General features: G+C 36.4%; 2 protein-coding genes across 5 annotated transcripts in view; one reads left to right on the forward strand and one right to left on the reverse strand.

The window, feature by feature from the left end:
* Window positions 1-4,196, forward strand: part of LOC117339509 (glycine receptor subunit alpha-2-like) — a 19,925-nt gene extending 15,729 nt beyond the window's left edge. For 2 of the 4 annotated variants that reach the window (XM_033901152.1, XM_033901155.1), the window contains exons 8-9: window positions 1-1,479; window positions 1,552-4,196. The exon at window positions 1-1,479 is cut by the window's left edge and continues 4 nt beyond it. In XM_033901152.1, the coding sequence (XP_033757043.1) occupies window positions 1-140 (140 nt within the window). In that variant the 3' untranslated portion in view covers window positions 141-1,479; window positions 1,552-4,196. Of the gene's footprint in view, window positions 1,480-1,515 lie in introns of all 4 variants that reach the window. The other 2 variants (XM_033901154.1, XM_033901153.1) reach the window with 2 other exon arrangements.
* Window positions 4,197-16,704: 12,508 nt separating this feature from the next.
* On the reverse strand, window positions 16,705-28,448 carry LOC117339333 (dye-decolorizing peroxidase YfeX-like). Its single transcript, XM_033900864.1, has 9 exons — window positions 28,277-28,448; window positions 22,827-23,026; window positions 22,223-22,414; window positions 21,663-21,735; window positions 20,859-21,020; window positions 19,439-19,512; window positions 19,049-19,097; window positions 18,580-18,675; window positions 16,705-17,459 (listed from the first exon to the last, which is right to left on the reverse strand). The coding sequence occupies exons 1-9, from the start codon at window positions 28,335-28,337 to the stop codon at window positions 17,209-17,211; spliced, it is 1,158 nt and encodes a 385-aa protein (XP_033756755.1). The 5' UTR covers window positions 28,338-28,448; the 3' UTR covers window positions 16,705-17,208.
* Between the last annotated feature and the right edge of the window lie 36,035 nt (window positions 28,449-64,483).

The following is a 64,483-nucleotide window of genomic DNA, read 5'->3' on the forward strand; positions in this document are numbered from 1 at the left end:
AAGAGGAGAGGACCAATTCTAAAGAAAAGCCTTGTTCCAGAATAGTTTGCAGGAAAATGGAACTCTTTGTAAAATTTGTGTATCCGATATCATTCTTCGTATTCAACATTATATATTGGGCGTATTTCCTGACAAATTGACGTCTACTCATATACTTGTATTTCTATGGTGTTACACAATGAAACCATGCGACTCGGGATCATTGATGTCTTCTGACATGCTTACCGCCTTGCACATATTTAACAAGAAATACACTTGCCATAATCTTACGGGAACGCCAGAAAGACACGGGCTATAATCATACCGTTATTTGTCAGAAAGACACGGGCTATAATCATACCGGTATTTGTCAGAAAGACACGGGCTATAATCATACCGGTATTTGTCAGAAAGACACGGGCTATAATCATACCGGTATTTGTCAGAAAGACACGGGCTAGATACCTACTTTAATCATATGGGAAGGAAGGCGTCAGAAAGACGGGCCAAACTCACACGGGAAGGTGTCAGTAAGACACGGGCCATACTCACACGGGAAGGTGTCAGTAAGACATGGGCTATAATCACACGGGAAGGTGTCAGTACGACACGGGCTATAATTATACGGGAAGGTGTCAGTAAGACACGGGCTATAATCACACGGGAAGGTGTCAGTAAGACACGGTCTATAATTATACGGGAAGGTGTCAGTAAGACATGGGCTATAATCACACGGGAAGGTGTCAGTAAGACACGGTCTATAATTATACGGGAATGTGTCAGTAAGACACGGGCTATAATTATACGGGAAGGTGTCAGTAAGACACGGGCTATAATCACACGGGAAGGTGTCAGTAAGACATGGGCTATAATCACACGGGAAGGTGTCAGTAAGACATGGGCTATAATCACACGGGAAGGTGTCAGTACGACGTACACGGGCTATAATTAAACGGGAAGGCGTCAGTAAGACACGGTCTATAATTATACGGGAATGTGTCAGTAAGACACGGGCTATAATTATACGGGAAGGTGTCAGTAAGACACGGGCTATAATTATACGGGAATGTGTCAGTTAGACACGGGCTATAATTATACGGGAAGGTGTCAGTAAGATACGGTCTATAATTATACGGGAAGGTGTCAGTAAGACCCGGGCTATAATTATACGGGAAGGTGTCAGTAAGACACGGTCTATAATTATACGGGAAGGTGTCAGTAAGACACAGTCTATAATTATACGGGAAGGTGTCAGTAAGACACCGGCTATAATTATAATGGAAGGTGTCAGTAAGACACGGTCTATAATTATACGGGAAGGTGTCAGTAAGACACGGTCTATAATTATACGGGAAGGTGTCAGTAAGACACGGTCTATAATTATACGGGAAGGTGTCAGTTAGACACGGGCCATACTCACACGGGAAGGTGTCAGTAAGACACGGGCTATAATTATACGGGAAGGTGTCAGTAAGGTACGGTCTATAATTATATGGGAAGGTGTCAGTAAGACAAGGGCTATAATGACATGGGAAGGTGTCAGTAAGACACGGTCTATAATTATACGGGAAGGTGTCAGTAAGACACGGAATTTAATCATAAGGGAAGGTGTCAGTAAGACACGGGCTATAATTATACGGGAAGGTGTCAGTAAGACACGGTCTATAATTATACGGGAAGGTGTCAGTAAGACAAGGGCTATAATGACATGGGAAGGTGTCAGTAAGACACGGGCTATAATGATATGGATAGGTGTCGGAAAGACGTGCAACTAGTAACATTATACAACACAATGCTATTTGCTTTTGTAGAATAAGAAAATGATGGATATCCTCGAATCCAAATTCAGTTGTAAAATGCATTTCTTCGCATACACGTGAACATTGAAAAAGCTACAGTAAACATGCGTTGATATTCGTGTTTTGAGTTGTTGATTGAAGACAGTAGAGGAAAGGCCATATTTATTTTTCATCAAACAGCAGTACACAATCTTTAAAAAATTACAAACAAAAAGACATTAACGGTATAGTCTTTTAAATCAATTTGTGTTCCTGCTTTTCAGAAGTGATACTCTTTTTGGTTAACTTGTTTGATACCACTGACATCGAGATAAAGAGATTTGAGTGTAGATCATATTCAATACAGCCGTGTTCTGATTTTTTGTTGATTAAAAATTATGGTAAATGTTGACCATCAATACATATAAGTATGAAATATATCAAAATAATTCTTCCATTTATGAAATGTAATGAAATTCCGTCCATGAATGAATGAAATTGTTCAATGTCTTATATACGTAATGATATGGAATAACGGTACTATATGGTTCAGACACACTGTATGCTTCAGACACACTGTATGCTTCAGGCACACTGTATAATTCAGACACACTGTATGGTTCAGACACACTGTATGGTTCAGGCACACTGTATAATTCAGTCACACTGTATGGTTCAGACACACTGTATAATTCAGACACACTGTATAGTTCAGACACACTGTATAATTCAGACACACTGTATGATTCAGACACACTGTATGGTTCAGACACTCTGTATAATTCAGACACATTGTATGGTTCAGACACACTGTATGGTTCAGACACACTGTATAATTCAGACACACTGTATGGTTCAGACACACAGTATAATTCAGACACACTGTATGGTTCAGACACACTGTATAATTCAGACACACTGTATAATTCAGACACACTGTATAATTCAGACACACTGTATAATTCAGACACACTGTATAATTCAGACACACTGTATGGTTCAGACACACTGTATAATTCAGATACATTGTATAATTCAGACACACTGTATAATTCAGACACACGGTATGGTTCAAACACAGTGTATGGTTCAGACACACTGTATAATTCAGACACACTGTATAATTCAGACACACTGTATAATTCAGACACATTGTATGGTTCAGACACACTGTATAATTCAGACACATTGTATGGTTCAGACACACTGTATAATTCAGACACACTGTATAATTCAGACACTGTATGGTTCAGACACACTGTATAATTCAGACACACTATATGGTTCAGACACACTGTATGGTTCAGACACACTATATGGTTCAGACACACTGTATAATTCAGACACACTGTATAATTCAGACACACTGTATGATTCAGACACACTGTATAATTCAGACACACTGTATGATTCAGACACACTGTATTGTTTTAGACACACAGAATAATTCAGACACACTGTATGGTTCAGACACACTGTATAATTCAGACACACTTACTACAACTGAAAAACGATTATATAACACCATGACATATATAGTTAGTAAATGGCATCAACTACTGCGATGCTGATTATAACATCAACATTGCCTTTATAAAGAATATTCAAAAGAAAGTTTGTACTGATTTATACTAAGAAAGCATAATGATGTCACTTCTATCGTTAGTACTTTGATCACCTAAATTAATGTGATTTTAAGATAACGTATCGAATTATTGATTATTTATAGAATAAAGACTTGCGTAATTGGTTAATTACAACATAAAGAGTTAATATTATACGATCATTATCAACTCAATCCTACCTATGCGCTGGACACAATAGAAAACGCTAAAGCATCAGTAGGTATACAAAATCAAACAAGTATTGACATCTTACATTTAGTGGGTTAAAGGTAAACAACACAAACAATATACGATAAGCTTAACATACATTTTTCTTGTATATGTAACAAATGATCAGAGAACATCTACATTTGTAATACACAATGAATTCGTCATACGCTTGGGACAAACGAGTCAGATTTACTGGTGTATTGGGTGATCGACAGTAGTGGCACTATTTTAGGACAGTCAACATCCCGACTAGGATATCAGATTCACTGGTTTCACTGTGTCTTTTAATGGTCCCGTACGCAGCTCAAGCTGTCTGTAATACCAGGTAAGTCTACACAGCACCAAGGCTCGTAAAACATACACAGATGTTCCTAATAATTCACCTACCATCAGAAAATACAAATATATGACAGACATACTGGACAAGAATAGATATCGTCTGCCTTAATTGTAAAATTATGTTTGGCACTCAAACCCAACTCAACTATCATTTTGTGTAAATATCAGGACCAGCTGTAGTCGTCACGTGTTGTTTGCAGTCTTTAAATACTCTGCTGACTCATTGCCCTTGTAAGTTTGGATATAAAAGTATTGAATTATTTAATATGTATCTGTTACTATTGTCTGTATATTATTATTATTAACTCTATGTTTCATTTTTATTATTTACTATAAGTTGAAAAAATATTTTACTATTGAGAACTTTGTCGGTATAATTTGTACAATATGTGCAGACGTATTTCGATCGATCACATGAGTTTTCTGAAGGATTTCAAGCTCAACTTGGTGTCTTTATATTGTTGTAATTCTTGAACCATATGAACCGTCAGTAGGATAATGCCAAGCCAATTAAGTGAATATCTTATTTTCGAATATATCTAGTACACAGAGATATTCAGTTTGCTTAGCCTTATCCTCTAGACGCTGTTTAATCAAAGGTAATAGTCTGATGTCGGAAGTATGCCTCACCCATATAAAACCCAATCCAAGCTCAAAAAGTTTCTGTTTTACAAATACTAACCAATTAGATTTCGGATAAACTTTTTCAGTTTCTAGTAACAAAAAACTGTAAACTTCATTCAAGATACAATTTTCATGACTTAATAACTTAAACCAATATTTTATCATCCTAAATATGTGCTCATTTGCCAGTGGCAATCGACCTAATTCAACATAAACCATAACATTACAGGTAGATTTCTTAACACCAAGTATATTTTTACAAAATTCCAAATGAATCTTTTCTATTACTGTACAATTATACCTCCCCCATATTTCACAAGAGTAATTTAAAACACTTCCAACAAATGTATCAAAAAGATTTAACAATGTCTTAATATTTAATTGAAAGCGGTTGCATTTGGACCGTAAAGCAAAAAGTGCTTTACGACCCTGATCAGCCACGTGCTTAACCATATGGGTAAACTTATTATTAAATCTGAACAGGGCCCTGAGATAACAAAAATTGTCTACTATATCAATGTTACAGCCATTATATTTCCAGAATTCATTGTCTTTTATACGGCCACCATTTCTGAAAACAACTATCTTGGTTTTATCCGTATTCACTTCTAGTTTCCATTTATCGGAGTATTCATATAAGTTATCTAAAAGATTTTGAAGACCATCGATTGTTTCAGAGATTAATACTAAATCATGTGCATACACTAGTAGGAATAAACTCAGTTCTCCAAAGTCGTAATTGGTGGCACCGTTTTCAATAAAACTATTTTCAAAATCATTAACAAATAAAGAAAAAAGTAACGGGGACAATATTTCGCCTTGCATCAATCCGACATTGTTTGTGAAATAATTTGAGCATCTGCCATTAATTAATACACACGACTTTACCAAAGAATAAAGGGACTTAACTGTCTTAAGGAATTTACCTCTGATGCCCAACTTTGATAATTTATACCACAGACTTACCCTATCAACGTAATCAAATGCCTTACGAAAATCAACAAAACAACAATATAATCTCTTTTTTTCTGACAAAGTTTTTGAAATAATTGATTGCAAAGCAAAGATAGCGTCCACAGTACTAACTCCAGGACGAAATCCAAATTGAGCGTCAGTTAAAATATTTTGTTTTGTACATACGTCCAAGAGATGTTTATTAATTATAGAGGTAAAGAGTTTACATAGACAACTTATCAAACTTATGCCTCTCAAGTTATTTGGGTCAGTACAGACACCTTTTCTATGTACAGGTACAATAATTGCAGAGGACCATTCACTTGGGATACATCCTGAATCTAATATATTATTAAATAGTAAATCTAAAACCGGAAGTAAAAACAATTTTCCCTCAATAAAACATTCATTTAACAATCCGTCTGGATCGTGGGATTTTCTTTTTTTAAGATTAATGATTGATGTTGTTATTTCCTGGAGTGAAATTGGGTGATCTAGTTCGTCGAATATGACGTCATCTATCGCATCCTCAACATTACTATTACCAGAATTTGCTACTTGCTTAAAGTGATCAAAAATTTCCCCCATGGACATTTTTGGTTTATTGGGCTTGTTTTTAGCAAAGTTTTTATAAAAACATTTTGGATTGTATTTCCGTAAAATCTCCAGCCTGTCGTACTCGTAATTTAAATATTGTCTTTTCAATCTAGATTCCAATAATTTATATTGTCTTTTGCTAAGGGTTAGTTCTGTATGGGTTCTTTCATTTTTGGTATTATTAAAATCATTTAATGCTTTCAAGTATAGTTTACGAAATTTTCGAACTTCATCGTTAAACCATGGTTTATCATCCATGGTCTTATCTTTTAAAAAAATTACATCAATTGGAGTTTTTTCGGATATATCATCTACAACAACCTTTCGGAAAAATGGATCCATCTAATTCTGTAATTCTTTAGTAAACTTTTTTGTACAGGTATCAATTGATTCCTGATTAACTTCCCCTGCGATTTTGACATTATCATTTAATTTATCAGAGTTGATATTCAAAGATTCAATAAATTGATATTTCAAATCATCAATTCATACATACTTAATATTAATTTTCCCATTACATTTATCTTCGTAATAAATTGCCTCTTTGCGTAAATGTTTAACAAAAAGTTCTACATGTAACGGGGCTTGTAAAACTACCAACATTAAACTTTTTGACCAAATAAAATAGAGTGAAAGGCATTAACATTTAATCTATTACACTCATTCCATTTGTACCACAAAAAGTAAAATCACTAGAAGCAGATCCAATAGTATCTTTGACATTTCTGATACGAATACCAGGGGATTTACACAAATTTATCAACCTATTACCAAAAACGTTTATATCAGGATCTGGATTGACCCTAACAGACAGATGTTCATCGGCATCATCACCATAGTATTGAAAAATAGACTCAATATGATTTCTCACATTTTCCTGAATGGTGTCGTACATGTATAAGATAAAATCATCAATCGTACGTGTACGGCTATTAAAATCACCAATCAACATAACACTTTTTGTATCTGAAAATTCTAGTACTAATGATTCTAACTCCTGGAAAATATCACAGTTATACTGTACATAATATTGTGACGAGCATGGAGGGATATATGTAAAAATAATAGTAATGTCTTTATCTTGAGCTATTAATCGGCTATCGATAGTGACCGGTATTAGCGTGTCAAACAAAGGATTTCCAACCGATACATATTTAGATATCCGATCACTTATCAATAGTACATTACATCCACCTTGGGTACAACGAGTTAATTTGATACGAGATTGTAACTATGGTGATTTCGTTTTCCAAGTCATTAACTTCTACCGTCAGGGAACTATCTATACCTCAATGTTTACACCTCACAGTTGATTCAGTGAACACGTATTTGTCCACTGTCCAGGTTACCCTACTCTCTATGACAGAACCACCTACATGTAACAACGCGTGGAAAAGAGGACGGATGGTAAGAACTACCGACACTACAACTCCCATGGCAATATCATTACTTGATTGACAAATATAGTTATTTCCCATGCGATGATTGACTTTTTAGGAAATTAGCCATATTATTATGACTTGTGTTTGCATTATAACTATCATGGTAATGGCCGTCAGAACATGGTATTCCTCAATCAATCTCTTTTTCAATCTCGTCAAATCGTGAATTTTGCTGTTTAGAAACAATTTGATAAATTAAAAAAATATATATGATGTGCCTTTAATCTCTTCTATAATGAATTCGACCTTGTAATCGAAGATGAAAAACAGCAGTTGAACCAGTAACCTTGTTCGTTTTGATGTATCTGTATTTCGCCTTTTTCACAGGATATCATCAATTCGCAACAACAACAACAAAATATGAAAGAATAGAAAAGAAAAAAATGTGAAAGTAAATTTATGGAAATAATGTATAGGTTCGATTATTTCTGCAACTCGACAATTATCTCATTTAAGCCGCAAACAATCAATCATCGAAGACAATATTACTGAACGTTATATATACTGCAGAAACTTTTATAAATGCAATCAATCTCTTTTCCAATCTCTTCAAATCGTGAATTTTGCTGTTTCCAAAAACAACAACAATATAAAACTGAATAGTAATGTGCTAAAGACCCATAGTCTAATATAGTTCAGACGTTAAACATTGGTTACCAAGCGTGTGACATACAGACGTTACACAACGAGTTGTCGTTTTAAATGGTATTTCTTTCACTCGAGTTAGTTATTTTCAAAAGTTACAAAAACCCGAGTTTGTTTAGTAACTTTGGAAAATAACGCAACGGAGTGAAATGTATTTAAGCATTGAACTGTTACCAAATGGTAGTATACAGTCGATATGAATACAATTTGGGTGACAGATAAATAGAATGTCGCCCGTTAGGGCGACATGAAATATTTATCTGTCACCCAAGTTGAACAACTTTGGCTTTATTTTCTATTTCATATACGTTTGTAGATATCGTCAAGTTATTCACAATTGCATAATGTCTGATTGTTTAAAATCCAAGCCGTTTTTCGGCGCAATGCTATACGGTTAACATTTAGAAGTGATGCGGCTTTGAACGGGTATTGCACAGGACATAATTCCTCGGAAATACTTAAGTTTCTATCGACTGGATTTATGTTATTTTCAGAAGAATATCAGTTCTTCAATTGTAAATGAAAGTCGTCTTGACAGTAGGGGAAAACGATTCCAAAGATATTTCGTTCGAAACAGATTCAAGCCTAACCAGTCGCATCTTAGCAGACGATTTTCAACTTCACAGGGGCTCGATTTTGTAAGGTACATGTAGGCCTTTAACATCAGTGAATAACCACATAACTATAATCCAATATACATACACAACCGGAAACCATGTCGATGCTCCCGATTTTTCACAAGATTTTTATTTTATTTTATTTTTATAAATCCTGAACTTTTAATGTTGTCGTGTCTTACATTTCTGAAAATTCGGAAACGAGCCCCTGTGAGTGTGACGACATTGACAATTTGATAATTCCTAGATCAAGAACGGCGCTTATAGTTATTTTGTGTTGACTACATTTTGTTTTAATTATAAAATATTACTCTCATAACTTGTGAAGTTGCTTGATTTTTTGTGTTGTGGATTATAAATGCTAGCATTCGAAATCTCTCCAATCCGAAAGTAACTTGTGGCCATTGTTTTGACCAGCAACACCTGGGGCTGTATTCCTACTCTGACCGAATCACTGTAAATTGTAGTATACAGTCTCATGAATACAATTTGGTTTACTAACGACATATAGGCAAATGCAACACAGAATGTAAATATACCATATAAAACAACCACGAGTTTGTGTGACCTATTCTTACCACAATAGAAAAGCTATTCTGAGGACAAATTGATATGTTTTGTGTCAATGTATTTTCTTTTCACAACATCGGATAGGATGTAGGGATACAATCTGCAATATAATACCGCTAATTAATGTGCAAAACTGGAAACAGAAACTTGATAAGTGATAAGCAATTTTATTATTTTCAAAGCAAAAAATTGATAGAATCTATACATCTTTTTGAAATTTGACAAAAAACAGCTGCAAACTACTTGAGCGTTATCACTTCCCAGACCTCATGAAACAGCATTCAAGCGTTAGCCAGTCAAAACACATTGACCCACGTCATTCAAAAATAGTCCCGGTCAAAGGTCCCCGTGTAAACCAATCAAAACATATTTAGAGTTTACTCTACGTGTGGTATAAAGTAAATGTTATTCAAGAGTTTTAATAATTATTTCATTCCTTGGAAGTCGAATAACACCTACCTATTGTGGTGGAAACGTTGTAAGCACTTAACCAGGTATATCACTGACTGACTCATGTTTTTCAAAACTGTCTATTTCACAGACTTTCCGGGGGGGGGGGGGGGGGGGGGGGATGCCTATAACTATATCTATATTAAAGAAATTTAAATAAGGACCATTGGTTGACATTGCTATTGTGCTGTGTTAAGTAATGATGGATACATACATGTATGTCGACATGATATTTGCATTACTCTGCTTTATGTTTCGTGTCGAGCCTCAAGATACAATATATTCGCTTCCTTCCATTTCCGTGAAGCTAATTGACATGCTTTTCCCATATGAGTACTTGCACTTTATAGTACACGCAGGTTAAAACCGTGTACAAATCAATTATCCTCCCTGACATATTTACTAATAAGCTGTTAACTTGGAAATCAATAATGCAAACGTGTGTAACATGTGACAATGATGTGTATCACAATTCGATCTATTTATAGATCAAAGCAATAACGTACATTTAAGGGCACAAGTTGGGTTGTCAGGCATGTCATATAACGGCGCAAATTGATGCCGAAGAATCTGATATGTTATCTTGGACTTTGCGGCATATCTTATAAACAATGAGTGTACAAGTAGTGGCGTCCCAAAAGCCAAGACAGCTATCAACAGCATTAGTTAGAGATAGGTATGTCGACGCTGGCGTTATTATGCTGACAATTTATTTTAAGAGATAGAGGATATCTAACAGTGTCTTCAGTAATACCAAATATATTTCATGAGTGGGGCTAATATTTTGATATTTTTCACGAGTGCGAAAAAAAAGTAGTTTCCCCTGTCCAGGTGCTGACATATATGTCGGGCTTTCTGATTGGTCAATTATTTTGGTATTTTCTAATCATTAATTTGATTGGTCAAATCAGCAAAAGTATTTATAGAATGAATAATTTTTGATATTTCACTGGTAAAAATGTAATAAATATAATTTGGTGTTCGGTGCGTCCGCGAGCGGACAATTGTTAGCTGTACATGTTGGTCAAGTGATGCAAGGTAATAGTTTTGTCAGTAAAATATATGACTTAAATATAAGCATTATGTGACATACCGTAACACATGTTAAAACATTCGCTGGTAGTCTGTCGATAATATCGAGTATGTAAATATTGGAGAGTTCAATATTTACTTTCGGTATTATGCGCCAGATCGTGTCAGACATTGACTAGTATGGAGACAGGCGATTAAAAGATTGTTTTTACAAATAACACTAGTATAATAACTATGACGATATCCTATGAAGACAGAAAAAGTTACTATTTTTGAGAATAACCGGAATGATGCAGGAATTGAGATAAGTCACGACATATGATTCATCAGTTTGGTATAAATGCGATTTGAAAAGAAGACAGTAATATATGTGAAATATGCGATGTTAATAATACCGCCTTACATTGTCGCTCTATCGCCCTACAATTAAACAGTCGCCAAAAATACATCGATCGTTAAACTCTTTGCTCGGCAAATGAAACTTCTTTGAAAATTCTAAAGCACAGCTTTGTATTTACGATAGACATATTTATGTTCCTCAAACTTAAACATAACACAATACATATAGACATTGAAAATGGCCACCCTAGGTGACATTTAATAATATTCATAGAACAACTTATATCAATTACATAACACATTATAAATTCAAAGTACAATGTTTTCCCCTACAAGTAGGTTATACAACATTTCGCCCTAGTGGGGATGTAAAAATGGCCACCCTAGGTGACATTTAATAATATTCATAGAACAACTTATATCAATTACATAACACATTATAAATTCAAAGTACAATGTTTTCCCCTACAAGTAGGTTATACAACATTTCGCCCTAGTGGGGATGTAAAAATCCGCCAGTAACATCTAAACAAGTAAAATAAATTCTAAACACGTACATAACAATGTACAATGTAAGTTCTAAGTAATGGGGTTGGAAAGTGGGTGGGTAATTCAAAATTATCTAGAAAGCACTAAGAATAACGAAAAAGAACTGGCGCGAACAAAGGATTTTCTTTTCTTGATATGCAGTGCGCATGCGCAAGATGATTTTTATATTTAACTTAGAATTTCAACCAATCAAATTGTCCAGAAATATATACCTCTTTGTTTACAAACACTAACAAAGTTAAAGATGCTTACCCCTTACATAGTGCCACTATTCTCATGCTTACCCAGTTAAAGATGCTTACCCCTTACATAGTACCACTATTCTCATGCTTACCCATTACTTATCGCAACTCAACAAAATTACATACGGACTGACATCAGGCCAATATTTAAAATCGAAATTTAATATTTAACTTTTCAAACGAAATTATTCTTAAGTTCTCGCAAGCATAAATTAAGCTAATTAATTAGCTGCCTTTTATGTTCCTCAAACTTAAAAATAACACAATACATATAGACATTGAAAATGGCCACCCTAGGTGACATTTAATAATATTCATAGAACAACTTATATCAATTACATAACACATTATAAATTCAAAGTACAATGTTTTCCCCTACAAGTAGGTTATACAACATTTCGCCCTAGTGGGGATGTAAAAATCCGCCACAGAAGTGTGTATATCCGTATAAGATAAACACAACTTCCCCCACCATTGTCACGATAACATTTTCCATGAACATCAGATAACCTTGATAACAAGGTTTACGTTTGGTTTTGGATTGTTAACGTTCTATCAGCAACTGTGGTCATTTATAGACGACCCAAATAGTATGCGGGATGCACCCGTGCAGTGTAAGTGCGATTTAGGGAGGCTGTGATATACATGCCTACTTGTGATAGTGCGAAACTGATGCCGAATTTATAGTGTTATCTCACTGAAGCATACTTCAGAAGACACCTTTTAAGAGTAGCTACTACAATTATTATAGACACATGATGATCCTGTGCACTAAGGCTTATACATCTGTACTTGCTTCAAATCGGTATTGTACCTTTCATAGGATGTTTACAATGCGTAACAAATATTAAGGATGTATGAACGAATCAAGTACACACTATTCTTCCACATTTCAAATGAACAACCTTGTATTGAACTGAATTTGTTCCTGAAGAACCATCTTGATGTACATGCTCTGCATCTACTTACCAAGTACCATTGTGTTTTTGTCCTGGATAAGTCTTTGGATAGATATCCGCCAGGTGCCAGCACGTACGGGGCTTAGCGCCATTTCTGTGCTGTGGCTTATGACGCAAACCATTGGTTTGATGGTGGTATCGAATGATGATCGAGACATTTTGGCGGTTGACGCCTGGATGTTTGTCTGTCTGTTATACACAATCCTGGCCCTAGTGACATTTATTGTAGCACATTATCAAGACAGTGTGAATCAGAGGCGAGTAAAGGAAGCGGCTAGACTGAATGCACGACCTTATCAGGTATTGTTATTGATAAACTATCATTGATACATGTTTAACGCACCAAATCATACCAATAACAACGATCACCTAAATAGCATATCGTTAAATATGGCAAACACAAGAGGGTATTTTACTCTATCAGTAAATGTATGTTTTGCTTTCAATTTCTCAACACTTAATCCTTGGTTTATGTTATTACGAATGACACAAAGTCCTACTTTACTCTTGACAATATCACGTGTTTTAGGCGGAATTCTAGGCCAATTCTAAAGGGCCAATTCTAAAGGGGAGCCTTGTACCAAAATAAGTTGCAGGATGGAATTTTTTGTCAAATTTGCATACCCTATATCGTTTTTTGTTTTCAACATAATATATTGGGCGTATTTCCAGACAAACTGACGTCCACTCAAGGCAAAATAAGTGGCATGGGCAGGTTTCAGAAAGACAGGGGCTATAACCATACCGGTCAGTGTCAGAAAGAACCGGGCTATAACCGTACGGGTTAGTGTCAGAAAGACACGGGCTATAACCATACGGGTCAGTGTCAGAAAGACACGGGCTATAACCATACGGGTCAGTGTCAGAAAGACACGGGCTATAACCATACGGGTCAGTGTCAGAAAGACACGGGCTATGATCATATACGGGTCAGTGTCAGAAAGACACGGGCTATAACCATATGGGTCAGTGTCAGAAAGACACTGGCTACAACAATACGGGTTAGTGTCAGAAAGACACTGGCTATAACCATACGGGTCAGTGTCAGAAAGACACGGGATATAACCATACGGGTCAGTGTCAGAAAGACACGGGCTATGATCATACGGGTCAGTGTCAGAAAGACACGGGCTATAACCATACGGGTCAGTGTCAGAAAGACACGGGCTATGATCATACGGGTCAGTGTCAGAAAGACACGGGCTATGACCATACGGGTCAGTGTCAAAAAGACACGGGCTATAACCATACGGGTCAGTGTCAGAAAGACACGGGCTATAACCATACGGGTCAGTGTCAGAAAGACACGGGCTATAACCATACGGGTCAGTGTCAGAAAGACACGGGCTATAACCATACGGGTCAGTGTCAGAAAGACACGGGCTATAACCATACGGGTCAGTGTCAGAAAGACACGGGCTATGACCATACGGGTCAGTGTCAGAAAGACACTAGCTATAACCATACGGGTCAGTGTCAGAAAGACACGGGCTATAATCATATACGGGAAAGCGTCAGGAAGACGCGCAACTAGAAACAGTGAGCACAAACATGTCTGCTATTGTAGTATACAGATTAAGCTATACAATGTCTTTCTTCGCCTACATGTTTTCATTGAAAAAGCTACAGTTAATATACGGTGTTATTCGTGCATTAAGTTGGTGAAGACAGTAGAGTGGAAAAAATTATCAGTTTTCACGTATCAAATCAAAAGTAATGTGTAAATTGTACTAATGTCGAGGCTGTCCAGTGGTCATATCCAATGATGTCGAGGCTGTCCAGTGGTCATATCCAATGATGTCGAGGCTGTCCAGTGGTCATATCCAATGATGTCGAGGCTGTCCAGTGGCCATATCTAATGATGTCGAGGCTGTCCAGTGACCATATCTAATGATGTCGAGGCTGTCCAGTGGTCATATCCAATGATGTCGAGGCTGTCCAGTGGCCATATCTAATGATGTCGAGGCTGTCAAGTGGTCATATCTAATGATGTCGAGGCTGTCAAGTGGTCATATCTAATGATGTCGAGGCTGTCCAGTGGTCATATCTAATGATGTTGAGGCTGTCCAGTGGTCATATCCAATGTTAAAGTAATGTGTAAATTGTACTGATGTCGAGGCTGTCAAGTGACCATATCTAATGATGTCGAGGCTGTCAAGTGGTCATATCTATTGTTAAAGTAATGTGTAAATTGTACTAATGTCGAGGCTGTCGAGTGACTATATCCAATGTTATTTTAAAGTAATATGTAAATTGTCCGAATGCGTGCCTGCCTAGTGGTCATATCCAATGTTAAAGAGATATGTAAATTGTACTAATGTCGGTGCTGTCCAGTGGTCAAATCCAATGTTAAAGTAATATGTAAATTGTACTGATTTCGAGGCTTTCCAGTGGTCATATCCAATGATGTCGAGGCTGTCCAGTGGTCATATCTAATGATGTCGAGGCTGTCCACTGATCATAATAATATTATCAATTGTTAAAATAATGTGTGAATTATACTTATATGTCGAGGCTGTCCATTGGTCATATCCAATGTTAAAGTAATGTGTAAATTATACTGATGTTGAGGCTGTCAAGTGGTCATATCCAGTGTTAAAGTAATGTGTAAATTATACTGATGTCGAGGCTGTCAAGTGGTCATGTCCAGTGTTAAAGTAATATGTAAATTATACTGATGTCGAGGCTGTCCATTGGTCATATCCAATGTTAAAGTAATATGTAAATTATACTGATGTCGAGGCTGTCAAGTGGTCATATCCAATGTTAAAGTAATGTGTAAATTATACTGATGTCGAGGCTGTCGAGTGGTCATGTCCAGTGTTAAAGTAATATGTAAATTATACTGATGTTGAGGCTGTCAAGTGGTCATGTCCAATGTTAAAGTAATGTGTAAATTATACTGATGTTGAGGCTGTCGAGTGGTCATGTCCAATGTTAAAGTAATGTGTAATTGTGCTAATGTCGAGGCTGCCCAGTGACCATATCCATTTTCAAATCAAAACGGCAATACCCAGTTTTTATTTAAATTCGTCACAAACAAAGCGCCATTACTCCAGCAGTAGTCTTGTACATCAATTGGTGGTCATCACAAGTGCAAGGAAAGACAACTCTGGGATGTTACTGCTTTTCAGAAGTAAACTATTTTGATTTAGCTTTAACTTCATAGTGTACCATGTGTTCATATTTCTGGGTCTGCTTCTGGTAAGTATTTATAGAAAAGAAATATTGGCCCCTATTTTACTAACGGTACCAACAAGGTAACACTTGAAGATCAGATGATTCATCGACTGTGTAACAGAAGTAGGCTATTGATTGATGCCAATCATAGTTAGTATTGTCTACAGAGCTGTCGACCAATCAGATTGTCTCTTGTATACCACTCTAAAATAAACAGACTACTTTCGTTCAAGTCGATGAATCGCCGGCTATCACGATCGCGTTTGATCCGTGTTCTCATCTTTAAATCATTGTCACACGACAAAAGAACATGCATTGATATTTAAGGATTTCAAACCAAGTTATGTTACTAAAGTTTGTGCGCAGATGTTATTTTAATAAGATTGAACTTAAATTCAAAGTGAATCGAATCTCAACCCCAACTTCCGGTTTCTCGGGTGTTACACCTTGTTGATAGAGTAGGAGTAGGGGATAATATGTTTGTCTTTAAATACTAACCAGAAGCAGACGCCTGTGCATAATGGGACATGAATAAAAGTCATCAGCGAAAATTGTTTTAACAAAAAACACAAATAATCTACTCCCCAAATACTTTAATTGCATTAAAGAATTTGTGAATTTGTATCAAATAATTATATGTTTCATGAAGAAAAAACAATTTCTTTCATAATGCATGTTTTGCAATATATATATATATATTAATATAGAAATCTGATTGCTATACCACACCTACCTCACATGAATGTTTGTATTAAATGCTTTGTTTCCATAAATCGGAACATGATCAGTAAAACATCTGGAGTATAAATCACAGAGGCAGTTTCAGTTTTACAAGTTGAGCTGTTCCAGATAAACTGACGCTCTCCGCATTTTGTTCAATGAAACTTTAAGTGGTAATTTTTGTCATGTTCTTTTCTTAATGCATAACACATCATACAGCAGTGTAATATAAATGCAGTTTTTATATAACCAAAACAGTCCATCATCGTCACATCTTTCTCTCCACGTTACATATCTCAATTCTTACAACAAAAATGCTTGATCACAAAACCCCCAATATCATTGAGAAAGCCCTAATTATGCCATCTTGTTGAGTTCAGCCACCCCTGGGAAGTACCAGTATGTCCCTTTCACGTTCTTCGTCAGCCTCATGATGTCATCACTGTGGCCATCGCCTCCAGCTCCAACCATGCGATCGATCATGAAATTCAAATTGTCTGGAGACGCACAATATCCAATGAAAAAGAGACCGGCCTCGCCTGTTACTGTTCCGAAAGGCATCGACTGTCGGACCATCTCGAACTTCTTCTTCTGATTATAAGCATTTCCTGTGGTAGCAATGAGAATATATCGGTAAGAACACCACCAAACTGACATGTGCCGACAGTGATAGTATATATTGATTTTCAGCTACCGGTATAGCCAATTCAACCTCCCTTTCTCCAGCTCCGATAATTCGAAGATCCTGATTAGCTCATGGATAACTTTGCCCCATACTTTCCAAAATGGCCCACCAAAACTCACAAATTTCTTATGTTTTGACCCATACGCTTTCTGAAAACTTGTCAAAATTGCCCATGATTTTTGGGTCCAGACTGAACCCTGGTTTAGCTAAAAACAAATGTTACTTCGAAGGATAAAAATACAAAGTAAAATGTACTCGATACCTCACATCTTTGAGATACCTCGGAGTTTTCCCATGATACCACTGACATCGAAATAACGAGATGTGACATACAAATAATTTTAGTAAATCGTTTCAGGCTGCAGCAGGTTTGAATTATTACAGCATGCTTTCCTATTGGTGATCATATTTGAGCGATATGGGCACCAACTGAAAATTACTTATCATGAAGTTCTTAATCATGATACGAATCGATTCTGAATATCAAATAAAACTGCATTGATGCATGTAAAACATAATTATAAGTGCTAATTCGCTTTTTGTTTATTTTTAAATTTTACCATGGATGCTGCAAGAAAACCAGTAACTAAACCAGTGATATTCTGCAGACTACATGTACTAGACAGAGTCTGATACAGTGTAACAACCTACTTCCTGTCATTCTTGCCACGTGGGAACGATAGCTTAGAAGACTAGAATACCGACAGTCTGATACAGTGTAACAACCTAACCTGTCATTCTGGTCACGTGGTAATGATAGCTTGGACGACTAGAATACCAACAGTCTGGTACAGTGCAACAACCTAGCCTGTCATTCTTGCTACGTGGGGAATGAAAGATTGGAAGACTAGAATACCGACAGTCTGATCGGTGTAACAACTTACCTCCCGTCATTTTGGTCACGTGGTAATGATAGCTTGGAAGACTATAATACCCACAGTCTGATACAGAGAAACAACCTACCGCCTGTCATTCTGGTCACGTGGGGAATGAAAGCTTGGAAGACTATAATACCCAAAGTCTGATACAGAGAAACAACCTACCTCCTGTCATTCTGGCCACATGGGAGGTGACGGTCTTCCTGCTCAGCTCCATACTGTCTGGTCGGGACCTGCCAACCCACGCTTCCATGTTCTTGTCTGAAGATTAAAAAAGCCTTGTGCTTTCACCAAGGATACGTTCATAACTTACAAGTTTACTTGGTAAACTGTATGTTACGAGATTCTTTCTGTGCGCATTGCTCTATTCCGATCTACGAGAGTTACTTCCCTTCATTCATTCAACCCGCTTAGGACCCTATAGCAATAAATCTTATAACCGATGGGGGCCTAGAATGATCAACTTTAGTAGCGTTTGTAATACAGATTTATCAAAGGAAACTACTTATGGACGATACATTCGAACAATAATAAACACTAGCAATTAGTATATGGCTATACAGTTCAATAAATGTAGTATTCAAGAAATTTTTAAAAAGGAAGTTGGCAGACCCCAGCAAAAAGACAAGAGTACCTTTCTCACTGTCGATCACATTAAAGTTATGGATCCACTTCTGTGTTATCTGAAAAGACAGTTAGTGTTAGTGATATCGACATGAATGTAGGTTGCTGAGATATTTCTAAATTAGAAGGAGTTATCCTTGGTATTCATATGCATAAAAATATTCAAGAATGACTAATTTTCAAACAACACTAAATGTAATTTTCGGCAACACTTCAGGAATGATTTCCTGGAGTTCAGTCAATTGCATAAACTGTTGTTATTTACTGTTTACATCAAAGATGATACCGACACACTACGGGAAGTACGTTTATCTGTTAATGCATGGCTAAAACAATACAGATACTGAAAACATCAAGGATCGTTCCCTTCATTCAGTCCAATACACTACTTAAAACCTACCACGTAACTCCCACCAGTGCTTGGTTCCACCGCCACGTTTTGGCGAGACTCGTCATCAGCCGGGTTTTCTGTTCCTGTACATGGTAAGAGTCACAAAATAATAATTCTATTTCAATCAATCACCCATTGTAATTCCTGTGTCATACTTTGAATTATCTTTTAATTGGCTGAAAATCTGTTTCACATCATTGATTTTTTGTTTGTTTGTTTTGTTTAACGTCCTATTAACAGCCAGTGTCATTTAAGGACGTGCCAGGTTTTCGAAGTGGAGGAAGCCGGAGTACCCGGAGAAAAACCACCGGCATACGGTCAGTACCTGGCAACTGTCCCACGTCATGGAATAAGTACTGTAGTAGACGAAAGCATAGTTACATAATGTACATACATCTACCGACTCACGATTTGGCTGTATTTAAGTTCTCTTTTACCCCTAAGGCATTACCAATTAGTACATGTGCTGATGCCCTGACTGGGGGCAATCATCAATGATGTCAATAAATTGATAGACACATATAAAACACAAAAAGGTACCAGAATATTTCCACGATTTTCCAACATATTATGTTTCATTATCAGAGAAAGAAATCGGAAAAAGAACATTTACACGTGTAAATTACCACTGACCTCCGTTCTTTTGCGTAATGCTATCCGCATGCAAATTTGATGCACTTCTTTGAAAGGCAACATTCATTTTACTGAGGGGCATCGCGATGGGAACTTGGGGGAAATTGGTGTGAAATCACCTTCAAGAGATTTTGTATTCCGAACTCTAGGCGGAGTCTGGTTAAACATTCGCCTATTTTGAAGTTGGTGTAAAATCACATTCGAGAGATTCTGGATTCTCAACTCTCCTTGAAGTCAGGTTAAACATTCACCTTTCTAAAGTGGATGTGGAATCACTTTCGAGAGATTTAGGATTCCAAACTGTCAGATATTTTGGATTTCAAACTGTCGGTGGAGTCAGGTTAAACAATCACTTTCCAGAGAGATTCTGGATTCCGAACTCTCGGTGAAGTCAGGTTAAACATTCACCTTTCTAAAGTGGATGTGAAATCACTTTCTAGAGATTTCGGATTCCGAACTCTCGGAGAAGTCAAGTTTAACATTCATCTATCTGAAGTTGATGTGAAAATCACCTCGAAGATATTCTAGATTCCCAACACTCAAGAAAGCATCAGGTTAAACATTCATCTATCTCATCCCGAAATGTTGAGAAATATTCGCAACACTCGCAATATAAAGAAATACATGAACATGTCTCCATTATTCGATCGAATTTGGACGACACCTTACTGTTAATGATTCTTTTGAAACTAAAATTTCGAGATAACTACCTGTACATCGGTTAATACTGACAATTAAGCCTACGGTTACTTCAATAACTCTGTAGTCGAGTCGATCGTAAAACCTTTTCTCTTACCGTCGATGAAGCCGGACAGGTCACGGCCGTTCTTGTAAACGAAACTGTAGATATCTTCGGCCTGGTCAACGCTTCCGGCGGGCATGTTCCTCATCAGCAGGTGAGCTAGCTCAAAAAGCTTGCTTTGTGTGTTGCATTTGGCGTGGAAGAACAAGTCACCACCTTAATGAGAAGGGGAGATATGCCACCATCGAGAACAGACTGTATTCACACACCAACAAGGGACCTCTGGCAATACAGGGATACTCTGGTGGTCTTACACTTACATCAAATGACTATTACCCACTTGCTTCTACGTGTATATTGATACATTATCACAATCATGGTACATGTACCTTTACATTAGAAATGAAGATAGCCTTTTTCGCTCTAACCAAGGGCTACGTTCTCGACAAGTTACCTCCAAATAAAAAGTGTTAACCATCCCTTACTGCTGAAAGGCTACCTGTTGTTCTGCGTTGAAACAAATTATTTATCGACATAAATTGATTGTATCTGATAATTTGCTTTGCGAAAAAGCCAAGATCTAGAAAAGGGTTTGATTGTTATCATTATCAAAAACCATGGGGTCGGGAGTTATAGGTTAGGTGAGATATTATATAGTGATCACAAATAGGACCAGGATGTTAGGATCTGTGCAAATTCAACAAGTATGTCTAAGCTATGCAAAACCATCAAACAATTGCAGAAACAGCTTTGAGCACAAATTAGAAATGACTGGTGTTCAGACAGAATTATAAGTGTCTATCCCGTCATATTCGTCACAAATCGTTTCTGTTATCTGTAATACAACTGTTTGCCTACCTGAGCTAGGCATGTCTCCCAAGGAACCCTTCCTGTGGGCGAATGTGAAGTCTTGTTTAACATTTCCTCCGGCCTGAAACATTCCATACATCCTTTATTTGATGACTTTAACTATGTAAGTGTGTGCTTTATGGATATATAAATGTGTTGCTATCTTGGAAAACATCTCCAAATGTTGGTATTAAACATACCTTTACAAAAGAAAGGGTGCGGTGTCACTCATTTAACTCATGTGGGGATATCAAGAAAGCTAACTTCCAGATAGCATGTAATTTCTTACTAGTCCATACAATTCAAATTTAAACTAAGTCGGCGGCGGCCGCCAGTTACCAATGTAGAACTGTATTTCTGTTCAAACCTTAAACATTAAATGACACCAACCAAGCATGCCACAGCGGGTGACACAAAAAGACAATACATGCATATCATGATATACATGTAAATGCCAATTCATACAATCATAAGACATGGCTTCATGCCAAGATGTGATTATTTTCAAATACCACCAATATTTAGACTCTTAAAATATTACTATAAGATTGTGACACTAGTAATATTACTTGTTTGTAAAAGTTGGGTCCGAATCCAACACCGGCCAGAAGTTCATCATCTTCATCCTTGGTTTTAGGGTCAACCACTTGGTCTACAAACTTCTGTAACTTGGCAGCGACCTTGGCCACTTCTTTGGTGCTTGCATTAGGTTTGAGGTGAATCCACAGGTACATGGCGTTGTTCTTTCCTCCAGACCATACCTGTTGTACAACATTCAATTAAATGAGGTCAAGGTAACTACATGTATACCATCAAAATGTATGCAAAGAGAGTCTCAAACTAACAGAAACTGAAAATTAACAGATAAGAAAAAAACATCAGCACTGATACATTTTACTTTGTCCAGTATTAGAAATGTAATACACGTCTGTAAATCCAAAGGTTTAAGTTGATTTCAAATAAACTGCTAGATATATATTCATGCAGAAGAAATAGATGTTGCATTGTACGATGTTCAACAATAGAAAAATACTAAACTCCTTTTTGAGAATGCACAACTTAAAGTGACATTACCGTTATACAGAATCGTAAGCCACAAATACAATAAACAATTTACAATTGTACACTTGTGAACCTTTGGAAAATAATTTCATACTACAGGAATATATATACCGATGGCTGAGCCTCTGGAAGGCTGGCAGCGTGTACTGGCTGGGGCGCGATGGACTGGAGGTCCTTCATCACACTCCTCTTACTTTCAGCATACTTGTACACTCCGAAAGCACCAGCTCCCGCCGTCATTGCGCCGAGAACCAGAGGGCGCCATGACTTTGCGCCTGCTCCACTTCCGGTACTCGCCAGACGACGCTGACCTGGAGTGAAATAAAGTTATCTTAAAATAATGCAGTTTATTAACGTTACAACATGTAGGATTAAATAATAATATGTGGTGTTATCTGGTGTTAAGTCAACAAAGACGTTTTCAATATAAACAACACAGAGAAAACAAAACATAATATTTCTGTCCCGATGAACTTCAAACATACAGCCTAAATGTATTCATGATCGTTAAACGGGCTAACTAATCAGTCATCCCACTCGAAAATGAAAACTCCTCATTGCAATAATCTAACAACTACAGATTCAGATCAAAGAGTAAACGTTGGAAGAAACCTATAAAACCTTACTCTATTTGTTTTCGTGTTGGATAAATCCAAACCCACGTCTACCGTTTTAGGTTCTCAACTATCTTATTCTAATTTCTATACGAAGACACTAACAGTCTGAAACATGCGCAATCGAGTCTGTTTGAGAAAATTATCTGACAAATAGATAAACAAAATTGCACCGTGAATATGCCATTTTCTGTTCTGTTAATTACAAGCTGATTTGAGTTTGCTGATCGGTGCCCTTTCTATCTTATCAGCTGTGAGCCGTAAAACACTCCCGAAAACCACTGTAAAAACAGTGTGATAATCGACACTTCCCGCCACATGACCATGGGATATGGAAGCTTCCATTTTGTAACTAGGGAACAGTTGTTTTTTTTCAAAACAACATAATTTTCTGTAGTCGGTGATAATACTGACAAGGGATCGTTTACCTCATATAGAAGACTTAATGTTTGGAATATTTTTGTTTTGAAAATCAGTATTACTATTAATTAATAACACCAATTGTGCTTTTACCTCCGCGCCATTTGAAGTTAATCTCTTCCGGCGAATAAAATGTATGGATTGCTTGTTCCTACACTTATCACATCCGAGAAGTTCAGATTGACCGTGTTCCGGTCCCGTTAGCGACTGTTAAAACTGTCTTGATATGGTACATATGTATCTTGCAAACAAACGTCAAATGGTGCGGTAAATACTCCAGTGTCATTCCCATATACCCAATAAGTGCCACCCAGACAGACTGCTATACGGAAGGAATAGAACAACAACTTTATACTATGGGATACTATGGCAATATATCATTTATATGTTATATAAGGTAGTCGTCATTTCAGATTGATCAGCACCAAAACATATGTCATCAAACAATGTCGGAGCATTCCTTGTTCTCTCTCCCCATCCAAACATCTGTCCATCACAATGTCTAACGCTTGGTGTTTTTCTCTCCCCATCCAGACATCTGTCCATCACAATGTCTAACGTTCGGAGTTTTTCTCTCCTTATCCAAACATCTGTCCATCACAATGTCTAACGTTCGGTGTTTTTCTCTCCCCACCCAGTCATCTGTCCATCATAATGTCCTTAACTTTTGGTGTTTTTTCTCTCCCCACCTAGACATCTGTCCATCACAATGTCTAACGTTAGGTATGTTTCTCTCCGCATCCAGACATCTGTCCATCACAATGTCTACCGTTCGGTGTTTTTCTCTCCCCATCCAGTCATCTGTCCATCACATATCTAACGCTCAGTGTTTTTCTCTCCCCACCTAGTCATATGTCCATCACAATATCCTTAACTGTTGGTGCTTTTCTCTCCGCATCCAGTCATCAGTCCGTCACAATGTCTACCGTTCGGTGTTTTTCTCTCCCCATCCAGTCATCTGTCCATCACATATCTAACGCTCAGTGTTTTTCTCTCCCCACCTAGTCATATGTCCATCACAATATCCTTAACTGTTGGTGCTTTTCTCTCCGCATCCAGACATCTGTCCATCACAATGTCCTTAACTTTTGGTGTTTTTCTCTTCCCACCTAGACATCTGTCCATCACAATGTCCTTAACTGTTGGTGCTTTTCTCTCCCAACCCAGATATCTGTCCATCACAATGTCTAACGTTCGGTATTTTTCTCTCCCCAACCCAGTCATCTGTCCATCACAATGTCCTTAACTTTTGGTGTTTTTTTCTCTCCCCAACCAGATATATGTCCATCACAATGTCTAACGTTCGGTGTTTTTCTCTCCCCACTCAGACATCTGTCCATCACAATGTCCTTAACTGTTGGTGCTTTTCTCTCCCCATCCTGACATTCGTACATCACAATGTCTAACGTTCGGTGTTTTTCTCTCCCCCACCCAGTCATCTGTCCGTCACAATGTCCTTACCTTTTGGTGTTTTTTCTCTCCCCACCCAGACATCTGTCCATCACATGTCTAACGCTCGGTGTTTTTCTCTCCCCACCCAGACATCTGTCCATCACAATGTCTAACATTCGGTGTTTTTTCTCTCCCCACCCAGACATCTGTCCATTACAATGTCCTTAACTGTTGGTGCTTTTCTCTCCCCACCTAGACATTTGTACATCACAATGTCTACCGTTCGGTGTGTTTCTCTCCCCAACCCAGTCATCTGTCCATCACAATGTCCTTAACTTTTGGTGCTTTTCTCTCCCCACCCAGACATATGTCCATCACATGTCTAACGCTCGGTGTTTTTCTCTCCCCGCCCAGGCATCTGTCCGTCACAATGTCTAACATTCGTTGTTTTTCTCTTCCCATTCAGTCATCTGTCCATCACAATGTCTACCGTTCGGTGTTTTTCTCTCCCCACCCAGACATATGTCCGTCACAATGTCTACCGTTCGGTGTTTTTCTCTCCCCATTCAGTCATCTGTCCATTACAATGTCTACCGTTCGGTGTTTTTCTCTCCCCATTCAGTCATCTGTCCGTCACAATGTCTAACATTCGTTGTTTTTCTCTTCCCATTCAGTCATCTGTCCATCACAATGTCTACCGTTCGGTGTTTTTCTCTCCGCATCCAGACATCTGTCCATCACAATGTCTACCGTTCGGTGTTTTTCTCTCCCCATCCAGACATCTGTCCATCGCAATGTCTAACGTTCGGTGTTTTTCTCTCCCCACCCAGACATATGTCCATTACAATGTCTAACGTTCGGTGATTTTCTCTCCTGACCCAGTGATCTGTCCATCACAATGTCTAATAACTCGTTATATTTTAATCGGCTGGATTGATATGTCTCGGTGTGTAGTTCTGAACTTACCTGTACGTATCTTTTACCTGTGCTCGTCATCCACGAGATCGTTGCCGATCTATTCGGACGTACTATATTTCATATTTTTTTCTAATGATCTTGTTTTTTAAGTATATCAGATAATGACATATTTACTTATTTCATTTCTAATAACAATGCCCTGCAAGTCTGGTAGTTCTGTTGAATTGGATTATTATTGTGAAACTTCGTGTTGGCTACATGATTCTTGTAGTTATATTGCTTTATATTTGATTATGAGCTTTTGTTCTTTAGACATTTTCATGAAGTGGATCAGTAAGGATAAACACAGATGAAATTCGGGTAAGACCCTGAGAAGTAAGTCTTAACTGAACTGTCAGGCAATCGCCGTATTAAGTTTAGATTTCACGGGCGCGTGAGCACCATCACATTCCGACTGCTATCGAGGTTAACCTCGTGCATACGACTGTTTCATAACATATTCGTTCTATAATTTGACCTCCATACCTGTCTACATACACACATGTACATCACATACTTAAGAGAAATAACAGGTAAGAATCATATGACAACTGGACGTTCCGCATGCGTACCTTTACAGTTACAGTTGACCGGTCGCCGATGAGACTACAGGGGTTGGTACTTTCAGTGACTGTTTATTCTATCTCTATTATTCAATCCGGAATAGACCAAACATACCGTCTATTCACTGTTAGTCTTTTAGTAACCGGATACTACTCGAACGTCTGATTCAATTTACGACGAAAATTACCGAATTCATTTAGTTTTCCGACTGTCGATATTACACTTAGCATATCTCCACAACGACCCCTCCCTCCCAAATGACCCCTTCCACATCCCAACAACTACCTTTCTCATATCTCCACAACGACCCCTCCCACCCAAACGACCCCTCTCAGGTCCCCATAACGACCCCTCCCTCACCAACGACCCTTCCCTTACCCACGACCCCCAGGACGACCTCTTACATCAATGTTCGTCCCTGTCTATATCTAATAATGCCCCCCTCTAGATCTCTGGCACAGATCTATCACTCCACACTTGGCATGAAAAACGATCACATGTTTCATTAGATTTGTGAGTGTTATCATCCGGTTCATGACCCTACTAGATAACATAGAACGGTTTCTTTCTGATGTATGTAATAGATATACATGTATGCACTGTGAGAATGATAAATTGTATATAACAGAATAAAAGATAAATGAATTCCTGATGTGAGAATATTAGATAAATGTAATTGTAGGTAATTGCAATGCGAGATGTCTCTCTACACTATACGTACAGTATATGCTCTAGAGTGTTGTGTCTGTTTATAGTTTGTGTCGTTTTTTTGTTTGCACTGTATATATATATGCACGGTACTGATAAACCAAATGGTTTAAAGTAATAAAGAACATGAACTTTTTCTTCGTTAATAAACTGACACACACATACCGTACAATACACGAGATACAGTTAACATGTACATCTAGTATCTACACGTGTGCAGTCTCGGGATCCGGTATGATTAAGCATTTATCAGTTTATACATGTAGAGACAGACGACGTATAGTATATTTGAATAAGGGTTGTTACACCCACTCAATTTAGGAATTAAAAGCCTCCACTGGATTGTGATCTTGTGTATTCTATTCTATAATACTGTACGCATACCCGTTAGATTCAGGTACGTCCCCTTTACTGCATTTAGCAGTTCATGGACGAGTTACATAATTACACAAGTCAAATTATATCACAGACAGTTTATCATAAGGGATATTGACATTTTCAAAATGTGCACTGACTTACACTGTTAGTCAAACAGACGAACAATGTGAAGTCTGTCTACGTAATAAAAGCACACATACACTGTATACATAGCGACTTGTTTATCAGGATTTCTATTAACGGGGTCAGAGTTCATCTAAAGATTCCTGTTCAACCATGAATGCTATTTTTATATTATCATAGAAAACGACAGCTTATTCTACAGTCTATAAACTAGAGCTAGCTTTATGTAAATGTGTATCTAGGTTGTAAATGCTGCCATAAATACTCAAATAATCACAATGACACAGAAAACCGACAGCCGGCTTCCATCGCATACACATGTGTAGGCAATGGCTGCCTGCCCGTGTATACGCCTGTATGTAGGACACGGACTCGACGCTGTGTCACCTCAACAGGCCTACATACCTTGTGAGAATGCTGGGCGAAGAGTTTTGAAGAGTCTAGCTGATCCTCTCATGGACGCCATGTTTCAGAATCTGTCCAACCCTTTCAAAATTTATAAAATACGTCTGTCTTAACCGAAGCGACACTCAAAACGACGAAGCTTCTAGGCCGTAAAAACAGTCATGTGATCTTGTTCTGACCTTGACCATGACATTCTAGTTATAAAACACAAAAATCAGATTCCGGGAATGTTCAATTGAAAATATCATATACATGGATTTTTTTTTTTTTTTAATCCAGGATGAACAGCCAGTATAGGCTTAAACAACAACAACAAATGATTTGGGTCTTCTTTACAGCACCGGCCCATTCAACTTTTCAACTTCATTGATTCTCGTGACAAAAACAGAGTCGCCGAGAAAATACAATGTAGAGAAATGATGAGACATTTCTTAAAAACAAAACTTTAATAAGCGTGCAGGTTTGCCTGAAAATGTTGATATTGATATTTGTTTGGATATACTATACATCTATAATATTGAATCGCAGTACATGTACTTCCGGACACATCCCCTCCAGTTCCCAATATGAATTATTATTTTTTGTTCTGAGCTTGCACATTTTAATTATATATCGAAGAACTTTTACAATAATTGATTATTAGATATTGTCGATTCAAATTTTCCCGAATTCTTACCATATGCATCAATCCAGATGTACATTCAAATATTTCGTATGAACCTGAAATATGTGACTACTGTTTTCATTGATGAAAACATGGCATAACATATTACACATTATACAAGCTGTATTTAACAATTTATTGTTAATTAAAATGGAGTGTATGTCCAGTTCTCCATAAACCAGGTAGATTCCTGATCCCCGAAATAACACCAAACTAAAGGAAGCGTTCTGTATATTGTTTTTAAACCCACAGCTTTCACAATCATACATTATACATAAAGATGTATTTTACTATTTTATCAGAAAGACTTAATTTATATGAGATAGCTGTTCTGCCGTTATTTACAACATAATTAGCAATTGAGGGGGTTATAGTTATGAGAATCTCTACCTCAATCACTACAGTTTTTTTTACATTATTACCAAATGAAAGTTTTTATTTATAGATCAAGACAGGTCAAATTTGTAGACAAGGATCAAATTCAAAATTAACAGAAAAATGTCTATCGGCACACATTCTATAAACAAGAGGCCCATGGGCCTTAACGATCATTTATAGTATACATAATCAGTAGTAGTATAGTGGACTGTGTATTACTTAGCAACGCCAAAATAGCAACACTGCACAAGTTTTAGCTAAATCCCATTTGTGGAGCTTGATAAGAAGTTTGAAATAGGTGTTATTCATGAGTAACCATGATTGTGCAATCATGTTACAAAATGGCCGCCGTTGCTGCTATGTCAAAGTTTTTACGAAGCCGAAAAATCACAGCACTGTTGACTTCCCTTCCTTAACATTTAACATCCCCAACTATTTCCAGCTCAATGACATCAGTAGAACTGCATGGGGGGGAAGTTTAAAATGGCTTTATCTATTAATTTAATTTAAACATATTTATTGTCAAAACATAGACATGTGATTAGGCACAAGGTACAATAACTTATCAACGCCTTCTCCCAACATGTATACAGTGTATTACAAGGCATAGTTACATTTACATGGATGATGACAAAAATAATATGATATACGGTTTACCAAATAAACTGATCCAATTACAAAATTCAAAACCTATTACTGGATTTGATAAAACATTGCACATATCTAAAGATATTTCTATTAAGGTCAATGAAAGTTGTGAGTTTCCATTTAACATAACTTCTAAACGTATTGTAACATTAAGATTATTTAGGTTTTGCAACAAAATATGCATTTCGTTAGTAAAACGGTGACATTCCGTAAAAAAAGTGAAAGGCATTCTCACAAGGATGTCCACAAATACAAGCTGTGCTTTCTACAAGGTTTACTCTAAAAAGACCATAATTAAGGGAACTACATTGGTGTCTTAGTTTGGTATGCAATATATTAAGTTTGTGATTTCCAAATTTAAAATGCACTGGAGGACGTGACTGGACATTTTTCGATAATGATAATTTAAACGAATGCAAAGACGGCAAGGGCCGAACTGAATTATCTAAATTATTCCAACAATGAATGGTAGACGGTATAAAAGACGAGTAAGTAAGAGAGAGCCTGAATCGCGGAATTCTATAGTCATACTTGTTACGTAGAGCATAGTTGATATTTTCTCCAATTAAAGGTGGTAAAGGGGTATTTAGATAATCAGGAGTTAATGTATTATGCATCTTATACAACAGTTGTAGTTTCCTCTTTTTTCTATGGTTAGCTGATGTTTCAAGTCCTGTTTCGTCATACAAAATATTAATCGGTTTATCTATTTCCAGTTTGATTGAATCAATGGAACTAAATAAGTTTTAAATGTGTAGTTTTTTTTCAAGATGGCGGTCACCTTGGATTTCAATCCAATTTAATCCGAAGACCTTACGGCCCATAGTTGACATGATACAATACATACATGTTACATACAACCATACATATTTGGAGAGTGATTGTATGATAACACAACTAGCAACATATACTTTTTATAATATCATAGACATAGCAGTAGAGGAAAGTTTAACTTCAGTTAAATTCAAGTTTACAAAATGTTAAGTCAACCTAACACTTAATAGTAAATTGAATCAATATATCTGTTGTGCAACAACAGCAATAGTATTTGTTTATTACAAACAGACAGGCATATAGATGGACATAAGTATAAGTATAATTCATTTTCAGAGAAGACATGTTTTTATTTACATTCAAAACAATACCTGAAGTACTAACCTTAAAATTGTAATGAATGGATTGAAAGAATGTTCTTTTAGCCAAAGCGTGTTTTTCTTTTCTTCAAGACTAAATAAAAATATTTCCAATATCATTCAGTTCCCTCACATTATTTATACTTAACAATTTTACAAATTTTGATACGCAAGGTGATATATTTATGATTAAAATTTAAATATTTCATACAAGACATGCAATACATATGTCATACATAGACATACCGATACACTTTACCTACATATAACTTAACATGATTGTGTATAAAATGAACGGCAAAAATATTACAGGTATCCGAGTATAAGCTTGATTCTTCTACTGTTTGTGCAGGAAATAGGGGACAACTGAGTATGTGGTGAGCTTACAAGATTAATTGGTTATAGATGATTTTAAACTTAGGCAAAGCTTTCATGATTATGATTGTCTCCAAACTGATGAAATACGAGATAAGGTTTATTATATGGGTAGGTACTTCGATAACTGAAGTGATTTAATGTCAAAGTTATGTTAGTATTAAATATGAAATCAGAAACGTTCGGTAGCTATGGTTAACGTTTGGTAGCTATGGTAAACGTTCGGTAGCTATGGTAAATGTTTGGTAGCTATGGTAAACCTTTGGTAGCTATGGTAAACGTTTGGTAGCTATGGTAAACCTTTGGTAGCTATGGTAAACGTTTGGTAGCTATTGTAAACCTTTGGTAGCTATGGTAAATTTTTGAACACATCTGACTAGTTCACTATTTTCTTTGGTAGAGAGGTCAACATCTGTAAATAGTATCATTCTTTCAGTAAGGTTATAATGAGTTATTTGACTAAAGTAAGTCGAGTGGGTATTGTAAAAGATAGTGAAAGTTTGTTTAATTCGATAATCCGCGTGAGCAGAGAGGACTATCAATCAAGTTTTTCGTGTTTTTTAGTTTAAACATATTTTATTGTATCATAAATTTACAAAGGGATCGGGCACAATTTTTCCAACCTATATAAAGCCCTTTCCCAAAAACAGTATACAAAACAAATATTTACACAAGATGACATTAGAATCTACATAAAGTGATTTTATTTATGAAAATGTGAGTAGAGATAGGGTGATAATTTGAGGGAAACGGAGGAAGAGAATTGAGAAGTCTCCTTCATTTACAATCTGATTTACTATTTTTGAAGAATAATTAGAACATTTTTAAGAAGAAAGTTTTAGAATATTATTTTTAGACAGAATGAGTTATCTTTATCGACTCAGCTTACATTTGTTGACATTACACTATTTCATACTTTCAGCTGTTCACTGTTCAATGTTCATCATATCTCATGCCATGTTTTGCTTTCATCGTTGTCTTTCCTTTCCTTCTGATATATCAGTTTCGCAAATGCAATATGAATAGCGAAAAATCAAAGACGCTGGCGATAGTTATATATATATATCATTGAAGGGACATATTTGACTAAAGGAAGAGAAAGAGAGCTGTAGGGAGGGAGTAATAGAGGGAGAATAATAGTGCTGAGGGAGATACAGAAATCAAAATCTGTTTGTATCACGAATATATTGCTGAGTGTGCAGACATTCAAAAGCATGAAGTCCATGTAATATTAGTTGCAGGTCTAAATGGGATTAACTCATTTAACTCGCGATACCATTTTACTCTCTGATCTACATACTTGTTACAATTAAAGAAGAAATGGTAAGCCTTTCGTGTAGAGGTAACTATTCAAGGAGTTGCATTCCATTCTGAGTCTTGCAAGGAGGATCTGACCATGTCTACTTCAAGAGGAGAACTATATTGGAACTGTTTTGCATGGGCCATGTACAGTGTAAGTCCTTTTTTACTTTTCGTAATGACGAACTCGCTTTAACATCGGAGGACGGAGTTCCGGTAGTTTAAGACGGAGGGAATGAAGTATGACAAAGTAATGGACGAAAGATTTCCCCGTCTCTAGTAGCATTAGTATGTACATCGGAATTGCAATTTGGAAGGATGTCTTTTAAGTAAGGAGGAACAATATTATGAACCATTTTATGAAACTGTGTGCGTTTATATATTTACATTCTGTATTGCATTTGCCTATATGTCGTTAGTAAACCAAATTGTATTCATGAGACTGCATACTACAATTTACAGTGATTCGGTCAGAGTAGGAGTACAGTTGTTGCAGGTCAAAACAATGGCCGCCAGTTACTTTCGGCCTGGAGAGCTTTCTAACGCCTAGCATTTATAATCCACAACAAAAGATAAAGCAACTTCACAAGTTATGGGAGTAATATTTTATAATTATAACAAAATGTAGTCAACACAACATAACTATAAGCGCCGTTATTGATCTAGGAATTATCAAATTGTCAATGTCGTCACATTCACAGGGGCTCGTTTCCGAATTTTCAAAGACACGACAACATTAAAAGACCAGTATTTATATAAAAAAAACTTGTGATTTTCAACTTCACGGGGCTCGATTTTTAAGGTAGGCCTTTGACATCAGTGAATAACCACAAAACTAATATACACAACCGGAAACTAGGCCTATGTCGATACTCCCAATTTTTTTTACAGGATTTTTTTTTATAAATACTTGACTTTTAATGTTGTCGTGTCTTGCATTTCTGAAAATTCAAAAACGAGCCCCTGTGGGTATGACATTGACAATTTGGTAATTTCGTATAGTCTAGATCAAGAATGGCGCTTATTGTAATTTCGTGTTGACTACATTTTTTTCACTTATAAAATTTTACTCTCATAACTTGTGACGTTGCTTTATTTTTCGTTGTGGCTTCTGTAAATAAATACTAGCATTCCAAAGCTCTCTAGGCCGAAAGTAACTGGCGGCCATTGTTTAACCTACAAGTACTACAACACCTGGAGCTGTATTCCTACACTGACCGAATCACTGTAAATTGTAGTATACAGTCTCATGAATACAATTTGGTTTACTAACGACATATAGACAAATGCAACACAGAATGTAAATATACACGTATTAACGCCACCTTTCTGATTTTAGTTGGTGAGACAGAACCTAGCAATAGGCTGAGTTATGTAGGCGGTAACAACCAGTAACTTACTAAAATACCTGTTACAGGCAATACTCAGCTGGAGTAAATGTATTTGTAGAAGTAGAGCAGATACTTTTCTTTTTTTTAACGTCCTATTAACAGCCAGGGTCATTTAAGGACGTGTCAGGTTTTGGAGGTGGAGGAAAGCCGGAGTACCCGGAGAAAAACCACCGACCTACAGTCAGTACCTGGCAACTGCCCCACGTAGGTTTCGAACTCGCAACTCAGAGGTGGAGGGCTAGTGATAAAGTGTCGGGACACCTTAACCACTCGGCCACCGCGGCCCCAGAGGAGATACAAAGGTAATACTAAAGTAAAACAATTGTTCTGCTGTATTTCTAAATTCAATTATGTTATTGTGTGCTTGTAATTGAATTATATCCTGTGTCAGTGTGTGTGACCAAGTTTTTGTATGATGACCAATAATGTCACACACCTTGCAAGGAATGGAAGTATAAAAAAGAAGCAAAAGACACAAACAAAAACCCCGCAATAGTTTTAATATCTAATCATATTATCAAATAGTAGGGGTGTTACATCTCCGACAAGGAGTAGTTATCATATATTTAAAACAACAACAAGCTGTTGTGTATGGTAATAAAATACACTACCAAAAATTATTACCAACCTCCAAAAGGTTTTTTTATTATTATTTTATCACCAAAAACTATTGTGGTTCGAATTCTATATTTGGTATGTACGCTTGGTCCTACTTTGTGGGCGGTGTAGCATATCTACCCTGTCTACAGCTATCATAAACGTTACATGTACAGATCTCCTGGAAATTAAGGTTTAATTATGATTATTTTGTTATATGTGTCATACAAATAAATAATGTACATACGTATACCTGATGTTAGCCTAATTCCATCTTAAATCACACACATTTGCACGAGTTATCTTTCCTGACACTATCTACAAATGTACATGTACTTTAGTGAATCATAGTAAATTGGGTTATCTTTCTTGGTACATCTCTATTGTGAAACATAACAATTTGTTAACAAAATATATTTATATCAATAGTAACACAATTGACGAAGGAAGCAACTTTATTACTCGTGCCCTAACCGGGCCTCGAACTCACGCTCTACGGCACCCAATCGCCTAGCCAGTTACCACTGCTTTAAAAAAAAAAAAAACGTTTCAATGACGTAGGTACATGGTCATAGTGGAAGTCGTCTATTAGATGATATGAATACCAGGATCGCAACTTATTTACATACATAGATGCGACTAGTACAAATTTTACAAATATTCATCGAGTACAACTACTACAGGAAATTCAAATCTTTCTCTTCGGATCACCAACAAATAGTGCATATGATAAATCGAACTCACGATCTACGGCACCAAATCGTCGTTGTACTCGACATTTGTAATATGTGTACAATCCGTGCTATACTACAGTATGTATCTCGTTATTAAACTACAAATGGCTGTGTTATACTAGGTATCTCATTATCAAACTACAAATGGCTGTGTTATACTAGGTATCTCATTATCAAACTACAAATGGCTGTGTTATACTAGGTATCTCACTATCAAACTACAAATGGCTGTGTTATACTAGGTATCTCGTTATTAAACTACCAATGGTTGTGCTATACTAGGTATCTCGTTATTAAACTACCAATGGTTGTGTTATACTGGTTATCTCGTTATTAAACTACCAATGGTTGTGCTATACTAGGTATCTCACTATCAAACTACAAATGGCTGTGTTATACTAGGTATCTCACTATCAAACTACAAATGGCTGTGTTATACTAGGTATCTCACTATCAAACTACAAATGGCTGTGTTATACTAGGTATCTCGTTATTAAACTACCAATGGTTGTGCTATACTAGGTATCTCGTTATTAAACTACCAATGGTTGTGCTATACTAGGTATCTCGTTATCAAACTACAAATAGCTGTGTTATACTAGGTATTTCATTATCAAACTACAAATGGCTGTGTTATACTAGGTATCTCGTTATCAAACTACAAATAGCTGTGTAATACTAGGTATCTCGTTATTAAACTACCAATGGTTGTGTTATACTAGGTATTTCATTATCAAACTACAAATGGCTGTGCTATACTAGGTATTTCATTATCGAACTACAAAGGGCTGTGCTATACTAGGTATTTCATTATCAAACTACAAATGGCTGTGCTATACTAGGTATTTCATTATCAAACTACAAATGGCTGTGTTATACTAGGTATCTCACTATCAAACTACAAATGGCTGTGTTATACTAGGTATTTCATTATCAAACTACAAATGGGTGTGTTATACTAGGTATTTCATTATCGAACTACAAAGGGCTGTGTTATACTAGGTATCTCATTATCAAACTACAAATGGCTGTGTTATACTAGGTATTTCATCATCAAACTACAAATGGGTGTGTTATACTAGGTATTTCATTATCAAACTACAAATGGCTGTTTTATACTAGGTATCTCATTATCAAACTACAAATGGCTGTGTTATACTAGGTATTTCATTATCAAACTACAAATGGCTGTGTTATACTAGGTATCTCATTATCAAACTACAAATGGCTGTTTTATACTAGGTATCTCATTATCAAACTACAAATGGCTGTGTTATACTGGTTATCTCGTTATTAAACTACCAATGGTTGTGCTATACTAGGTATCTCGTTATCAAACTACAAATAGCTGTGTTATACTAGGTATTTCATTATCAAACTACAAATGGCTGTGTTATACTAGGTATCTCGTTATCAAACTACAAATAGCTGTGTAATACTAGGTATCTCGTTATTAAACTACCAATGGTTGTGTTATACTAGGTATTTCATTATCAAACTACAAATGGCTGTGCTATACTAGGTATTTCATTATCGAACAACAAAGGGCTGTGCTATACTAGGTATTTCATTATCAAACTACAAATGGCTGTGCTATACTAGGTATTTCATTATCAAACTACAAATGGCTGTGTTATACCAGAGACATATAGACATGTATATATGTCTCTGGTTATACTAGGTATTTCATTATCAAACTACAAATGGGTGTGTTATACTAGGTATTTCATTATCAAACTACAAATGGGTGTGTTATACTAGGTATTTCATTATCGAACTACAAAGGGCTGTGTTATACTAGGTATCTCATTATCAAACTACAAATGGCTGTGTTATACTAGGTATTTCATCATCAAACTACAAATGGGTGTGTTATACTAGGTATTTCATTATCAAACTACAAATGGCTGTTTTATACTAGGTATCTCATTATCAAACTACAAATGGCTGTGTTATACTAGGTATTTCATTATCAAACTACAAATGGCTGTGTTATACTAGGTATCTCATTATCAAACTACAAATGGCTGTTTTATACTAGGTATCTCATTATCAAACTACAAATGGCTGTGTTATACTGGTTATCTCGTTATTAAACTACCAATGGTTGTGCTATACTAGGTATCTCGTTATCAAACTACAAATAGCTGTGTTATACTAGGTATTTCATTATCAAACTACAAATGGCTGTAATACTAGGTATCTCGTTATTAAACTACCAATGGTTGTGTTATACTAGGTATCTCACTATCAAACTACAAATGGCTGTGCTATACTAGGTATTTCATTATCGAACTACAAATGGCTGTGTTATACTAGGTATTTCATTATCGAACTACAAATGGCTGTGCTATACTAGGTATTTCATTATCAAACTACAAATGGCTGTGCTATACTAGGTATTTCATTATCGAACTACAAAGGGCTGTGCTATACTAGGTATTTCATTATCAAACTACAAATGGCTGTGCTATACTAGGTATTTCATTATCAAACTACAAATGGCTGTGTTATACCAGAGACATATAGACATGTATATATGTCTCTGGTTATACTAGGTATTTCATTATCAAACTACAAATGGCTGTAATACTAGGTATCTCGTTATTAAACTACCAATGGTTGTGTTATACTAGGTATCTCACTATCAAACTACAAATGGCTGTGCTATACTAGGTATTTCATTATCGAACTACAAATGGCTGTGTTATACTAGGTATTTCATTATCGAACTACAAATGGCTGTGCTATACTAGGTATTTCATTATCAAACTACAAATGGCTGTTTTATACTAGGTATTTCATTATCGAACTACAAATGGCTGTGCTATACTAGGTATTTCATTATCGAACTACAAATGGCTGTGTTATACTAGGTATTTCATCATCAAACTACAAATGGGTGTGTTATACTAGGTATTTCATTATCAAACTACAAATGGCTGTTTTATACTAGGTATTTCATTATCAAACTACAAATGGCTGTGTTATACTAGGTATTTCATTATCAAACTACAAATGGCTGTTTTATACTAGGTATCTCATTATCAAACTACAAATGGCTGTGTTATACTAGGTATTTCATTATCAAACTACAAATGGCTGTGTTATACTAGGTATCTCATTATCAAACTACAAATGGCTGTGTTATACTAGGTATCTCATTATCAAACTACAAATGGCTGTGTTATACTAGGAATCTCATCATTTGTTATTATTGAATTTAAAGGTACAAAATTTCTCGCTCGCATAAGAACTATAGTGGGAAAAGGCAAAGTTAATATGTTTCTTGATCTGAGTTCTTTGTCAGCGACTGATACAAAAGTGGGGATAATGTACATGTAACCACCAAATATTTGCAGTCATAGTTACTTCTTTATTACTTCAAGGGTAATATACAATGTAAGGGCCATCATGTGTACACAGACATAACATTAATATACACTTCATATTAAAAAATATAATAACAAATATGAATATTAATCCCAACATTCAACAAGATCTCGTGAAAAATCTTAAACGATGACAATCAGCAAAATTTCATAATTTACAGACTTTTTAAAGCTTCCGGCTTCCTACTCAAACGTTTACGGTATAAACTTAAAATCATATTGTTTCGAAGCACTCAGCAGAAATTATGGAACACACAATACTAACGTACCTATACAGTAGTAGTAGGTACTTGAGGGCATGCATTGTAAGCCCAAATACAGTGCTTAAAGCGTACTTCTTCCTTATATAAATCAACGACTTCCAAGAATAAAACAATGAATTTAGACGACACACACACAAACGGACGCCGCTATTGATAGTAAGGGGATCGGCTACTACAAGTAACTTTCACACAGACAAAAACAATGCATTAACCATTTCACAAATTAAAATGAAGCAAGCACAACAGAAATATTACCGGAAATACAAACAAATCACTAGATCTTGAAACTATACACTTACAAATGTAGATAATGAAAAATAAACATTATTCACCTCATAAAAGATCTAAAAAAAAATACGATGTCTCCAAAGCCATAGATGGACCGAAAAGGAGATACTGCTCTTCCATATGGGACCCTTACAATATCAGCTTAAAGAAACAAACAAAAGATAAATAAAATAACAACAATACAGAACAGAATGATACTTCAAATACTCGGCATACTGGATAAACGAAATTGACAAAGAGAGAAAAACAGTATAATGTTTCATGAATAGATGCCTTATAATTCGTCTATATATCCCTATAAATTGTGAACATGAACTTCTACAATCATTTCCATCTGACGTTGAATAAGTTCAATCTCCTTCTAATGGAAACTGATATTATTATTGGATGTCAATACATCAAGGAATTAAGCCATCTCCGCTAAATTATTTTTGAAGCCAATACGATAAGAGCTGTATTTCTATAACTCGTAGTTTTATCTTGTTGTTTCACATTCTCCTTATGTATTGTGTGTAACATGTAATCTTTGGTTTGTTTGGTTTGTTTTTGTTTAACATCCTATTAACAACCAGGGTCATTTAAGGACGTGCCAGGTTTTGGAGGTGGAGGAAAGCCGGAGTACCCTGGAGAAAAACAACCGGCCTACGGTCAGTACCTGGCAACTGCCCCACGTAGGTTTCGAACTCGCAACCCAGAGATGGAGGGCTAGTGTTAAAGTGTCGGGACACCTTAACCACTCGGCCACCGCGACCCTTGTGTAACATGTACTCATGAGCCGTAAGGCATACAATAAGTTTATTGAATTTACCCTAAAAACCATAAACTCACGTTTTATTTTATAATTATATCCTTATTATTCACAACATGTATACTCAGTTACGTAACCATCTGGAAAAAAATGGAGTAACGTCAAAACATAAACACTAATACATTGTATATCTTTGTTCGAATATAATAGCCATCTATTTGTTCAACGTTATCATTAATGGGCGATCGCTCGAGTTAATAAGAGTATAGATGATTCAATCACATCGGCTTATTGTTGAACGACATGTATAATGGGATCTTTTTTAAGACTCAAAAACATATTTCAGAACAAAGCAAAAAAGCTTTATTCGCTATATTGAATATACTCCCCATATATAAACGTTATTATCTTAACATTGAAACCGGAGTAGTGTTTCAAACTATGGGTGTGAAATAGGAAGTTTCCATAAAGCATTCGACATTTAAAAAGTACACACCAGGGTTTTGTTGTGAAGAAAAACACAACAAATGTTATGTTATATATTGAAATCGGGAGAGTTTCTTTATTAATTGTCAGGAAAATTAGGATATAAAAGTACTGAACTATGCTCAAAGATACTAACAGTTGCATTTTAAAGGAATGCTTTGCGGAGAGGGGCCGCGGTGGCCGAGTGGTTAAGGTGTCCCGACACTTTATCACTAGCCCTCCACCTCTGGGTTGCGAGTTCGAAACCTACGTGGGGCAGTTGCCAGGTACTGACTGTAGGCCAGTGGTTTTTCCCCGGGTACTCCGGCTTTCCTCCACCTCCAAACCTGGCACGTCCTTAAATGACCCTGGCTGTTAATAGGACGTTAAACAAAAACAAACAAACAAACTTTGCGGAGATGGATGAAAACAATCGTAGTTGGATTGTACAGCGGAAACGGGAATAAACAATTTTGTGATCGGAGATATATATATAATTTGGAACCTGTTCAAAATTTTGATATTAGGTTATTTAAGTTAAAGGTAAACTATATTTTCCGCCAGGAATGTATAACTTTGATAAATAATCCATCTAAAAGAGATTTACATACATATCTTATCACTTCCTCTTACTGTCGGCCATATTTGAATAAGCCATTAGACACTAAAATACAGAGACATGTAATAAGAATCCGGTTATCCGCCCTTGACTTGAATATAGAAAGAGGAAGATACAGGAATTTAGACAGAAACAAGAGGATATGTACACTTTGTAATGATAATAATATTGAGGAAGAATTCCACTTATGTACATCAAATGTAATCTTTATTCAGATTTCAGAGCAAAATATTAAAACCTATGTATGTTTAAAAAAGTATGTACAATGTACAAACTAATTCAGTTATTGAACACATAAAATTTGACAGAAATAAGTAATCCGGGTATTTATTGGTTTAGCCACGGACAGTAAAAGGTTTTTGTCAGGCTTAAGAGTGGAATTTTCTGCATTTACCAATGTACATTGTATTTTCAAGACCAAACACTTGACAATAGATGGTCTGGAACATGTTACTGTCAAAATCATTTTACGGCGATTATGGAACAAATGATGTCCTGATAAATTGCAATAGCATGCCTTATTAATGATTTATCATGTCCTATTAATGATTTATCATGCCTTATTAATGATTTATCGTGCCTTATTAATGATTTATCGTGCCTTATTAATGATTTATCATGTCTTATTAATGATTTATCATGCCTTATTAATGATCTATCATGCCTTATTTATGATTTATCATGCCCTATTAATGATTTACCATGTCTTATTAATGATTTATCATGCCTTATTAATGATTTATCATGTCTTATTAATGATTTACCATGTCTTATTAATGATTTATCATGCCTTATTAATGATTTATCATGTCTTATTAATGATTTATCATGTCTTATTAATGATTTATCATGCCTTATTTATGATTTATCATGCCTTATTAATGATTTATCGTGCCTTATTAATGATTTATCATGTGTTATTAATGATTTATCATGCCTTATGTATGATTTATCGTGTCTTACAAATGATTTATCATGCCTTATTTATGATTAATCATGTCTTATTAATGATTTATCATGCCTTATAAATGATTTATCGTGCCTTATCAATGATTTATCATGCCTTATTAATGATTTATCATGTCTTATTAATGATTTATCATGTCTTATTAATGATTTATCATGTATTATTAATGATTTATCATGTCTTATTAATGATTGATCATGCCTTATGTATGATTTATCGTGTCTTATTAATGATTTATAATGTCTTATTAATGATTTGTCGTGTCTTATTAATGATTTATCATGCCTTATTAATGATTTATCATGCCTTATTAATGATTTATCATATCTTATTAATGATTTATCATGTCTTATTAATGATTGATCATGCCTTATGTATGATTTATCGTGTCTTATTAATGATTTATAATGTCTTATTAATGATTTGTCGTGTCTTATTAATGATTTATCATGCCTTATTAATGATTTATCATGTCTTATTAATGATTTATCATATCTTATTAATGATTTATCGTGTCTTATTAATGACTGATCTTGTCTTATTAATGATTTATCATGTCTTACTAATGATTTATCATGCCTTATTAATGATTTATCATGTCTTATTAATGATTTATCATGTCTTATTAATGATTTATCATGTCTTATTAATGATTTATCATGTCTTATTAATGATTTATCATGTCTTATTAATGATTATCATGTCTTATTAATGATTTATCATGTCTTATTAATGATTTATCATGTCTTATTAATGATTTATCATGTCTTATTAATGATTTATCATGCCTTATTAATGATTTATCATGTCTTATTAATGATTTATCATGTCTTATTAATGATTTATCATGTCTTATTAATGATTTATCATGTCTTATTAATGATTTATCATGTCTTATTAATGATTTATCATGTCTTATTAATGATTTATCATGTCTTATTAATGATTTATCATGTCTTATTAATGATTTATCATGTCTTATTAATGATTTATCATGTCTTATTAATGATTTATCAAGCCTTATTAATGATTTATCATGTCTTATTAATGATTTATCATGCCTTATTAATGATTTATCATGTCTTATTAATGATTAATCATGTCTTATTAATGATTTATCATGTCTTATTAATGATTTATCATGCCTTATTAATGATTTATCATGTCTTATTAATGATTTATCATGTCTTATTAATGATTTATCATGTCTTATTATGATTTATCATGTCTTATTAATGATTTATCATGTCTTATTAATGATTTATCATGCCTTATTAATGATTTATCATGCCTTATTAATGATTTATCATGTCTTATTAATGATTTATCATGTCTTATTAATGATTTATCATGTCTTATTAATGATTTATCATGTCTTATTAATGATTTATCATGTCTTATTAATGATTTATCATTCCTTATTAATGATTTATCGTGCCTTATTAATGATTTATCATGCCTTATTAATGATTTATCAAGCCTTATTAATGATTTATCATGCCTTATTAATGATTTATCATGTCTTATTAATGATTTATCATGTCTTATTAATGATTTATCGTGTCTTATTAATGATTTATCATGTCTTATTAATGATTTATCATGTCTTATTAATGATTTATCATGCCTTATTAATGATTTATCATGTCTTATTAATGATTTATCATGCCTTATTAATGATTTATCATGTCTTATTAATGATTTATCATGTCTTATTAATGATTTATCGTGTCTTATTAATGATTTATCATGTCTTATTAATGATTTATCATGTCTCTTATTAATGATTTATCAGTGCTTATTAATGATTTATCATGCCTTATTAATGATTTATCATGTCTTATTAATGATTTATCATGCCTTATTAATGATTTATCATGTCTTATTAATGATTTATCATGTCTTATTAATGATTTATCATGTCTTATTAATGATTTATCATGTCTTATTAATGATTTATCATGTCTTATTAATGATTTATCATGTCTTATTAATGATTTATCATGCCTTATTAATGATTTATCATGTCTTATTAATGATTTATCATGTCCTTATTAATGATTTATCATGTCTTATTAATGATTTATCATGTCTTATTAATGATTTATCATGTCTTATTAATGATTTATCATGCCTTATTAATGATTTATCATGTCTTATTTATGATTTATCATATCTTATTAATGATTTATCATGCCTTATTAATGATTTATCATGCCTCATTAATGATTTATCATGTCTTATTAATGATTTATCATGCCTTATTAATGATTTATCATGTCTTATTAATGATTTATCATGCCTTATTTATGATTTATCATATCTTATTAATGATTTATCATATCTTATTAATGATTTATCATGCCTTATTAATGATTTATCATGTCTTATTAATGATTTATCATGTCTTATTAATGATTTATCATGCCTTATTAATGATTTATCATGCCTTATTAATGATTTATCATGCCTTATTAATGATTTATCATGTCTTAATCATGTCTTATTAATGATTTATCATGTCTTATTAATGATTTATCATGTCTTATTAATGATGTATCATGTCTTATTAATTATGTATCATGCCTTATTAATGATGTATCATGTCTTATTAATGATGTATCATGCCTTATTAATGATGTATCATGCCTTATTAATGATTTATCATGTCTTATTAATGATTTGTCGTGTCTTATTAATGATTGATCTTGTCTTATTAATGATTTATCATGTCTTATTAATGATTTATCATGCCTTATTAATGATTTATCGTGCCTTATCAATGATTTATCATGCCTTATTAATGATTTATCATGTCTTCTTAATGATTGATCATGTCTTATTTATGATTTATCATATCTTATTAATGATTTATCATGCCTTATTAATGATTTATCATGCCTCATTAATGATTTATCATGTCTTATTAATGATTTATCATGCCTTATTAATGATTTATCATGTCTTATTAATGATTTATCATGCCTTATTTATGATTTATCATATCTTATTAATGATTTATCATATCTTATTAATGATTTATCATGCCTTATTAATGATTTATCATGTCTTATTAATGATTTATCATGTCTTATTAATGATTTATCATGCCTTATTAATGATTTATCATGCCTTATTAATGATTTATCATGCCTTATTAATGATTTATCATGTCTTAATCATGTCTTATTAATGATTTATCATGTCTTATTAATGATTTATCATGTCTTATTAATGATGTATCATGTCTTATTAATTATGTATCATGCCTTATTAATGATGTATCATGTCTTATTAATGATGTATCATGCCTTATTAATGATGTATCATGCCTTATTAATGATTTATCATGTCTTATTAATGATTTGTCGTGTCTTATTAATGATTGATCTTGTCTTATTAATGATTTATCATGTCTTATTAATGATTTATCATGCCTTATTAATGATTTATCGTGCCTTATCAATGATTTATCATGCCTTATTAATGATTTATCATGTCTTCTTAATGATTGATCATGTCTTATTTATGATTTATCATATCTTATTAATGATTTATCATGCCTTATTAATGATTGATCATGCCTCATTAATGATTTATCATGTCTTATTAATGATTTATCATGCCTTATTAATTATTTATCATGTCTTATTAATGATTTATCATGCCTTATTAATGATTTATCACGTCTTATTAATGATTTATCATGTCTTATTAATGATTTATCGTCTCTTATTAATTATTTACCACGTCTTATTAATGATTTATCATGTTTTATTAATGATTTATCGTGCCTTATTAATGATTTATCGTGCCTTATTAATGCTTTATCATGCCTTATTAATGATTTATCATGCCTTATTAATGATCTATCATGCCTTATTTATGATTTACCATGTCTTATTACTGATTTATCGTGTCTTATTAATGATTTATCGTGTCTTATTAATGATTTATCATGTCTTATTAATGATTTATCATGTCTTATTAATGATTTATCATGTCTTATTAATGATTTATCATGTCTTATTAATGATTTATCATGCCTTATTAATGATTTATCATGCCTTATTAATGATTTATCATGTCTTATTAATGATTTATCGTGTCTTATTAATGATTTATCATGTCTTATTAATGATTTATCGTCTCTTATTAATGATTTATCACGTCTTATTAATGATTGATCATGTCTTATTAATGATTTATCATGTCTTATTAATGATTGATCATGTCTTATTAATGATTTATCATGCCTTATTAATGATTGATCACGTCTTATTAATTATTTATCATGTCTTATTAATGATTTATCGTCTCTTTTTAATGATTTATCACGTCTTATTAATGATTTATCATGTTTTATTAATGATTTATCGTGCCTTATTAATGATTTATCGTGTCTTATTAATGATTTATCATGTCTTATTAATGATTTATCATGTTTTATTAATGATTTATCATGTTTTATTAATGATTTATCGTGCCTTATTAATGATTTATCGTGTCTTATTAATGATTTATCATGTCTTATTAATGATTTATCGTGCCTTATTAATGATTTATCGTGTCTTATTAATGATTTATCATGTCTTATTAATGATTTATCATGTCTTATTAATGATTTATCATGTCTTATTTATGATTTATCAAGCCTTATTAATGATTTATCATGCCTTATTAATGATTTATCATGCCTTATTAATGAAAGAAAATCTGTGATTTGTATTCATGACAGAACTTTTGATGTATGTTCCAAACTTTGTGTAATACAGGTGAAGATTTGCTAACCATTTATTACAGGTATAGTCACAATTCTCCATAGCCTTGAGTCGAATATACATTGTACAATTATAACAAAATGTCCATGTTATAAAACTGTTTTGATCGCCTTGTATAATGCCATATGAATCATTACAAATTACTCGAAAATGATAATGGTACGTTGTGATAGCTATTCTAAAGGAAAGCAAACCTGGTTTCTTCAATCATGCCATAGTTGTCCTGTTTATTTTATAACAAACATTCGATACATATATCATGTATGTGTTTACAGTATTATACCAGGGAAAACGACTTTGGGGAAAAAAGAAGAAGAAAATACACCTACAAGAACGTTAGTATCTATTTTCAGTTTTGGCTTTAATGATTCGCTATTACTGTAAGTTATTAAGGAAAAAACATGAATATGTTATATCTTTTCTAAAGGTTTCGGTTTTTACCAATTTCTACTGGGCCGACTTTGTTGATGTTATGCTACGATATTACCACGAACGGACGATCGAGGACACCCTCTCGCATAGTTCCATCCATGGTATGTCGAGGGCCGTCTGGAGGGTACTCCAGTATACTTGGGGCGTGCGGTGTCCGAGACAGTCCTTAAGGTGTAAGGGCCGGACACTTGGAGTCCGCCGACTTCTAGAGGTGTTTCAAACTCTCCTATCTCGTAATAATAAAACGCTTGACTGCCATAGATAACAGCTACAGCCGATACATTGAGCTCAAGTGAAAGTTTTCTACACCAAATTGCAATTCTTTGACTAGCTTTGGTCGCCCCAATGTCTGATCCCGTCTGTCGGAGTGTTTATAGAAAAGGCGCCGGAATAATACACCGATTGAAATGTTTGGACGTGCAAGCCAGCCACGGACGAGCGTTGTTGTGGCGTACGGAAGCGCGACATTACCTGTCCAGGTATTCTAAGGTCATATTAAAGGAGACACGCTAACGGTATACATGGGTCCTCCTCAAGTCAGAACGATTTGTGACGTAAAGTCGCTTATTATAGGATAATTTATCCTTTTCTTAGCAACGCATGCGATGATTGGCACGCATGTACCATCGCACGGGGATCAACCATGTCTTAGTTTGAAAACAAACGTCAACACACCAGTACCTGGTGTCTGATACGGTGATATTTACTAGTATGATTATCAAATAGGTTTACAATACATGTATATGCAAGTTTGCAATAAGCTGAACAATTATTAATTACATGAGGTGAAAAAGCATAGATTAATTCAAGGATATCAGATGATTATGTTAAATATATACATTATGAGGCAATTGGAGTACCTGATCAGATTCTAAACAATATTTATCAGCATTCCAGATGGGTATATTATTGAAGTAGTAGACAATCAGAAATGCAAATCTATTGAATTATTTTTGCACTACATAGTGCATTTATTTTCAAAATTAGATATTAAGATAAATCGGAGATATTGTTAGTTGGCAGTATAAAACCAACATATAACAAAAAATCATTCTAAAAATTGATACAACTTGGGCAAACTATCAGCAAATAAACTGCATGTTTAAATTAATCCTTTTCATCAGTGACACCCGTCATGTAAATTAAAGTCAATTCCGAAATAAAAGGTATTGGTAACGGACATATTAGCAAGCATCGAACCCACCAACTTAGTAAAACACCGCGACATTTGTATTGCCAATCATATCAACGTGTCCTTATCTGTCATTTGTTTCGTCGAAAAAATACATGTACAGTGTACAGTTATATAAACTACAGTAAACCGATATTACACGTACATGTAGCTGTGATTGAGATTTCATCGCCACTTCGTAATGTAAACAAACCCTTTAAATTCCTTTCACTACTAAGCATTTCAGGAAGGTATCTTTGATTGCTAAAGTGTATTACCCGTGCTTGTATTGCAGATCGTTTTTAACACTGTCACAGGTTTTTACGGCAGTATGTATTTGATACGGGTTCAGGACACTCGAGACAACTACCACGCTAAAATAACAATTGAAATATTTTGTTCAAATAACAGACGTTTTGTGTAATAATTCTCTAAAGTGATAATTTTATGAATAATTGAACAGGATGGGAAAAGTCCTTAGTTTAGAAGCGAAGTTCTCATAGCAAAGCATCGTCAGAAACCCATAAAACTCAGTTCTGTGGTTTGAGTCTGTTATTCAAACGACGGAGAAGTCTCAGGAGTTCTCTACGATAATAGCAAATTAAGTAAAAGAACGGGGCAGGTAACAAACAATGTGATGTCAAACTCAATAAATCACCTTCGATAAGCAGCAATCTACACGGTTGTTCCACCTCCTTAAGCTAGTCCAAAAGCCATCTTGTACTAATTCTATATTCATTTGCCATTTATACTTAACCTAGACAACAGATAGGCTCCATATTATAACTATTAGTATGTGTTTTGCGTGGTTTGAGAGTAATTTAAAGTTAACCCGGTCGTAAATGTAGGCTCCGTTTAGATGAAGATAAAAGTTTTATGGACACTTGTCCATTTTGAAGATGGCTTTAAGATGGTTATGACACGGCAAGATGTCTACCACAAACACTGGTTTGTTATGGTCATCTGAACCCACAGCTCTGTGGTAAGTATGGAGGGCCGGCACGTCGTACAGTACAACAGCTATGTCAGCTGATAGGTGTCATTTCGCTTTCTCGTGGTCAGATTTTCGCTCCACCAAACGTAAACGTCAAAAACAACGCCGAAGCAAGCTCTTTGAGATGCTTAATACTGCCGCTGTCATAGACGTCTACTTGAGTTCTTTGAGCATTGAGGTGCTGGGCCTTACCGGCTGTCGTAACTACATCCTTTGTCAGAAACTACGTCAAAGCGAGCACTGAGTTCTTGGGCCTTACCGGTTGTCGTGTCAAAGCGAGAGGTTTTAGATTCTGGGCCTAACCGTCTGTCGTACATACACCTGTCGTCACAAACTACGTCGAAGCGAGCACTTTGAGGTGCTCCCTTCAGACACTTGACTGAAGTGGTGTGTATTTTTGATTAACCTCTTAAACATTGTTTGAAAATCATTTTTCAATTTTTCTTTAACATTTGAACATAATCAAACTTCGATGGAGATATACTGTACATGTATAAATCAATTTATATCTATTGTAAGGCATTCTCAACAACTTCATTGGTGCAATAGCAATTTTATATCCACATAACATATGAAGTCAGTTTTTATTGTACATGAAAAATGATTTCATAGACAACAGGTCCTATCACATAACTTGACAGGCTCGCGGTCTACCCGTGATCCTGAATTATTTAAAATTTAGCACAGCTTATCACATTGGAATAGCAAGGAAATGGGGACAACCAAATGTATTTATAAATAAGAAATCTAGATTAAATCGAAAAGTCCGTGTTGGATGACTTCATGTGACGTTACCACCCTAGAGAGAGAAACACTGGTACACATGTATACCCCTAAACACTGGTACACATGTATACCCCTAAATACAGGTACACGTGTATACCCTTAAACATTGGTACACATGTATACCCCTAAACACTGGTACACATGTATACCCCTACACACTGGTACACATGTATACCCCTAAATACAGGTACACGTGTATACCCCTAAACACTGGTACACATGTATACCCCTAAACACTGGTACATATGTATACTCCTACACAGTGGTACACATGTATACCCCTACACACTGGTACACATGTATACCCCCACACACTGGTACACATGTATACCCCTAAATACTGGTACACGTGTATACCCCTAAACACTGGTACACATGTATACCCCTACACACTGGTACACATGTATACCCCTACACACTGGTACACATGTATACCCCTACACACTGATACACATGTATACCCTAAACACTGGTACACATGTATACCCCTAAACACTGGTACACATGTATACCCCTAAACACTGGTACACATGTATACCCCTAAACACTGGTACACATGTATACCCCTACACACTTGTACACATGTATACCCCTAAACACTGGTACACATGTATACCCCTAAACACTGGTACACATGTATACCCCTAAACACTGGTACACATGTATACCCCTAAACACTAGTACACATGTATACCCCTAAACACTGGTAGACATGTATACCCCTACACACTGGTACACATGTATACCCCTAAACACTGGTACACATGTATACCCCTAAACACTGATACACATGTATACCCCTACACACTGATACACATGTATACCCCTACACACTGGTACACATGTATACCCCTACACACTGATACACATGTATACCCCTACACACTGGTACACATGTATACCCCTACACACTGGTACACATGTATACCCCTACACACTGATACACATGTATACCCCTACACACTGGTACACATGTATACCCCTACACACTGGTACACATGTATACCCCTACACACTGGTACACATGTATACCCCTACACACTGATACACATGTATACCCCTAAACACAGGTACACATGTATACCCCTACACACTGATACACATGTATACCCCTACACACTGATACACATGTATACCCCTACACACTGGTACACATGTATACCCCTAAACACTGGTACACATGTATACCCCTACACACTGATACACATGTATACCCCTACACACTGGTACATATGTATACCCCTACACACTGGTACACATGTATACCCCTACACACTGATACACATGTATACCCCTACACACTGGTACACATGTATACCCCTACACACTGGTACACTTGTATACCCCTACACACTGGTACACATGTATACCCCTACACACTGGTACACATGTATACCCCTACACACTGGTACACATGTATACCCCTACACACTGGTACACATGTATACCCCTACACACTGATACACATGTATACCCCTACACACTGGTACACATGTATACCCCTACACACTGATACACATGTATACCCCTACACACTGGTACCCATGTATACCGCTACACACTGGTACACGTGTATACCACCAGAGTTTAGAGGGACATGTATGCATGTGTACCAGTGTGTAGGGGTATACATGTGTACCAGTGTGTAGGGGTATACATGTGTATCAGTGTGTAGGGGTATACATGTGTACCAGTGTGTAGGGGTATACATGTGTATCAGTGTGTAGGGGTATACATGTGTACCAGTGTGTAGGGGTATACATGTGTACCAGTGTGTAGGGGTATACATGTGTACCAGTGTTTAGGGGTATACATGTGTACCAGTGTTTAGGGGTATACATGTGTACCAGTGTTTAGGGGTATACATGTGTACCAGTGTGTAGGGGTATACATGTGTACCAGTGTTTAGGGGTCTACATGTGTACCAGTGTGTAGGGGTCTACATGTGTACCAGTGTGTAGGGGTCTACATGTGTACCAGTGTGTAGGGGTCTACATGTGAACCACTGTGTGGGGGTATACATGTGTACCAGTGTTTAAAGGGACATGTATACATATGTACCAGTGTGTAGGGGTATACATGTGTACCTGTGTGTAGGGGTATCAATATACATGTGTACCAGTGCTTAGGGGTATACATGTGTATCAGTGTGTAGGGGTTTACATGTGTACCAGTATGTAGGGTATACATGTGTACCAGTATGTAGGGTATACATGTGTACCATTGTTTAGGGGTATACATGTGTACCATTGTTTAGGGGTATACATGTGTACCACTGTGTAGGAGTATACATGTGTACCAGTGTGTAGGAGTATACATATGTACCAGTGTTTAGGGGTATACATGTGTACCAGTGTTTAGGGGTATACATGTGTACCATTGTTTAGGGGTATACATGTGTACCACTGTGTAGGGGTATACATATGTACCAGTGTTTAGGGGTATACATGTGTACCAGTGTTTAGGGGTCTACATGTGTACCAGTGTGTGGGGGTATACATGTGTACCAGTGTTTAGAGGGACATGTATACATATGTACCAGTGTGTAGGGGTATACATGTGTACCAGTGTGTAGGGGTATCCATGTGTACCAGTGTGTAGGGGTATACATGTGTATCAGTGTTTAGGGGTATACATGTGTACCAGTGTTTAGGGGTCTACATGTGTACCAGTGTGTAGGGGTATACATGTGTACCAGTGTGTAGGGGTATACATGTGTACCAGTGTGTAGGGGTATACATGTGTACCAGTGTTTAGGGGTCTACATGTGTACCAGTGTGTAGGGGTCTACATGTGTACCAGTGTGTAGGGGTCTACATGTGTACCAGTGTGTAGGGGTCTACATGTGAACCACTGTGTGGGGGTATACATGTGTACCAGTGTTTAAAGGGACATGTATACATATGTACCAGTGTGTAGGGGTATACATGTGTACCTGTGTGTAGGGGTATCAATATACATGTGTACCAGTGCTTAGGGGTATACATGTGTATCAGTGTGTAGGGGTTTACATGTGTACCAGTATGTAGGGTATACATGTGTACCAGTATGTAGGGTATACATGTGTACCATTGTTTAGGGGTATACATGTGTACCATTGTTTAGGGGTATACATGTGTACCACTGTGTAGGAGTATACATGTGTACCAGTGTGTAGGAGTATACATATGTACCAGTGTTTAGGGGTATACATGTGTACCAGTGTTTAGGGGTATACATGTGTACCATTGTTTAGGGGTATACATGTGTACCACTGTGTAGGGGTATACATATGTACCAGTGTTTAGGGGTATACATGTGTACCAGTGTTTAGGGGTCTACATGTGTACCAGTGTGTGGGGGTATACATGTGTACCAGTGTTTAGAGGGACATGTATACATATGTACCAGTGTGTAGGGGTATACATGTGTACCAGTGTGTAGGGGTATCCATGTGTACCAGTGTGTAGGGGTATACATGTGTATCAGTGTTTAGGGGTATACATGTGTACCAGTGTTTAGGGGTCTACATGTGTACCAGTGTGTAGGGGTATACATGTGTACCAGTGTGTAGGGGTATACATGTGTATCAGTGTGTAGGGGTATACATGTGTATCAGTGTGTAGGGGTATACATGTGTACCAGTGTTTAGGGGTCTACATGTGTACCAGTGTGTGGGGGTATACATGTGTACCAGTGTTTAGAGGGACATGTATACATATGTACCAGTGTGTAGGGGTATACATGTGTACCAGTGTGTAGGGGTATACACGTGTACCAGTGTGTAGGGGTATACATGTGTACCAGTGTTTAGGGGTATACATGTGTACCAGTGTGTAGGGGTATACACGTGTACCACTGTGTAGGGGTATACATGTGTACCAGTGTGTAGGGATATACATGTGTATCAGTGTTTAGGGGTATACATGTGTACCAGTGTTTAGGGGTATACATGTGTACCAGTGTGTAGGGGTATACATGTGTACCAGTGTGTAGGGGTATACATGTGTACCAGTGTGTAGGGGTATACATGTGTACCAGTGTGTAGGGGTATACATGTGTATCAGTGTTTAGGGGTATACATGTGTACCAGTGTTTAGGGGTCTACATGTGTACCAGTGTGTAGGGGTATACATGTGTACCAGTGTGTAGGGGTCTACATGTGTACCAGTGTTTAGGGGTATACATGTGTACCAGTGTGTAGGGGTATACATGTGTATCAGTGTTTAGGGGTATACACGTGTACCAGTGTGTAGGGGTATACATGTGTATCAGTGTGTAGGGGTATACATGTGTATCAGTGTTTAGGGGTATACACGTGTACCAGTGTGTAGGGGTATACATATGTACCAGTGTTTAGGGGTATACAGGTGTACCAGTGTTTAGGGGTATACACGTGTACTAGTGTTTAGGGGTATACCTGTGTACCAGTGTTTAGGGGTATACATGTGTATCAGTGTTTAGGGGTATACATGTGTACCAGTGTTTAGGGGTATACATGTGTATCAGTGTTTAGGGGTATACATGTGTATCAGTGTTTAGGGGTATACACGTGTACCAGTGTTTAGGGGTATACATATGTACCAGTGTTTAGAGGTATACATGTGTACCAGTGTTTAGGGGTATACACGTGTACTAGTGTTTAGGGGTATACATGTGTACCATTGTTTAGGGGTATACATGTGTACCACTGTGTAGGGGTATACATATGTACCAGTGTTTAGGGGTATACATGTGTACCAGTGTTTATGGGTCTACATGTGTACCAGTGTGTGGGGGTATACATGTGTACCAGTGTTTAGAGGGACATGTATACATATGTACCAGTGTGTAGGGGTATACATGTGTACCAGTGTGTAGGGGTATCCATGTGTACCAGTGTGTAGGGGTATACATGTGTATCAGTGTTTAGGGGTATACATGTGTACCAGTGTTTAGGGGTCTACATGTGTACCAGTGTGTAGGGGTATACATGTGTACCAGTGTGTAGGGGTATACATGTGTACCAGTGTGTAGGGGTAAACATGTGTACCAGTGTTTAGAGGGACATGTATACATATGTACCAGTGTGTAGGGGTATACATGTGTACCAGTGTGTAGGGGTATACACGTGTACCAGTGTGTAGGGGTATACATGTGTACCAGTGTTTAGGGGTATACATGTGTACCAGTGTGTAGGGGTATACACGTGTACCACTGTGTAGGGGTATACATGTGTACCAGTGTGTAGGGATATACATGTGTATCAGTGTTTAGGGGTATACATGTGTACCAGTGTTTAGGGGTATACATGTGTACCAGTGTGTAGGGGTATACATGTGTACCAGTGTGTAGGGGTATACATGTGTACCAGTGTGTAGGGGTATCCATGTGTACCAGTGTGTAGGGGTATACATGTGTATCAGTGTTTAGGGGTATACATGTGTACCAGTGTTTAGGGGTCTACATGTGTACCAGTGTGTAGGGGTATACATGTGTACCAGTGTGTAGGGGTCTACATGTGTACCAGTGTTTAGGGGTATACATGTGTACCAGTGTGTAGGGGTATACATGTGTATCAGTGTTTAGGGGTATACACGTGTACCAGTGTGTAGGGGTATACATGTGTATCAGTGTGTAGGGGTATACATGTGTATCAGTGTTTAGGGGTATACACGTGTACCAGTGTTTAGGGGTATACATATGTACCAGTGTTTAGGGGTATACATGTGTACCAGTGTTTAGGGGTATACACGTGTACTAGTGTTTAGGGGTATACCTGTGTACCAGTGTTTAGGGGTATACATGTGTATCAGTGTTTAGGGGTATACATGTGTACCAGTGTTTAGGGGTATACATGTGTATCAGTGTTTAGGGGTATACATGTGTATCAGTGTTTAGGGGTATACACGTGTACCAGTGTTTAGGGGTATACATATGTACCAGTGTTTAGGGGTATACATGTGTACCAGTGTTTAGGGGTATACACGTGTACTAGTGTTTAGGGGTATACCTGTGTACCAGTGTTTAGGGGTATACATGTGTATCAGTGTTTAGGGGTATACATGTGTACCAGTGTTTAGGGGTATACATGTGTACCAGTGTGTAGGGGTATACATGTGTATCAGTGTGTAGGGGTATACATGTGTATCAGTGTGTAGGGGTATACATGTGTACGAGTGTGTAGGGGTATACATGTGTACCACTGTGTAGAGGTACCTGTATACATGTGTAGCAATGTTTAGGGGTATACATGTGTACCAGTGTGTAGGGGTATACATGTGTACCAGTGTGTAGGGGTATACATGTGTACGAGTGTTTAGAGGTATACATGTGTACCAGTGTTTAGAGGTATACATGTGTACCAGTGTTTAGGGGTATACATGTGTATCAGTGTTTAGGGGTATACATGTGTATCAGTGTGTAGGGGTATACACGTGTACCAGTGTGTAGGAGTCTACATGTGTACCAGTGTGTAGGAGTATACATGTGTACCAGTGTGTAGGGGTCTACATGTGTACCACTGTGTAGGAGTATACATGTGTACCACTGTGTAGGAGTATACATGTGTACCAGTGTGTAGGGGTATACATGTGTACGAGTGTTTAGAGGTATACATGTGTACCACTGTGTAGGAGTATACATATGTACCAGTGTGTAGGGGTATACATGTGTACCAGTGTTTAGGGGTATACATGTGTACCAGTGTGTAGGGGTATACACGTGTACCACTGTGTAGGGGTATACATGTGTACCGGTGTGTAGGGATATACATGTGTACCAGTGTTTAGGGGTATACATATGTACCGGTGTGTAGGGGTATACATGTGTACCAGTGTTTAGGGGTATACATGTGTACCAGTGTTTAGGGGTATACATGTGTACCACTGTTTAGGGGTATACATGTGTACCGGTGTGTAGGGGTATACACGTGTACCAGTGTTTAGGGGTATACATGTGTACCGGTGTGTAGGGGTATACACGTGTACCACTGTTTAGGGGTATACATGTGTACCACTGTGTAGGGGTATATATGTGTACCAGTGTGTAGGGGTGTGCATGTGTACCAGTGTGTGGGGATATACAAGTGTACCACTGTGTAGGAGTATACATGTGTACCAGTGTGTAGGGGTATACAAGTGTACCAGTGTGTAGGGATATACAAGTGTACTAGTGTTTAGGGGTATACATGTGTACCAGTGTTTAGGGGTATACATGTGTACCAGTGTTTAGGGGTATACATATGCACCAGTGTTTAGGGGTATACATGTGTACCAGTGTTTAGGGGTATACATGTGTACCAGTGTGTAGGGGTATACACGTGTACTAGTGTTAAGGGGTATACATGTGTACCAGTGTGTAGGGGTATACACGTGTACTAGTGTTTAGGGGTATACATGTGTACCAGTGTGTAGGGGTATACATGTGTATCAGTGTTTAGGGGTATACATGTGTACCAGTGTGTAGGGGTATACACGTGTACTAGTGTTTAGGGGTATACATGTGTATCAGTGTTTAGGGGTATACATGTGTACCAGTGTTTAGTGGTACATGTATACATGTGTACCAGTGTGTAGGGGTATCCATGTGTATCAGTGTGTAGGGGTATACATGTGTACCAGTTTGTAGGGGTATACATGTGTACCAGTGTGTAGGGGTATACATGTGTATCAGTGTGTAGGGGTATACATGTGTACCAGTGTTTAGGGGTATACATGTGTATCAGTGTGTAGGGGTATACACGTGTACCAGTGTGTAGGAGTCTACATGTGTACCAGTGTGTAGGAGTATACATGTGTACCAGTGTGTAGGGGTCTACATGTGTACCACTGTGTAGGAGTATACATGTGTACCAGTGTTTAGTGGTACATGTATACATATGTACCAGTGTTTAGGGGTATACATGTGTATCAGTGTGTAGGGGTGTGCATGTGTACCAGTGTGTGGGGGTATACATGTGTACCAGTATGTAGGGTATACATGTGTACCAGTGTTTAGAGATTTACATGTGTACCAGTGTGTAAGGGTATACAGTGGTACACATGTATACCTCTAAACACTGGTACATATGTATACCCCTAAACACTGGTACATATGTATACCCCTAAACGCTGGTACACATGTGTATCCTTACACATTGGTACACATGTATACCCCTAAACACTGGTACACATGTATACCTCTAAACACTGGTACACATGTATACCCCTACACACTGGTACACATGTATACCCCTAAACACTGGTACATATGTATACATGTACCTCTAAACACTGGTACACATGTATACTCCTACACACTGGTACACATGTATACCCCTACACACTGGTACACATGTATACCTCTAAATACTGGTACACATGTATACCCCTAAACACTGGTACACATGTATACCCCTACACACTAGTACACGTGTATACCCCCTAAACACTGGTACACATGTATACCCCTACACACTGGTACACATGTAGACCCCTACACACTGGTACACATGTATACCCCTACACACTGGTACACATGTATACCCCTACACAGTGGTACACATGTATACCCCTACACACTGGTACACATGTATACCCCTACACACTGGTACACATGTATACCCCTACACACTGGTACACATGTATACCCCTAAACACTGGTACACATGTATACCCCTACACACTGGTACACATGTATACCCCTAAACACTGGTACACATGTATACCCCTAAACACTGGTACACATGTATACCCCTACACACTGGTACACATGTATATCCCCTACACACTGGTACACATGTTTTATTTTTTCTAAGAGCTGGTATCTGACTTTTTTCAGGCTCTGTGATGGGGAAAAGTTCATGCCCGTCAGAAATTAAATCTGGGTTCCTGATGACTTGACAAAGTTGTTTTGTCATGGTGACTCACTGAGATGAATCCTCCTCCCTATAACACAGTTATTGCGTTGCATATTCAGGTAGCTATATAATAAGAAATATAAAAAGCGATTGAAGTATATTTTACCAATAAACTTCAAATAAAAAGATTTGTAAGGATTTACAGGGATATGAGTTTCCGATGGGTGATATCATAGTTCAACCCCCACATTGTATTTCGATTTCAGACATATTAATTTAGAGATCCGTAATGTTTGAAGATTCAGAAAGTATCCGTATAACGTTTCCAGTACAAACCTCAAATGCCCCGATAGCTAGTTTGAGATTGTTTATTGTATATACGTCCAGCTATAGCTTCGGAGGGTTTATCCGGGTCGGATTTTCTGTATTAGAGTAAGTTCATAATATCAGCCTTAAGTTAAACATTTATAATAATATCTTTCGTCCGGATATCGGAGAAAATCCGAGAAATCTTGAATTAGTCTTATCACTGCGAATGCCTGATTAATCACTGTCTTTTCTCGCGCGATATGACAGTGTAAAACAGTTTTAATATTCTCAGACAGCAGGAAGATATTAAGTATAAAGTATTTATTATTTAAAAAAATAATCATGTCCGGTGATGTATCCTGTATCGACTCAGTAACTTAATATTAAGCTATTACCGATATGAGTACAACTTGTCTTATGATAACGATACATCGCCTTGTTTACGTTCTGTAGTGAGGGTAGGTAATGTCGGACACGATATAAGCCTAAATAATTTCCATGCTTGCTTATTTCTCTATTCCTAGACATTTCATTGTATACGATGTATCTATAAAATTTATTGTTTGATCAAGTAGGAAAAAAGAAAGATACAAAAGGTCCTTAAATTATGTTCAGGGGCTCAGTATTTACAAAATAGTCCTTCAATTATCTCATATCCACCCATGTCTCTTATATTCAGATAGAAGCATATTCATGCCTAGGATATGATAATTAATCTATGGCGTAATTCTCATGTAGTTACATGTCCATGCTGTCAATGATACTAGAAGTGGAGATCATTATAGAATCTTTATAGATATTGGGAAATCTGTATCAGTATATACGATTTTGTTAGGGGACTGCGATGAACACTCCTCTGTTTGATATCGGATGTGTTCCCATTTTGGACAACTCTGGAGGCCATTACTGCAATGTAAAGCTTGTCTTAAAAAAATGTCTAGATCTATATTTATATAATATCCCGATTGATTTCCAATAGGTTCTAGAAACCATTCCTTGCTGTGCCAAATACCGGAACATTGCTTAATGATATCGCTACAAACATTAACTCCATGGTTTCCGTGTGGTGGGTTGTCTGGAGACCATTGTTACATTTGTACATAAGTATTGCTTGAAATATTATCCCGATAGAGGCCCTGTTTTGGGCTGTCCGGGAAACCAATGTTATATATAGAAATATTATCCCAATAGATGCCCTGTGGTGGGCTGTCCAGGAAACCAATGTTATATATAGAGAATACATGGTCAGTGTCTTAAAAATATAAGCTGTATTTTGGCGAGGGTAAAGAAAGACAAAAGTGGCGAGCCTTGGCGAGCCACTTTTGTCTTTCTGTCCCTGCAACAGTCATAAAAATACTCATCAAAAATAATCATTTTGAAGTGAAACGTGTCAAAAATGACAGAAATATGTTCGCCTTTTAAACGTAGTTTCACTTTGAAGTAGGTCAGTCGAACTGACGCACGTGCTAAGATTCCAAAATACAGCTGTTTTCCGTCACTGTCGTATACAGCAAAAATATATACGGTGGGTGTATTCCGACAATGCGGTGGCAGTTGCAGGATAAATAGAAATATTATCCCAATAGATGTTCGTGGTGGGCTGTCCGAGAAACCAATGTTATATATAGAAATATTATCCCAATATATGTCCTGTGGTGGGCTGTCCGGGAAACCAATGTTATATATAGAAATATTATCCCAATAGATGTTCGTGGTGGGCTGTCCGGGAAACCATTGTTATATATAGAAATATTATCCCGATATATGTCATATGGTGGGCTGTCCGGGAAACCAATGTTATATATAGAAATATTATCCCGATAGATGTCATATGGTGGGCTGTCCGGGAAACCAATGTTATATATAGAAATATTATCCCGATAGAGGTCCTGTGGAGGGCTGTCCGAGAAACCAATGTTTTAACTAGAAATATTATCCCGATAGATGCCCTGTGGTGGGCTTTCCGGGAAACCAATGTTATATCTAGAAATATTATCCCGATAGAGGTCCTGTGGTGGGCTGTCCGGGAAACCAATGTTATATATAGAAATATTATCCCAATAGATGTTCGTGGTGGGCTGTCAGGGAAACCAATGGTATATCTAGAAATATTATCCCAATAGATGTCCTATGGTGGGCTGTCCGGGAAACCAATGTTATATATAGAAATATCATCCCGATAGATGTCCTATGGTGGGCTGTCCAGGAGACTAATGTTATGTGTAGAAAATTTGTCCCGATGGTTCTCGTGTTTGTCACCCTGCCATACGATCTCCTTAGTCAACATTGGGGTAATTAAGATCAGTTCTTGACATCCGATCAACAATTCGGGCTCCTCGTTTTTTGTTATAAGCCCTCGAACAAGCGAAAAGTTAACTGCTGATTAAACATACAAATTAGCACGATAAGAGGTCCAAGAAGGTTTGGTATGGGATGAAAACATATATTTTTTTCCAGCCAAACTTCAAATCATAAATAAAATGATTGCATATGCACAAAATGATTAAACCGTTCTGTATCCTAAATTGCCGAAAGAAAATATTCCAGATGAGGAAAGAAGCTAGTTTACTGATTAGGACATTTGGAATAGTTTTGATGGTATTTCCCATGATTCAATGGAACCCCGTGAGAACCCCGTGAGAACCCCATGGACAGTATGAGGATGTTTGGCGATGAGACGATTGCTCCCAAGTGGTCAGATTTGGTGAGATTCTCGATACTGGATGTTTGCCGATTGGCTTGGCGATGTTTGTCTAATCAGTCCAATGATAGTAATAACACCTGAATTAGGTCATCCACATTCAATATAGGCCCCATTCACTTTTATTAGCCCAGCAATCGACATATTTGATCCGGGCCCTACCTAAGAGCCATTTACACATAACGGTTTACTCGTTTGACAAACTAGAATGTCCGGTGTACAGCAAGTATACAGACTACAATAGTTTACCATAACTACCCGTGTTTGTCTGTAAATGTACTTAATTAAAGTACAGTTTGTAAAAGTCAAAATAAACTGATGTTTTCAAGTTTTTCATTATGAAAGAATACTACATACACCTGTACATTGACTCAGGATAGTGAAATCAAACACCACTACATATAGGACAATAATCACAAATTATATACATTTTAATGACCTAAGAATATGTAGGGACGGAAAAATATACAATGTATATACAAGTTAAACTTGGAGAATAAAAAATCCTATCATTCATAAAATCCTTGTACTGTTAAAGCACATGTTTGTTCATCACAGTACATTACAGGTGCCTTGCGTTGCCCTCGAGTATGTCGGCGGTGCCTATTTTAGGCTACTCCTCACACATTCGAGGCTCCAAATGTCTGCCTTAAATTGCCCCATATTTGTATGTAACTCGTCAAAATTTCAAATCCGCGACACGAAAGCCAGGGGTCGGTAGGGATATACCCGTTTGAGATTTGCCTCTTTGGCTGTTTGCACGGAAACACCACTTGTTACTTCTATAACTCAGACACAGACAGTGGTGTCAGTTTCGCTCACTATGTTCCTTATAATGGTGTTTTCGCACACATTTGTCAAACAAACGAATAGATAGTTCTCTTAAGAATAAACAATATTTTCAGCGCTGGGCTCGACTCTTGTTTTCCGCCGTACTTGAGCCTATGGATGACAAAGATTGGTAAACTACAGTATTAGAGTGAATTCGTATTGGGGCCTATGGATCAGATCGGCTAGGTGGGGGAGGGACGGCCATAAGCTGGGATATCTGGCACAATAACACAAAGGAAGCCAAACAGAGGTTATACCTGAGGAACTAATACCTCGACAGCAACTCCAGTAGATCGACCATGCTATATGAAAAGCTGGAGATGTTAGTAGTAAACGTTTCACTTCGTTTTACTCAAAAATTAACATTGACAACTGATTACCATTGAGTACAATAAAAATCAACACTCTGTTCTGTCAGTTAACCTTGATACATCACTCGTACATGTGTATTGAATTTCTATATTTATCACCTCTCTCGTGCATAGCTTTATATAGACCAGTTTAACTTTTTATCACCTCTCTCGGGCATAGATTTATATAGGTCAGTTTAACTTTTTATCACCTCTCTCGTGCATAGATTTATATAGATCAGTTGAACTTTTTATCACCTCTCTCGTGCATAGATTTATATAGGTCAATCTAACTTTTATCATATCTCTCCCTCAACTTCGTTTCCTGAACTGCCTTATGACAGTGCAAATTTTATTACTTCATGAATAATCGACCTTAGATTATCATTGCGATTACTCTAATTGGGATCAATCACAAAATAGGAGATATGATATTTAGATGTTCAGAAAGTAGTAACCATACAACTACCCCGTACTGTAGTAAAGTCTGGAGACCATCAGAAACTAGTGACCATACAACTACCCCGTACAGTAGTAAAGTCTGGAGACCATCAGAGAGTAGTGACCATACAACTACCCTGTACTGTAGTAAAGTCTGGAGACCATCAGAGAGTAGTGACCATACAACTACCCCGTACTGTAGTAAAGTCTGGGGACCATCAGAGAGTAGTGACCATACAACTACCCTGTACTGTAGTAAAGTCTGGTGACCATCAGAGAGTAGTGACCATACAACTACCCCGTACTGTAGTAAAGTCTGGGGACCAACAGAGAGTAGTGACCATACAACTACCCCGTACTGTAGTAAAGTCTGGGGACCATCAGAGAGTAGTCACCATACAACTAACCCGTACTGTAGTAAAGTCTGGGGACCAACAGAGAGTAGTGACCATACAACTACCCCGTACTGTAGTAAAGTCTGGAGACCATCAGAGAGTAGTGACCATACAACTACCCTGTACTGTAGTAAAGTCTGGAGACCATCAGAGAGTAGTGACCATACAACTACCCCGTACTGTAGTAAAGTCTGGGGACCATCAGAGAGTAGTGACCATACAACTACCCCGTACTGTAGTAAAGTCTGGAGACCATCA

The sequence above is a fragment of the Pecten maximus genome, chromosome 12, assembly GCF_902652985.1.
Source record: "Pecten maximus chromosome 12, xPecMax1.1, whole genome shotgun sequence".
NCBI lineage: Eukaryota > Metazoa > Mollusca > Bivalvia > Pectinida > Pectinidae > Pecten > Pecten maximus.

What these genes read in the sequence shown, in the direction of transcription:
- LOC117339333 (XM_033900864.1), bottom strand. Translation starts at nt 28,337, where the DNA reads ATGGCGTCCATGAGAGGATCAGCTAGACTCTTCAAAACTCTTCGCCCA. An exon ending in GACCCAACTTTTACAAACAA is followed by an intron (nt 21,736 to 22,222) that starts GTAATATTACTA and finishes GGAATGTTTCAG; the next exon opens with GCCGGAGGAAATGTTAAACA. An exon ending in CCTGTCCGGCTTCATCGACG is followed by an intron (nt 19,513 to 20,858) that starts GTAAGAGAAAAG and finishes TACCATGTACAG; the next exon opens with GAACAGAAAACCCGGCTGAT.